This window comes from Rutidosis leptorrhynchoides, chromosome 5 (assembly GCF_046630445.1).
Source record: "Rutidosis leptorrhynchoides isolate AG116_Rl617_1_P2 chromosome 5, CSIRO_AGI_Rlap_v1, whole genome shotgun sequence".
Lineage (NCBI taxonomy): Eukaryota > Viridiplantae > Streptophyta > Magnoliopsida > Asterales > Asteraceae > Rutidosis > Rutidosis leptorrhynchoides.
In genome coordinates this window covers 415,476,050-415,540,000 of record NC_092337.1, presented here as the reverse complement: position 1 = coordinate 415,540,000, position 63,951 = coordinate 415,476,050, and the positions used below count along the sequence as shown (strand labels likewise).

At 33.9% G+C, this 63,951-nt stretch overlaps 4 protein-coding genes across 4 annotated transcripts; 2 read left to right on the top strand and 2 right to left on the bottom strand.

Moving 5' to 3' along the window:
- The first annotated feature begins 23,946 nt into the window (after positions 1–23,946).
- LOC139850566 (uncharacterized) lies at positions 23,947–25,407 on the top strand. Its single transcript, XM_071840130.1, has 5 exons — positions 23,947–24,211; positions 24,342–24,414; positions 24,820–24,871; positions 24,997–25,066; positions 25,207–25,407. Exons 1-5 carry the CDS (start codon positions 24,107–24,109, stop codon positions 25,291–25,293), a joined length of 387 nt encoding a protein of 128 aa, XP_071696231.1. The 5' UTR covers positions 23,947–24,106; the 3' UTR covers positions 25,294–25,407.
- Positions 25,408–26,685: 1,278 nt separating this feature from the next.
- On the bottom strand, positions 26,686–30,533 carry LOC139847086 (26S proteasome non-ATPase regulatory subunit 11 homolog). The gene is made up of 3 exons (XM_071836691.1): positions 30,430–30,533; positions 28,144–29,154; positions 26,686–27,170 (listed from the first exon to the last, which is right to left on the bottom strand). Exons 2-3 carry the CDS (start codon positions 29,145–29,147, stop codon positions 26,909–26,911), a joined length of 1,266 nt encoding a protein of 421 aa, XP_071692792.1. The 5' UTR covers positions 29,148–29,154; positions 30,430–30,533; the 3' UTR covers positions 26,686–26,908.
- An 11,967-nt stretch (positions 30,534–42,500) lies between these two features.
- Positions 42,501–43,289, top strand: LOC139846594 (uncharacterized). The gene has a single exon (XM_071836071.1). The coding sequence runs from the start codon at positions 42,501–42,503 to the stop codon at positions 43,194–43,196; it is 696 nt and encodes a 231-aa protein (XP_071692172.1). The 3' UTR covers positions 43,197–43,289.
- Positions 43,290–54,655: 11,366 nt separating this feature from the next.
- LOC139848235 (putative pentatricopeptide repeat-containing protein At3g15130) lies at positions 54,656–57,068 on the bottom strand. The gene has a single exon (XM_071837963.1). It carries the CDS (start codon positions 56,956–56,958, stop codon positions 54,880–54,882), a length of 2,079 nt encoding a protein of 692 aa, XP_071694064.1. The 5' UTR covers positions 56,959–57,068; the 3' UTR covers positions 54,656–54,879.
- Positions 57,069–63,951: the final 6,883 nt, after the last annotated feature.

Below are 63,951 nucleotides of genomic sequence, written 5' to 3'. Positions count from 1 at the left end.
TAGCCAAATACCAATCCTGCACCAAATCTGATAGCTTGTATCGCACCTTATAAAAAGATGATCCCGAGATTCTTCAGAGACGTCGCAAAGGGCACAACAATCTCTGTCCACTGTGACATCTCTATGCTCCAGATTCGGAATCGTTGGAAGGCGGTCAAGATTAAGGCGCCAAATGAAGATGTTCACTTTAATTGGAGCCGTTTTGCACCACATGGAGAAAGAAGGGGAATTATGCATGATAGAACTCTCGATAGCGCGTCTAGCTTGAGCAACTTCGAATACGTTGTTTGGAGGATTTTCCCATGTCCAGTAGTCTGTGGATGCAGATAGGCTTATCGATGAAAGAGCCTCTCTTAGATCCGCGTGTTGGCTCTCTTCAACACCTCCTCTAGGGGGGCGTCGCCAAAACCATAACCATGAACCGTTTGAAGATCTTGAAGCCACATTACTTGAGCGGTTCATATCCAAGGAGTATAAACGAGGATAACGTGAAGCTAGAGATGAATCGAAAATCCATGGATCATGCCAAAATAGGGCTTTCGAGCCGTCGCCCAATTTGAGACGTAGACGATTTGATGAAATATAGTTTCTTGCGTGAATCAAGTCTATACATCTAACAATGTTCGCCCATGTACTAGTAGCATTTTTGGCACATGGTAGATCTCCACCGTTGCTCTTACCATGTATTGCATAGATAACTTTTGCCCAACATGCGTCTTGGTTGTTTACTAAACGCCATCGCCATTTATAAATTAGAGCTAGGTTCGCCGATTTTAAACTTGCAACTGATAACCCTCCTTTATCAATAGGATTTTGTATTTTGTCCCAGCTTACCCAATGGACTTTACGAGCTTTTTCTTTGCCCCCCCAAAAGAAAGAGGAACGAAGAGATTCGATTTTGTTGATGACGATTGAAGGCGCTTTAAAAAGTGACATATAGTATGTCCCAAGAGATCCCAGAACCGACTTGATTAGAGTTAATCTACCTCCAAAAGAAAGTAGATTTACTTTCCAAGAATTTAGACGCTTTTCCACTTTCTCGATAATAGGGGACCAACCTTTAGAAAGATTCATATTTTGACCAATCGGAATGCCAAGGAAACTGAATGGGGTTTCTGCCGATGAACAGCCCATTATGTTTGCCAGCCTGTTGACTTCATTGGAAGGAACACCAAAACCAAACAGTGATGATTTAAGAAGGTTGATCTTTAAGCCGGAAACAGCAAAAAAACAAGCTAGAATGGCTAGTAGATTGGAAGCGTTTTCATCATTCCATTCACCAACAAAGAGAACATCGTCAGCGAATAAATAATTAGTGATAGTAACCTGATTAGAGTTGTTGCCTACTCTGATGCCCGAGTAAAGAGCTGCATTAGAAGCGTCTCTAATGGCCGCTTGAAGACCTTCCATTCCAATAATGAATAGTAAAGGTGATAAAGGATCTCCCTGTCGCAAGCCCCTTTCGATTGAAAATTCTTCCGAGGGGCTCCCATTTATTAGAAGCGATGCTCTAGAAGATACAAGGCATGCTCGAATCCAAGCTACCCATTTTGGGTGAAATCCCATGAAATATAACATAGAGAATATGAAGTCCCAGTGAATGGAGTCAAAAGCTTTTTCAAAATCCACTTTAAATATCATTGCTTTTTTCTTTTTTCTTTTGCACCAATCAAGTACCTCATTGATGATTAAAGGACCGTCTAAGATTTGTCTTCCTTTTATGAAAGCTGTTTGCTCAGGACTAATTATCTCGCTTATGACCGATGCGAGACGATTTGCTAATATTTTGGCGATGATCTTGTATTGTAGACCAATCAGACTGATCGGGCGATAATCGTTAGCATAGATTGGATTATTCTTCTTAGGAATTAGAGAAAAAAATGAGGCATTACATCCGGTTGGGATTGCGCATGATTCATGGAAATTTCTGGCCATCTCAAAAATGTCACTGTTGATGGTATCCCAGAAATGTTTGACGAATTTAAAAGAGAGTCCATCCGGACCTGGAGATTTTTCACTACCACAAGACCACGCTGCGCTTTTGATTTCGTTATCGGTAAAATCAGAGATCAAAAACATCGCATCTTCTCCAGATATTTTGCGAATATTATTACTCGGAGAGATTATTGGAATGTGGTCTGTCTTCTTGAATTTATCGACAAAAAAATCAAAGAATATTGCCTTGACTTCTGCAGGATTTGTTATCCATGTGCCGTGGTTCATGACACCCGAAACCTGCATCTTTTTTCGCTTCCTATTTAAAGCCGAATGAAAAAAGGAAGAGTTTTCGTCTCCTAGACTATTATAAAGTTTCCTGTTTTTTTGTGCCATATTCTCCATTTCCTCTTTTTCTAGCTTCTGGAGATTTAATAGGATAGTAGTTCGTTCTTCAGCCATAGAGTCTAGGAAAACGCCTTGATCAATCTGTTCGTCAATCGCCAAGATGCGATCCATTAGAATCCGTTTATCTTCCTGTGCTCTACTCCTTTGATCCTTATTCCATATCTTTAGGATGTCTTTAACATGCTTGAGCTTGTTCTTGAAATTAATTTGCGGATTAGAATGAAGGTGGCTGCCTGTATCACTCCATGCTTTAATGACAATCTCATCGAAGCCTTTAGAACGAAACCAAGAATGGAATAGTTTGAAAGGGATCGGTCCGTAATCCAAGACATCGCTTTTCAGTGTTATAGGGCAATGATCCGACCATAATTTTGAGTGGATGGTACCGACCATATCTGGAAATTTATTTAAGAAGCCGCTCGAGATTAAGAACCGATCGATTTTTGCACGTTTCGTAAACGATTTGTTGAATCTTGTAAAATCACGACCACCCAGAGGGACGTCGATTAACCCGGAGCCAATAATGAAATCGTTTAGATCCGAAGCTACTGAAGAGTTGAATTAGGATCCATATCTTTCGTGAGCAAACCTTACGGCGTTGAAATCTCCAAAAAGAACAAAGTAGCCCGAGTATGAAGATAGAAAATTTGATAAATAATCCCAAATTCTTTTCTTACCCGTTCTAGACTGAGGAGCATAGATATTGATAAGAAAGCATGGAATTGGATCTTCATTTAGAATACCTTCGACTATAAGAAAATTTGGAAAAGATAAGACCCGTTTGCTGTTAAAAGTAGTTGGGTCCCACATCGTAATAATACCACCTGAGCGTCCCACTGCACTCGAAGAGGCAAACTTGAAATGAAAATTTCCCCAAAGGGATTTGAGAGCCGAATAGTTAGGAGTTATGGATTTTGTTTCCTGGACCCCTAATACAGTTATTTTGTGTTCATTACATAACTTACTAAGCCATCTTTGTTTGATGCTAAAAGAGATGCCGCCTCCTATATTTATGGACATGAGATTCATTAAATTGTTTTGAAACCTCGCATGCTTAGAATCACATTCTTGAGATTACCGGATGTTTTCGAAACATCAAAGCCTAACTTCGCTCCCATTTTCAAGAAATCCTCGTATGTTTTTTTTCTTGCCGTGGATGATTCGCTGCTATTGATAGGCGATTCTATTCTTTTATTCCCGAACCCTGGTGGTTTTGAAAAGGATTTAGAGGTTTCTTTGTTGCTTTCATTAGTGGTAATTATTGGGGTGTTCTCATTTTCTGTTTGGTTTTGGATTGGTTCTGTGGCCTCGATGTTATCTGAGCCAGGAGGGTTTTCTTCACATGCCGCATTGTCCTCATGTTCGTCACCATTATGAGCTGGTGATTTTGGTAATGGTGTTTCGTCAATGAAACTTTCCTCTGATATTTTGTCATCAAAGATGTTTTCCTCATCTGAGTTAATCGTTTCATCCGATTTTTCTTCTTGCTCTAAGCTCAGAATGTTTGGGTTCCAAGTTACTGATTCACGTACTAGTACCTTGTACCATTTATTCTTGACTTTTACAGATATTATCTCATGAATGTATTCCAATGTCTTAGTGATTACGTACACCTTTTCTCCGTCATCTTGACTTAAAGTGAATGCTTGATCTCCAAACAAGAGTGATACTTTTTTGAATATGTCTTCCGTCCATGCACCTGCCGGAAGACCAATGATATCTAGACAGATGGCCCGTTCAGTCACCGAGAATTCCTCTTCAAACTGTTTTAATTCTACAATATATGAGAGGATCGACTCATTCGACTCGAATGATTTTTTGGCCTCTATACACGGAAAGATGATTTCAATCCACGCACCGCCAATATGTTGAATTTCTAAATCCTTAAAACCCTCAATATTCCAGATTCGTTTCAAATTCGGAATTAAACAAGGGTTACGAATCTTGGCAAACAAGAGAATCGGCACATCTTTAGACCGTATTATTTCATCATCATTAATTTCTAATGTTTTTGTAGAAGTATTAGATTTTGAATGAAGTTGATTACCTGATAAAGTTGCGGCATATGACTGACCCTTCAATGGTGGGAAGTCTTGTGCAGACGGAAGTTTGGTAGCATGAGTAGAAGGTCGATCAGTTGTCGCAGATGATTTTCCTTTGCGTTTGATTATGTACTCTCGACCGTGTCTTGCTTTTGCCGCATACAAATGGTAGTTTCCGATCCAAAGAGCAGAAAGTTTCAATTCTAGGCTTTTCACAGATTCAACTCGTAAGAAACGAACAAAAGCAAAACGGCAACCCTGTTTCGTGAGTTTACCAGCGATGTAGACATCTAGAATGGTGCCGAATTGTTTACAGAGGTTTCTGATGTCGTTAATGCCAAAGTTTGGTGGAAAGTTAGAAAGGAAAATCGTAGTCGCCAGTTTGGCTGTGTTTATGTGATCTTCTTTCCGAGACATGATGATCAGATTGATGAACGAAGGTTTGTGCCTCCGCCGTTTAGTCGATGACGGATCAAATTGAAATTGGAATTGTAGTTTAGGTTCTAATTGAAAAGGGAATTGCCATAAAGTTGCAAGGAAGGATCGAATTGAATTGAAAGGGAGGTCGGCGAGGTTGAGGTATCACCGGCGTTTGAACCCGCCGGCGATGATGGTGACAGAGATCGGGATCTGGAGATGTAGTGTGAAAGGGTAAACTACAGTCCGCGTTACTGTTTGAATCCGAGTTTTTTGATTGGATTTTTTGATTGGTTTAATCAATATTCAATGTACTTGATGGTTTATGGAATGGAAGTTTTTGGATTATTCTGTTTGTTCAATTCAGTTTTAGTTTTATGCAGTTTGTACAATATGCAGTTTATGTACTTGATGGTTCACTGATCTTTATGCAGTAGCACATGACTAATAAATAATATGCAGTTTGAATTATGCAGATTGTTCAATTAGTAAATAAAAGTGCCTGCACAATTCAGTTTATGCAGTAGCACATGACTAGTAAACAATGGTGCTTGCACAATTCAGTTTATGCAAGTAGGAAATGTAACACAATTCAAACAAAAGTTCATTAAACAAACAAAAGTAACAATAGTTCATTAAACAAACAAAAGTAACACAAGTTCATTAAACAAACAAAATTAACACAAGTTCATTAAACAAACAAACAAAAGTGATAAACAAAAGTTCATTAAACAAACAAATAGCAGCTGCACTAGCTAATCACTAGTTTAACTAGTTTTGACTTTCTTTAGTTTGATTTTCTTGACTTGGTTGATTTTTGATTTTGATCTAGTTGCACATTTCTACACTAAATCCTTAATTACACCACCTTTAAACTTACCCCTAATGTTTTCATAGATATGTCTCAAACAATATCTATGCTCAGCACATGAAAAAGTTTTTGCCAAAGCAGGTAGCAAACCCTGTTATCAAATCAATAAGAGAAATTAAATTAGTAGTCAGAGAATTACATAATATAAATTCACATGTTACAAATAAATACAAAAAAATACAAACTACTTAACATGTTACCTTTTGCCTATCTGAAATAAATGTGAAATTACTCCTTGAATCCAAATCTAAATCATCACCAATGCAATTCAAGAACCAGTTTCAAGACTTAGTGCATTCAGATTCCACAACTGCATAAGCTAATGGGTAAATTCCATTATTAGGATCTACTCCTACAGCAGTTAAAAGTTGACCTGGGTAAGGACCTTTTAGATGACAACCATCAAGTCCTAATAACTCTCTTTGACAAGCTTTAAAACCTTCTTTCAATGGACCCAAACATATGTAAACCCTTTTGAAAACCCTAGTATCAGCAGATGAGTTTGGTTCTGGATAAGTTTGAATCTTAATTGATGTGTTGGGATTTCTTTTTTACAGCTCTAGACAGTAGTCTCTTAGTCTCAAGTACTGTTTCTTAAAATAACCATTTATCACTTTCTTTGCCTTTGCCTTAGCCCTATAAGCTGTCATCTTCTTTATCTCTAACTCATATTTTTTAGACATTATATCTTGAATAGCACTAGCCTTTAGATCAGGATCTGCAACTATTGTGTCACGAATTTGTTTGGAAATAAAGGTGGAAGTACACTGCCTAAGTTTTCTATTTTGCAGACATTCATGCTTATCTTTTAAAGTCTTCACAACCCAAGTGTCTTGATTTTTGCCCTTTGATACTAGTAAATACCATGGGCATTTTTTGTCAAGACTAACAAATCCCTGACATTTAACCACTATCCTAATCTTATCATTCTTTACTTTCTTCAAGTCTCTTCTTGTTTCAATGGCATGAAGTGTTATTCTCTCTTTTACTTCTTTTGCAGTCCCAAATTCCTGACTAACATAAAATCTATGCAAATACACTTTATCTGGATCATCTTCATTTGTTGCTCTTATGTGTCTTAACCTCATCCTTCTTTCAATATCCTCTTAGTCTGAATCAATAGCACTATCAAACTGATCAAAATCCAGTCCACCAACTTCATTAGCATCACCCATATCAGCATCCCGATCTTCATGTTTTGATGGAACAAAGATGAATTCAGTGTTATCATCACTTTCACAATTTCCATCAATACTACCATCATCAATTTCATTCACAGAATCATTGTTAAATTCAAATGATTTTGAATCTGTCACATACTCAACAATAGCAAGCTCATCATCAATTTTTTCTATCAAACTACCGGAATTTGATAATCCATGCTCCACATACACATCAATATACTGAAACTTAAAAGTATAACCAATCAGCTTTTCAACATCTTTGTAAGTAGATAATGGATGTAAACCGTCATTTAAATCATATTCTGGAATCCTAAAATGATAGTTCATAACATCATTACCATCATAACCAAGTTCCTCTATCATATCATTAAGTTCTTTTAAACAAAAAGATTCACGAAGAACAAAATCAATGGGATTACACACTCCACCAATATACTGTTTCATTGGTTTTGATATGAAATAACCAGCATGATAAACATTGATAGTAAATATGTCCTTGTAAACAGCGGTAATGGAAAATAAGAACAGATTATACTTTTATTAACATAAACCATAAACCCTAGTAAATGTGCATATTATACTATACGGTTATAAATATATATATATATATATATATATATATATATATATATATATATATATATATATATATATATACACACACACTTACAGTATATATCTGAAATACTGTATTCGCATGGGTCTGATCTTTTTGTCCATCCATGTTCGCCAGCCATAAATAAACCCTAGTGTATTCGCTTCTTTGGCCAAGATGAAGTTCAAGACAGTATTTGCAGTAGTATCTGTTAGATCGTATCGTAGTATATATTGGAATAGGAATATGAATCGGTTATTTTAGGAGTAGATAGTCACGTGGAGTGCACAAGGGTTTACTTAACGGAGACATAACAGTTGGGGTTAAATAGGGAAGAAATTGAGACCTTTTTAAAAAACAGGGATGATAAATGCAGCAATGTGAAAACAGGGACTAAAAAAAGAATTGTGTTTAACATAGGGACGATTTTGGTAATTTTGTCTAATATATTATTAAAAAGCAAAGAATGTTATATATGTTATAAGTCAAGTGTCATGGTGTAGTGGCCGACACTTTTGATAAAGTAAAATTTGGTGAATCAATATATTTGGTGAATCACGGATATTACTGTTCCACCCAACTGCACAGTGAATTATTGTACTATAAGTATGTTATCGATTGTAACCAGTAGGTACATCATTCTTGAATAAGAATCTACTATCTTCTTTCTTCTTTCATATTTCTTCAAAATAGGTATTACAAGTAGTTATAAACTACTAAATTATAACACGTTATCAGCACGAAGAGCTACGTATAATTAAGGTGATTCTTCGAGTTGCTCAACCACCACTTCCACCTCTAAAGATTCCCATCGGCCACCGTCTTCCGCCGCTGAAACCGCCGGAAAAACTTGAAACCTCTAAATTGTCTTCTGATCAAGAATTTATCAGCTAGGGTTCTTCCACCACTGAGTTATACTCATCAGGTATTCCAAAAGAAACTTTAAATATTACATCCGTACACGCGAATAAAAACCCAAACTTATAATACTTCAACTTATTTATTTAATTACATTTATTAAAACTTCGTACGATATGAAAATAGAACTGAGAAATATGAAGATGAATTTGAGTGTTGTCTCTCTGTATACTCCTACCTTCTAATCTATATCTACTCTACTTATAATATAACTACTTAAAATAAATACAAACTAAAATGAGAGAGAGAGATATATATTAAGATAGATATACATATATTACTTACACCTAAATTAAAAACCCACCTCGGGTATCACTCTGAAATGCTCAACAAATTGTTGCTCGTAAGCTGCTGTAATGGTTCGAGAACACTAAACCGAGAAACAAATCAACCTTAGCTTCATCACCTTTTCACTCTAACCATCATCCATTTATGTACTCTTGTTTCTCGTCTACAACCATCATCAACCTTATTATTATTATTATTTTCTTCTTTCGTCTCTTCTTTTATCAAACGAAACCACCCTTTCTTGACATATAACCAAAAACTTATTATTTTTGGTACGTTTCCCTCCTACCTTTAAACAATAAAACAAAAAGGTGATTAAGATAGAAAGGATGCATTTGTAGTGAATAAGTACTCGTAATGGGATGAGGAGTTTTTTTAAAGGCTAGCTTAGTGGATGATTAGATGTAAAGGAAGAAAAGGATGTGCTTGTTGTTTCTATTACTTTGTCAATCACTTTAAACTGGTGGGGCGACCGGATTATTGGAGGGGCCAATATTGAATCAAATTGTGGTACACGCGTGTGATTCCAGTTACCCTGTTTTGTTTTTTAAGAAAAACACTTAAATAATATAGAATATTAACAAACACAAAGCCTAAATTATATAATTATACATGGTCTATTATTTAATGATAGTTAAAGAATTCGCATCTGTTTGCACTTTGCACTAGACACACTAGAATTGTCGCAAAATAATAAATAACAATTTACTTGACATAATTATAATATAGGTTTATAATATAGGTTTGCGTTTACAATATTTTTCATTCATCTTTTTCCGTCAAAGTAGAATCGTTGTTAATTTTACTTGGAAGTTTTTTTTTTTTTTTTAACAAAATTTAAAGATATTGCTTAACTCCTTTAATACCAAAATTTAAATATAAATAATCTTCCTTGAGATTCCGCCTATGAGCCCTCAACAAAGAACCAAACTAAGAGACTTTATTGTAAATAGGATCTTGTCAACCACGTAGTTCATTAGTTTCCGAAAAAAAAAGGCATGGCCTATGTATAGACATTTGTTTCAACTTGGTTTGTTGAATTTCGTTGGTTACCAAGTATCATCATCATTAACCTTATTATTTTAATATTACCAAAACATATAAAGTGATATACTCACTGATTACTGACAGGTTACAAGCAAGTAAACCACTTGTTAATTTATGAGTATAGTCAAAAAGAAAAAAGGATGATGGTTCATGGCTTTAACTTGATTAATTCTTTACAACCGAACCCCACAAAGCCAATTCATCATCATATAACCCCACCACCTATTAGTGAAGTTAAATTAGGAAATGTTGTGCATGTAAAACAATTACCACTCATGGCGACATTTTTAGGAGCATTCAATTATGGCGTTTTAATAATTAGTCAAGTGGGACAAAGTGATATTTTATGGCCAACCAAGATGACTATTAAAAGTGACGTTGCTAATGAAAATAGTAACAACTAGTGATGGTCGGGCCCGCTTCGCTGGGCCAGTGAAACGAAAATAAATTAAAGCGGCTGGAATGGTTATTGTTGTACAAAATCATAAGTATGCCATTAAATTGTTTTAAATGTATTGTGCTTAACAAAATTACAAAAAAAAGGGAACTTTAAACCTATCATCTTCGCTTAAGTCAGTTTCTATAATTTAATCAATTAACTTCACATAATTTATTTTTCTAAACTGTTTGTAAAAGTTGATAATAATTGCTATTATGTACGTTAAAATATATAACACTCTTATCATTCTAATTCAAATTGAATAAAGAAAATGTAAAATATTTAAAACTTTAAGAAGAAAAAAGACCTTTAGCTCACTCGAGTATCACATGTTTCAGACTAAAAGTTTTACTTTATGTCAAGTGAGTAATTAGAAAAATCGGGTCTAAATGGATCCGGGTTGGAATACGGGTGGATAGATATTGCTTGTTTTCTTTCTGACAAATAGTTATTTAACAAAGGTTAATATAGCAAAGGTTTGAGGGGAAGGTTAAAGAGGTGAGTATAAAGTATATAAATTAAGGGACAATTTTGTCATTTTTATGTTTCTGGTGGACAAATGCAGACAATTGGTTGGTTAAAATATGAATAAAAAAAATGAAAAAATTACGAATGACTATGAAGGACAAATGAAATAGTAAATGTCACTTTCAAACTTTGTCTAATAGTATATTTATATAATTATCACAATAATTCCCTAAATCACGGATGCAAATGGGCAAGTGGGGTTTGTGATTCCAATCACATAAAGCAAAAGAAAATAATAGTACAAAAATTTACACGAGAATAAATACCCAACTTGAATGGAATGATATTATAATATATGTGTGTGAAAGTGATAGATAATATTTACATGAGCGTAAATATTCAACTAGAGTGTCCATTAATTACTTGAGCTAATTGTGTATCTTTATCATTATGATCATATGATAAATAAATACAATATTTAGAGTGATGAGTTAATAGAGGATAAGATGTATGATAGTGGGAATATGAATGATGTTAAAATAAGTTGGTGGATGGAAGGTCCCATTGAAGAAAATGTTGATCACTACTAACCTCAAACATAAACCGACATATTTTTCTTTCCAACTAATTGCTGTGTATTTTATTATTCCAAATAATTAGATGGCAGTTGCTATTAAACTTTAATTGATTGTTGGGACAAACGAAACCCAAAGTATACGTACACATCCCATTTTATTGTTACTGAATGTTTATGCAATACAAAAGTGTTGCACCTTGGACCGTATTAATCTATTCTGATTTTCTAATTGGGCTAGTGAATAGTTGTGCTTAAGAAACTGATTTTGGGCCGAAAACAATTTAGGCCAGACGAGATATATAATGATATGTTATACGATGACATTGGTTATGGTGATACGTATGATGATAGATGGATTGATAAATGGAACGATGATGAAGATGTTGATGATTATGTAAGTGGTTGTAATGATAGATAATGATTTGATGATTTAGGATTATGAAAAACGCATATGATGAAAAGCGCATATGATGAAAAGCGTAGCGCATATGATTAAAAGCGCATATGATGAAAAGCGCAGTGTATATGATTAAAAGCGCATATGATGAAAAACGCATATGATGAAAAGCGCAGCGCATATGATTAAAAGCGCATATGATGAAAAGTGCATATGATGAAAAGCGCAGCACATATGATTAAAAAACGCATATGGTAAAAGGATATATATGGACCAATTCATCCATCATGTGGACCATTTTGATATTTCATAGTATGAACATCAATTAAGGTATTTTATCCTCGCACAAAAGAATGCGAAATGAAAGTTCAAAAATAATGCATATGCAAGAACTTATAAATCAATTACCTGATGCATTTACAGATATAAAAAAAAGGAGTGACTAAATCATATATACCAGCAGTAAATGCTCCAACTCGAACTGAAATTCCAAAAGCTGGCAATAATGTCACTGTTGAGTCTTTGACACGCATCAAACGTGGAAGATCAACTAATTCTGAAGATAAAAATCCTCGAAAAATAAAATCAGCTGATAATGAGGTAAAAGAAAGTGTTCAAGAAGAACAACAAATCAATATTCTGTAACGACCCGTCAAAATCGCTATTGACGCAGCACGTTAATCATTGATTCCACAGTGAGGTTTTGACCTCTATATGATACGTTTTGATAAAATATTGCATTCATTAAAATAAGTGACTTTCTAAACATAGAAAGTTATAAACATGTGGGCGAGTGCTTAGGTATAAGCAAAACCCCAAAATACATAAGTCTTTAATTTACAGGTTGACTTCACAGTCCAATTATTTATTACACAATGCAGTTTTATTTTGAATGCAATAAACTTTGTACAAAGCATGAGAGACTCCATGCAGGCAACAAGCACATCACAGCGGAAGCATTCTAAGGACCTGAGAATAAAACATGCTAAAAAGTCAACACGAATGTTGGTGAGTTATAGGTTTAATTGCTCGAGTCATAAACATATATAAAGATAGACCACAAGATTTCATCAAAAGTTTATCAATAGATTCTACGTAACAGAGCACCCTGGTAACTAAACTTAACGCTATAGTGATAATTACCCCATTCGTTTTAATACGCGCAAACCAACGTGTCTTAAACTCAAATAACATACGTCCGTTAAAAGGCTAGCGCTCTAGCTCGGACGGGGATGTCAAGCCCTATGGATCCATATACAATTATTCGCGCTCACCAGTCCATATCCTATGTACTGGCAGCTACTAGTTACCAAAGCTAAGGGATTTTCGGTTTAACTCAGTGTAGAATTTAGTATGTACTTGTGTCTTATCGCGTTTAAAATAAATTGCATATATTCTCAGCCCAAAAATATTTAAAGTATTTAAAAAGGGAGACTATAACTCACAGTTCAATATTGCGATTCAATATTGTAGGCAAATTGCGTAGACGTAATGATGGTAGATGACTGTATGGTTGGCCTTGGATTCAAGAACAATACCCCGAATAATACCTAATATTTCCTTAGCTTAAAGCGATTTGAAACCCGAATTAAAACACCCTCGTATATACCTTATTATTATTAAACTTAAATTTAAAATTATAATTATAATATAAATATAAATATTGAGAGTTTAATTTGAAAGAGTTCGTCGAACAAACTGCGTATTTATATTACTTTTCGATTTACTGTAGCTCATGCGATCGCATGAGTTTTCAGTGTTTTTGCCATGCGATCGCATGGCCGCCTTTTCCGTTTTTGTTTGCTAGTTCGTCGACATCAAATAGTGTTTACTGTAGCAAATAGTGTTTACTGTATCAAATAGTGTTTTACTGTAGCAAATCACTGTAGCAAGTCGTTTTCACTGTAGCACTGTAGCAAAATACGGTTTTCACTGTAGCAAATAGTGTTTTACTGTAGCAAATAGTGTTTTACTGTAACAAAGTAATTTTTACTGTAGCAACTAGGGTTTTACTGTAGGAAAGTCGTTTTTACTTGTACATATATATATATATATATACATACATATAATTGTTCATGAATCGTTGAGAGTAGTCAAAGGTAATTGTATATATGAAACAGTTCTAAAATTTTGAGACTCAATCTAACAGACTTTGTTTAACGTGCCAAAATAATAAATCGTATAGAGAATTGGTTTAAATTAGTCGAAATTTTTCGGGTCATCACAGTACCTCCCCGTTAAAGAAAATTTCGTCCCGAAATTTTGAGTAGTACCTGTTTCATGAGCGATATCAGTGAACAAATGTGGATACTTTTGCTTCATTTGATCTTCACGTTCCCAAGTAAACTCGGGTCCTCGTCTTGCATTCCAACGAACTCTAACTATCGGTATTTTGCTTTGTTTTAATTGTTTGACCTCACGGTCCATGATTTCAACAGGTTCTTCGACAAAATGGAGTTTATCATTAATTCGTATTTCGTCAAGAGGAATTACGACATCCTCTTCAGCTAAACATTTCTTCAAATTTGACACGTGAAATGTGTCGTGAACACTACTAAGTTCTTGCGGTAGCTTTAATCGATAAGCAACTGCTCCAATTCTTTCGGTGATTTCAAAGGGTCCTACGTACCTAGGACTTAGCTTTCCTCGTTTACCGAATCGTACAATGCCTTTCCAGGGTGACACTTTCAACATGACTTTGTCGCCCACTTGAAATTCTAGCGGTTTTCTTCTTACATCAGCATAACTCTTTTGGCGACTCATGGCCGTTTTCAATCGCTGTTGTATTTGAATGATCTTTTCGGTGGTTTCATGAATAATTTCTGGTCCAGTAAGTTGTCTTTCTCCTACTTCACTCCAACAGATAGGAGATCTGCACTTTCTACCGTAAAGTGCTTCAAATGGCGCTGCGTTGATGCTCGTATGATAGCTGTTATTGTATGAAAATTCTGCCAACGGTAAGTGTCGATCCCAACTGGTTCCAAAGTCAATCACGCATGCCCGTAACATGTCTTCCAATGTTTGTATTGTTCTTTCACTTTGACCATCTGTCTGTGGGTGATAAGCGGTGCTCATATCTAATCGAGTTCCCAATGCTTTTTGTAATGATTGCCAAAAACGTGATGTGAATCGGGTGTCACGATCAGATATGATGGAGATGGGTACACCATGCCTGGAAACTACTTCCTTCAAATATAGGCGTGCTAATTTCTCCATACTGTCTGTCTCCTTTATTGGTAGGAAGTGAGCTGATTTAGTTAGACGATCAACTATCACCCAAATAGTATCATGACTACTTGCAGTCCTTGGCAATTTTGTAATGAAATCCATGGTTATTCTTTCCCATTTCCAATGTGGAATTTCTGGTTGTTGCAGTAATCCTGACGGCTTTTGGTGCTCAGCTTTAACCTTTGCACACGTCAAACATTTGCTTACATAAGTAGCAATTTCTGTCTTCATATTAGGCCACCAATAGAACTTCTTGAGATCGTGGTACGTTTTCCCATTTCCTGGGTGAATTGAGTACCTCGTTTTGTGTGCTTCATCTAGTACTAGTTGCCTTAGGTTACCATGTCTTGGTACCCATATCCTACCAGCAAAATACAGGGTTCCATCGGCTTTTACTTCAAGTTGTTTTTCTAACCCTTTGCTCATTTCACCTTTTTCGTTTTCTTCTTTTAAAGTTTCTAACTGTGCTGCTTGAATTTGCTTTGTGAGATCAGTACGAATTGTAATATTCAAAGCTCGGACCCTAAGAGGTTTTACTCTTTCTTTTCGACTTAGGGCATCAGCTACAACATTAGCCTTTCCGGGGTGGTAACGGATTTCACAATCGTAATCGTTTAACAACTCTACCCAGCGACGTTGCCTCATATTGAGTTGTTTTTGATCAAAAATATGTTGAAGACTCTTATGGTCGGTGTACACTGTACACTTGGTGCCATATAGATAGTGTCTCCATATTTTGAGTGCAAAAACTACTGCTCCAAGTTCCAAATCGTGCGTTGTATAGTTCTTTTCATGAATTTTTAGTTGTCGTGAGGCATATGCGATAACTTTTGTGCGTTGCATTAATACACATCCTAAACCTTGGCGCGAAGCATCACAATAGATCACGAAATCATCATTTCCTTCCGGTAATGACAAAATGGGTGCAGACGTTAACTTCTTCTTTAGTAACTGGAATGAGGATTCCTGTTCCGTGGACCAATCATACTTCTTTCCCTTTTGAGTCAATGAAGTTAAGGGTTTGGCGATTCTAGAGAAATCTTGAATGAATCTTCGGTAGTAACCAGCAAGACCTAAGAATTGGCGAATTTGTGTTGGAGTCTTCGGGGTTTCCCATTTACTAATGGCTTCGATCTTGGCGGGGTCAACTTTAATTCCATGTTTACTGACAACATGGCCCAAAAATTGTACTTCTTGTAACCAGAAATCACACTTCGAAAATTTTGCGTACAATTCTTCTTTCTTGAGTATCTCCAGTACCAGTCTTAAGTGTTGCTCATGTTCTTCCTTGTTCTTCGAGTAAATCAATATGTCGTCGATAAAAACAATGACAAATTTGTCTAAATACGGTCTACAGATGCGATTCATTAGATCCATGAATACTGCTGGAGCATTAGTTAATCCAAAAGGCATGACTAGAAACTCATAGTGACCGTAACGGGTTCTGAACGCGGTTTTAGGAACATCTTCTTCCTTCACTCTCAGTTGATGATATCCGGAGCGTAGATCAATCTTAGAATAAACACTTGATCCTTGCAATTGATCAAACAAATCATCAATCCTCGGTAACGGGTACCGATTCTTGATCGTTAATTTGTTTAATTCTCGGTAATCTATGCACATTCTCATAGATCCATCCTTCTTCTTGACGAACAGAATAGGAGCACCCCAAGGTGAAAAACTAGGACGAATAAATCCATGGTCCGATAATTCTTGCAACTGGTCTTGTAATTCTTGCATTTCTGAAGGTGCAAGTCTATATGGAGATCGGGCTACAGGTGCAGCTCCTGGTATGAGATCAATCTGAAATTCTACACACCTGTGTGGAGGTAGCCCCGGTAATTCTTCTGGAAATACTCCGGGATATTCTCTTACAACCGGCATGTCATTAATGCTTCTTTCTTCAGTATCGATCTTCTTTACGTGTGCCAGAATAGCATAACAACCTTTTCTTATAAGTTTCTGGGCCTTCATACAGCTGATAAAGTTCAGCTTTGAGTTGCTCTTCTCCCCATAAATCATTAATGACATTTCATCCTTACGAGGGATGCGGATTGCTTTCTCAGCGCAAACAACTTCCGCTCTTGTTTTGGACATCCAGTCCATGCCAACGATTACGTCAAAACTTCCTAATTCTACGGGTATCAAATCGATTTTGAAGGTTTCACCAGCGAGATTCATTTCGCAACCATGGCAAATTTTATCGGCTTTTATCAGTTTACCATTAGCTAATTCAATAGTATATTTATCGTCTAGAGGTAATGATGCACATTTTAGTTTAAAACTAAAGTCTTTACACATATAACTTCTATCAGCACCCGTATCAAACATAATAGAAGCTAGTTGATTATTAACGGTAAACGTACCCGTGACAAGATTAGGATCCTCACGTGCTTTACTGGCACTAACATTAAATGCCCTCCCACGTGCGGGTTCTTTGTTCTTCTCCTTATCAGGGCATTGATTTATAAAGTGACCAGACTTCCCGCATCCATAACATTTCTTGACATCGGTCAATTTTGTCTTTACTTCAGAAACGGTGGCATAACAATCTTTCGCCACATGTCCTTTCTTGTTGCACTTATCACAGACCACTTGGCAATAGCCTGCATGATGTGTGTAACACCTTTTGCAGAACGGATGAGGTCCCTTATAGTTTGGACTTGCAGTTGCCCCATCTTGTTTACCTTTAAAAGTTTCTTGTTTCTTCAGGTGAGTACTTTTGCCCTTATAGTCTTCCCATTTCCTCTTTCCTTCAGTTGTCTTGACTTCGGTAATTGGTGCCTTAATCGAACTCTCTGTGATCTGGTCCATGAGTTGGTGTGCCATTGTCATGGCTTCCTGCACCGTATTCGGTTTGGACGATGTAACATTTCCTTTGATATTGATCGATAAACCGTCAATATACATTTCTATCTTTCGTTTCTCATTTGGCACCAATTCGGGACACAACAAGGCTAGTTCCATGAAACGCTTTTCATAGTTATTGAGATTCGCGCCGATAACCTTCAGATTACGTAACTCAGATTCCATTTTTCTGATCTCGTTTCGAGGACAGTACTCCTCGATTAGCATCTTTTTCAGTTCTTCCCAAGAGATATCATATGCCGTATCTATTCCTTCTGCTTTAGCATAATTGTTCCACCAAGTAAGTGCACCATCTTGCAACGTGCACGAAGCATACTTTGACTTGTCTCCGTTCGCACAATTACTAATTTTGAAAACGGACTCCATCTTTTCAAACCATCGGGTTAGACCGACTGGTCCCTCAGTTCCACTAAACGTCTGTGGTTTGCATCCTTGAAAAGTTTTGTATGAGCATCCGTTTCGTGAATTTGTGTTTACGGCTGCTGCTTTAGCTGCTGCTTCGGTTGTTGCTTTTGCTGCTTCGGTTGCAGCAATTCTTTCATTCACACGTTTCTCGATTAGTTGCTCAAACTCAGCATCCGACATTTGAGACATGTTTCTTCAATAAACACAACAGATATAATTTAATCATATAGAATATTATAGGAAAAATGAGTTGTCAATAGTTAATCGTAGCATATTAATAATATGAACCGATTATTATAAAAGCCTTTTCTTCTTATTAGCATTTTATAATTATTTCTAGGGTATTACCTACCCGTTAAGTTCATACATAATAGCTAGTACAAGGAATTAACCACTAAAATCCTAATAATATTCCACTATGAAAATTATAGCGAGTTACTACATTATTATGTAATAATAATAATAAGAAGTAGTAATAATACAAATAATCATTCCATGCATTTATTATTAATAAACCAAAATAATACAATACCATACAATACTGATATTTTACATATGCTTATTTTACATAACAAGATAGAGTAGCACACATAAGCAATAAAATAGCGCATGGAAGATTTATGGTTGCGAGGTCGTTCATTCAGAACTATCAGAAACTTCTTCCCATTTGGTTCTCTCTGCCAATTGTTTGTGTGCACATGGTCCGACAGACATTCTGGCAGTGTATTTTATTTTAGTTGGGGTTTTGAGGTACCCGTTGCCTCAGTGGGTTTTATACAATAAGGGTGGTTACGGATCGAATGGTCCTGTTCTTTTTTAATAATTAAGGACATTTTATTATTGTGGTTGTTTTTATTATCTATAGCAAGTTGGAATTTCTCCTTAGTGATCTCTTTTATTTCATTAGCGAAATCCTCCTCCTTACTGATCTCGTCTGATGACGAACTGTCTGAGTCATGTGTAGGAGAATATGATGACGAACTGCAAGAATATGTACCGGTGGTCATGAACCGAAATCTGCCAGGCGTAATCGGCACAACCCGCCCGTCGGCGGTATATCTGGACCAATGTCCATATTTGTTTAGAAATGGACGATCCTCGTTTACTCCAGGGATCATGGGTCCATGCCAACGATACTGTGGCTCCGGAAAACTAAAGCTGGGTGGAGCTGGAACCTCCTCTGGGTTTACCGGGAGTTGAGATTCTCCGGCTAACACAATTTCTTCTTTAATAGGTATTGGAACGCCCTTTTCAGTTGTGGATAGAATAGATTCAGTGTCCGATTCCGAGTCGTACAAAATGATAGGATTAGAGGAAGTCATCTATCACATAATTGAAACAACAATTACGTTAGCATATAAATATATCACATATAATGTTTTTGACCAAATAATAAGCAAAAATCAGTAACAACAGATATGGTCATAGTCCAGACTCACTAATGCATCCTAACAATTACCAGTTAAACACACTAATGTAATTTCTGGTTCCCTATGACCTTAAGCTCGGATACCAACTGTAACGACCCGTCAAAATCGCTATTGACGCAGCACGTTAATCATTGATTCCACAGTGAGGTTTTGACCTCTATATGATACGTTTAGATAAAATATTGCATTCATTAAAATAAGTGACTTTCTAAACATAAAAAGTTATAAACATGTGGGCGAGTGCTTAGGTATAAGCAAAACCCCAAAATACATAAGTCTTTAATTTACAGGTTGACTTCACAGTCCAATTATTTATTACACAATGCAGTTTTATTTTGAATGCAATAAACTTTGTACAAAGCATGAGAGACTCCATGCAGGCAACAAGCACATCACAGCGGAAGCATTCTAAGGACCTGAGAATAAAACATGCTAAAAAGTCAACACGAATGTTGGTGAGTTATAGGTTTAATTGCTCGAGTCATAAACATATATAAAGATAGACCACAAGATTTCATCAAAAGTTTATCAATAGATTCTACGTAACAGAGCACCCTGGTAACTAAACTTAACGCTATAGTGATAATTACCCCATTCGTTTTAATACGCGCAAACCAACGTGTCTTAAACTCAAATAACATACGTCCGTTAAAAGGCTAGCGCTCTAGCTCGGACGGGGATGTCAAGCCCTATGGATCCATATACAATTATTCGCGCCCACCAGTCCATATCCTATGTACTGGCAGCTACTAGTTACCAAAGCTAAGGGATTTTCGGTTTAACTCAGTGTAGAATTTAGTATGTACTTGTGTCTTATCGCGTTTAAAATAAATTGCATATATTCTCAGCCCAAAAATATTTAAAGTATTTAAAAAGGGAGACTATAACTCACAGTTCAATATTGCGATTCAATATTGTAGGCAAATTGCGTAGACGTAATGATGGTAGATGACTGTATGGTTGGCCTTGGATTCAAGAACAATACCCCGAATAATACCTAATATTTCCTTAGCTTAAAGCGGTTTGAAACCCGAATTAAAACACCCTCGTATATACCTTATTATTATTAAACTTAAATTTAAAATTATAATTATAATATAAATATAAATATTGAGAGTTTAATTTGAAAGAGTTCGTCGAACAAACTGCGTATTTATATTACTTTTCGATTTACTGTAGCTCATGCGATCGCATGAGTTTTCAGTGTTTTTGCCATGCGATCGCATGGCCGCCTTTTCCGTTTTTGTTTGCTAGTTCGTCGACATCAAATAGTGTTTACTGTAGCAAATAGTGTTTACTGTATCAAATAGTGTTTTACTGTAGCAAATAGTGTTTACTGTAGCAAATAGTGTTTACTGTAGCAAATCACTGTAGCAAGTCGTAGCAAAATACGGTTTTCACTGTAGCAAATAGTGTTTTACTGTATCAAATAGTGTTTTACTGTAACAAAGTAATTTTTACTGTAGCAACTAGGGTTTTACTGTAGGAAAGTCATTTTTACTTGTACATATATATATATATATATACATACATATAATTGTTCATGAATCGTTGAGAGTAGTCAAAGGTAATTGTATATATGAAACAGTTCTAAAATTTTGAGACTCAATCTAACAGACTTTGTTTAACGTGCCAAAATAATAAATCGTATAGAGAATTGGTTTAAATTAGTCGAAATTTTTCGGGTCATCACATATTCCTTCTGCAGAGGATATTGATAAATGTAAATACATAAATTGCGATAAATTATGCAATATTATGGAACCGAAATGAAATGAAAAATCTTGATGAGATATTTTCATATAATATTACAATGACATCATGAATAAAGATGATGATCTAGAACCAAAATCTGTCATTGAATATCAAAATAGATATGATTGAGCTCAATGGAAAGGAGCAATACGAGCTGAATTAGAATCGCTCAATAAAAGAAAAGTTTTTGGGTCGATCGTTATCACTTTTAAAGATGTGAAACGTATGAGATACAAATGAATTTTTATCCGAAAACGAAATGTGCAAGTGAAGTTACAAGGCAAAACTAGACTTGTAACTCAAGATTTTCCACAAAGACTGGAAATGAATTATGAGGAAAACTTATCCTCCTATAATAGATACAATTACTTATTAGATACTTAATCAACCTGGTAGTTACTTAAATGCATCTCATGGATGTTGTAACTACTTATCTGTATGGATCACTTGATAGTGATATACATGAATATACCTGAAGGGTTTAAGGTATCACAAGCATCTAATGCAAAACCCAAGGGAATGTATTCTATTAAATCACAAAGATTTTTTTTTTATATGGGTATATACAATCGGGACGTATGTGGTATAACTGATTAAGTGATTACTTGATAAGAAAAGTGTATACATATAAACTTATTTGCACATGTGTTTTTGTTATGAAAAATAATGATCGGATATATATCGTAGTTATTTATGTCAATGTTCTTAAAATCATATGAACAAATAAAGAGATCTATGAAATCATTCAACTTCTAAAGAATTATTTTGAAATGAAAGATCTTGAAAAAACCAAGTATTACCTTGGATTGCATATTGAGCATATGCCTAATGGTTTACTTGTACATCAAACAATTTATACCGAAAAGATTTTAAAACATTTTTTAAAGACAAACTTATTGTTGTTAGATCACTCAATATTGACACTGATCTATTTCATCCCTGCGAAGATCATGAAAATCTTAACAGATCGGAAGTTCCATATTTTAGTGCAATTGAGGTTCTTATGTATCTTATAAATTGTACAAGACCTGACATTTTTCTTACAGCTAATTTGTTGGCAAGATTCAGCTCAACTTCTACCAAATGACAATGGAACGGGATCAAACACATATTTGGATACCCTTGAGGAACTGCCAATTTAAAATTATTTTATTCTAACGCTTCAAAACAAGATTTGGTTGATTATGTATATGCAGGTCATTCATCAAATCCTCATAAAGATAAATCTCAAACTCGATATGTATTACTAAATGGAGGTACCACAAAATCATGGCGTTCTAAAAAACAAACACTTGTTGCAACATCATCAAATTATGCCGAAGTGATTGCATTACATGAAGCCACTCGAGAATGTTTTTGGTTAAGATCAATGACACAACTCATTATTGATTCTTGTGGACTAGAACGCGATAAAAATTCAACAACTATCTATGAAGATAATGCAGCTTGCATAGCACAAATGAAAGAAGGATATATCAAAAAACACATGTTCACAATATTGGCATGAGGCAAGATCAAAAGATGTAACGACTTAGCGATGTCTACTTGAGGGGGAGTCAACTCTATGCTGCACTCTTTTTCCCTTGGCTAAAGTTTTTATCCCACTGGGTTTTTCTTTAGCAAGGTTTTTAACGAGGCAGTAACTTGTAGTTGATCTCTAGTGAAACAAAATTGTCGTCCAAGGGGGAGTGTTATAAGTCAAGTGTCATGGTGTAGTGGCCGACACTTTTGATAAAGTAAAATTTGGTGAATCAATATATTTGGTGAATCACGGATATTACTGTTCCACCCAACTGCACAGTGAATTATTGTACTATAAGTATGTTATCGATTGTAACCAGTAGGTACACCATTCTTGAATAAGAATCTACTATCTTCTTTCTTCTTTCATATTTCTTCAAAATAGGTATTACAAGTAGTTATAAACTACTAAATTATAACAATATAATCTTTTTTGATTTTGTTCGTAAGTGACAACAAATAGAGAAAAAAAAACACTTCTTTAAATCAATTAAAAAATTACTTTTTTTAACTCTAATAAACCCTAATTATTATTAACTAAATATACTATTACACAAATTGGCTTAGTCTCTATTGCTACTATTATTAAATTGTCCTTTCATAATATTATCAAAGCTACTTATGTCATTTTATATAGTGAAAAAGAAAGTAGTCATTACCCATACTTGTTTACTCTCTATGGCTACTATTCCCTTTGAATTAAATTGTCCTTTCATAATATTATCAAGGGTACTTATGTCATTTTATATAATAAAAAGGAAAGTAGTCGAGTCTTTGCTTTCACCTACATGTTAACACCAAATGCATGGATAAATAGTAAAATTACAAATATGCCCTCTCATACATTTGGATCCAAATTCCGGGATGAAGTTAAAAATATATAATACAATAGAGTTTGTACGATAGACGATTAGTACAACGAAGAAAGAATAACTAACAACGGAATGTGATTTGTATATTTGAACAAATATATAACAAAAGAACTATCAGCTATCGTAATTCTGAAAACTCCGCAGCAAAGCGCGGGGACCAGCACACTAGTTAACACTAACGGAACTAAACTCACAATTGGGCCTGACATAAGTTTGAAAAAACTAATACTACTATACTAGCCTACTAGGTCGCAGCCCATTTGGCCCAATTAATTTTTTTTTTAGGGTTTCTTCTTACAGTGATGAAAAACGTAAATTGAAGAAGAAGAACATGATGATGATCTGATTCACCTCATCCTTAAACCTAATTGTATGATCGTCGGCTTGCTTTCTTCGATTTCTACAAAAAAAAAAAAAAATTATAAATCAATTGATTGAAATATGAATAATAATAATAATAATAAGAAAAGCGAAGAAGAACAAGATGGATTGTCAGTTCATTCTCCTTGTAAAGCCCCCAATTCTTCCGCTTCTTCCCTCAGAAAGGTTATACGTACATATGTTTGTATCTATATTTAACATAATATATTAATATTAATTGGAGGTTTTTAATTTAAATTCTGAAATTCATAATTTTAATTTAATTAATTAGAAAATGTATGGTTTTGTATTTTAGGAGCAATCTCAGGTTGATTTGGAGCTTAAATTGTTAGAAGCTCTAGAAATTTATCCACCTGTTAAATTACAAGGTAAAAGGACTCAACTTTCTTATACTTGGTTTAGTTCTTGAATAAAACTCTATAACTTTACTGGACAAAATTTGGCTGATTTAAATTTATTTTTTTTCGGGGTTTTATTTATTTATTTTACAATGCGTCTTATTCTTGTGTTCATAGATGTTTGTTCTACCATCAATTAGTATGATTAGTCCTACTAATACATTGAGCTTTAAAAAGCTTGATGAAATGCATCACAACAATCACCTGTGATTAGAGGCAAATTATTTATGCATTATCTTTTGTTAAGATCTGGTTTCTTGTATTTTAATGATATGGTGTCTGTTTTGGCACAATAATAACTAATGGACAAATTAATAGACTTATTTTTTTATTTGATAAAGCTTATGATGTTGTAATACTTATTTCTTTTGTTAGGAATGCACCGTCATTTTGTTCTTTACGGTCTAACAGAATACATGCGGAGAAGGTTCGCTTTTCACGAATCATTTATACTAATGTATTTCAGTTGTATATTTTTGTCGAATTGTTATCAATACCTCCATCAGCGCATAATCTATGAATGGTTTTATTGTATGGCTGCTGCTGCTGCAGCTTCAATAGGTATTTTTCTGCGTCTGATGTCCTGCAGATGCTCGACCGTTTCTACAACTTGGAAATGCTGGTATCATATTTTCTTCATCAAATTGAGACGTTTTTCTTTTGAATGGGTCATTTTTGAAGGATCCAAATTTTGTTTTCAAGTTGTGTGATGATGAACTTATGTTACAGTTCTAAGTTTTTATTTCTTTGGTTGAAATGCAGAAGCCGGATGATGAGGAAACTGGGATTTTGAACCAAGTTGAAGAATTCAGTTTGCCACAAAGTTATTTTACAAAAGATGAATCTTGAATGCAACTTAGTTTTTGTCTATATGTTCTTATTAAGTTTTATTAGATGTGTTCTATGACTTTCTTTGGTACATGAGGTAGGATTCTATATAGAAACTTTATAAGGTACATGGATTTTGCTAGTATTTATGTTCATATGATCTATTATAGTTTTATACTTGATGTGTACAATTTTTTTGCGAAAAAAAACATAAATAAAAATTAAACTATCCAGAACGGTTGAGACCTTGAGTTACAAGTGATGCATAGATTCTATGATCCAGTTGCCGTACAAACATACATCAAAATGAACCCCAACACTATCAACCATCAACCATTGATATGATTTAACAACATTAATACCAAACTAAACAAATCGAACATTACATTACATGTAAATATATAAGTATGTCAATTACACGATTACAATATAAATTGGATTAAGGGATAATATACTTGACAATACCAATCTCAAGATGATCGAGGGCAAACATATATAAACATCTGTCCAATTACGATCATTGTAAGTGTATATAGTTATGTTATGAGACAAGTATTACTTCTATTAAAAAAAGAACCGAAAAACTTGAGCTTACTCTGAATTATAAAAAATACACTATGATGACTGCAAATATACTCTCTGTATTTGTCAAGATAAACAATATCACCATCCGCATGTGAAACCAATTACTATACCTTGATAAATGAAGCATGTAAAATCTAAAAAAAAGGTGGTTAGTAGTTTTCGGTCGACCGAACAAGTTTGCTGGTTTCGTGAATTGGGGTTCGTGCATGCTGTGAATGGATACTCATTAGAAGTGAAATGTAGTGGTTCAAAAGATATAGATCGACACTCCCAAAAACTGTATTTTCTATGGAAAGTGCATGTAAAATACACCACCGAATACCTCCGACAAGGGAACAAAACTAATACCACTATTGCAAGAGGTGCAAATTCATAACACGAATTGAGCTAGAACTCGCGCTTGTATTTGCAATGAGTTTCCACAAAGCGGGTAGCGGCTCTAAGGCATAAGGTAGCATTCGCGCCGAAACGTCTTAGGGCATTCAAGCTCTGCTTGACAATGAAAGCAGCCCATACCAACTCCAAAAAAATTCATCTTACCTATATAGTGATTTTGGTGTTAAATATTATCTTTATCATCCATGTTGATCGTTTCATCTATTTCAGAAATTGTTATTATTTGATTTTTAATTTAGTAGATTCATCTAATTCTAATTCGAATTTTAGATTAAAATGGTCTCATATCTACTTTTTAGTTACTGTTCTGAGTCTTGTTACATGGCTTGCAACTGTAAGATTTGGGTTCATAACAGACGCAATGTGTGTACTACTAACATTGAATCATGATTTGATTTCAAAATACTTTAAGTGGTCCATAAACACAAGTGATGGTCCCAGGTTTAAAAAAGAAATTTTCTAATGACATCCCTAAAGACTGTCATTGAGCCACTCAAACACGCATCAAACAGTCTAAAGATTAACAGAACATTCTATCAGATCATGTCATCTGTTTCGAAATTCAGTCTTCATTCAGTCTAATGATGATGTCTAAAAGAACGAAATAGCAACTCAAAAGAGAAACAAAGTGCATGAACAATAGAATCCAAACACTTTATGCCATTATCTTGGCGGATCTCATGAACAAGCTATCGACAACTTTGCCCATGTTTTCAATGGTGTCAAGAGTTGCAGGGTAGATTGCATCCGTCTTTGGATCATCAAAGATAATGAGACACCCCACACCCTGATCCAATGTTCCAGCAAACTTTTTGTCCAATATCATCTGAGAAAGCTTTTTCTCCACATGGTCCAGCGGCAGCTCAATCAGCCCAGCAATGTGTGCAATCTCGACCCTTGAAAACGGTTCAATCAACCTGCATAATAAGTTTTTTGAAACAAACTCTGTAAATATGATGCGTGTCTATAAAATATAAAGAGAAACATGATAAAAGTTAGGCATTCATCAGTTGGTACAATTTTTGCTCAACTAGAGTGAAAATAACGCCTTTTGCTGCAAAATTAACGATTGTTTCCACAAAATCGCCAAAAATTCCTATACTTCATAAGGATTGCAGTTTTGGGAAAAGAAAACACAAAGCACAGAGTATGTTACAATTAAACGTATTGCATTCAATAAGCAGAATTTAAGATATCATATTAGATGTCTTCCTTCTTTAGCGGCAAAAAAGATAATATTATGACAACCCAGAGGGAACAAAAACGAAAATTACCGAAAAACTGATGGCATATTGGCATCGGACCGGGTATAGGTAATCCCGGACACGAACCCAATTAAAAAAACCCCGTCCCAAACCCGGACCCATACCCGACGTGTCCCCATTTCATTTACAAACTAATTAGCAGGTAAACGGTTTCCCGGGTATCCGGGTCCCCATTTACTTAAAAATACATATATAGTATCAAGAAGTATACATACATAATAAAATATATATGTATATTATATATTATTGAAATTTAAACGGGTCGGGTATATGGATTCGGGCCTTTTCGGGTATACGGTCCGTGCAATCGAGTTTGTATCTAAAACCATCCCCATACGGCCATACCCAAACCCGCATAAAAATCTCAAACCATCTCCATACCCAGCCCTAGACCCGTATACTCGGCCCTAACCCAGCACAAAAATATCATTTTTCTGGTTTCCTATCGTGTAGGTGTATTATTGCCATCTCTACGAAATACCGACCATAAGTGGCAATTTTTGTTGAAACTAATTTCTCTTTCATTTGGCACTTTCACAAGAATGACACTACGTTTGCACTGTATAATTTTCGTACGGCGTTTTGAAAAGTCAGAAACTCTAATAACAGAAATTAAAAACAAAACCTGCATAAGTTCTGCTCCAACAGTGTGTCGTAGAGAGAAGAAAGGTGTCTATGGACAATAGGATCTTCATCTAACTGAGCCTTGAAATCCTGAAGCGCAGTTTCAAAAAGCTTCAATGACCTCTTTGAATAAGCATCAGCAACAGCTTTCATTGCATCAAGTTCTGGTCCTAAAAATTTCAAAGCTTTAGAAGAGATAATTCCCGCAACATCATCAGCCTGGTTCACCATGATCTTGCATAGCAGCATATATTTAAGACTGTAAACTGCTCTAGAATCTTCAAGTGCATTAAATGCTTCGAAAGCTTCAAAGAAGTAACTGAAGGCAGTTTTATAATCTTTCTCCTCGGCATGAAGAATCCCACTCTGTAAATCTATGGTACCCTGTTGAGCAGGAGGAACATAGATTGCATTTGCAGCTGTTCGCGCGGCTGTTAATGCAGCTTTTGCTTTTGGAAGGTTTCTTAAAGAAAAGTGCAGTTTGCTTTCGAGTAAATCGATATCAACAAGAAGCAATTTGTCATCTAATCTTCTGACTTCTTTGACCAAACCCGAGAGCAGGGTCAAAGCTTCTGAATACTCCTTGCTGTCCATTAACAAAGCAGCAAGACGGGCCTCAACACGTTGCCTTAAGAATGTACGTTTCTCAGCGCGGGTCCACTCAACCATTTCTTTACACAGTGATATCTGAAGATCGGTGGTGTTTGGAATCTTTGCAACAGAGTCAATGATTCCCCTAACAATTTTTGCGGTTTTGGCTTTGGGGATCACTGAAAAGAAGGGTCTCAATGTGGTCAACAGACCACGTAGATCTTCCCCTCTACCTTCTTCTTTGAGAAGATCAGACAGCTTAGCGATCGACTGTTCTTTGACCCGTAGTGCATCGGAAGAAGCTGCAGGGTTTTCGAGTATACGGTAAAGTATGCTGATGGCTTCTGATGGGTTTTTGGCTTCTGAAGCCATGTCAAGTGACTCAGATGTAGCTGGAAGATATGAAGTTGACATCTTGAATCTGAAAGCAATACAGTAATGAATAAATAAATAATCACAACAGATAACAGCTTCAGTCTAGAAGATTAGATGAATCGTGATGAAGCCTGTCTTAAAATTTACTACGTGAAAGAAACACTAGATATGAGTGACTATCATATGGTAAAAAGGTAGAAGGTTTTCCCTGTTCGGGCTACCCAGGAGGGCGAGTAATCCGAACTCATACTCTGATGTACGCAGCCCGCAGCACGCAGCCCAGCAGGGGATCCCTGGCTGTTTCCAACCCATCCCTGGCCACCCCTAAATATTCATCCTAGACAAGATTCGAACCTAAGTGACTATCATATAGAAGCACATATATTTAAACCATATAAACCAACAAAGCACATATACTTCAAGCCATAAGTTACTCAAACATCACAAGTTGATGAAGTGCTAAACTAATACAGGGACTTAGATACATACTCCTTAACACAAACAACATCCTGCAGTAAAAACTAGTTACATAATTGCACGTTTTCGAAAGAAAAGAAAAGAAAAGAAAAAAAAGCATACAGTCTAGCATGAAAATCGTAGCAAAACTAATATTTCATACAAGAAAGGTTTAGATTGTAAGAGCATCAGTCAGACTCGTATCCTAGAAGCCTAAAACATTACATCACATACATAACGAGGCTATGAACCTAAGCATTTAAACAAATCACACAACAACTCTCATAATGTCATGACAAGTTGCGATTAATAAAATAAGAAACTTTCGACTTAAACTCAAAGAGGTAACAAATTTCAAACATACATAAAACACCTGGGCAGTTCAACATAAAAAAAGTGATGTTTAGATTTATAATTTGGGAATTAAATCAATAATCAACCATGGTATTATAACAAAAAAAAATGAACAACACAAAATTCAGAATCATATAAAAGATATTATTATTAAAATGACATCTATATAATTCAATTGAACGTAACAAATCAACAAAATCAATCACAGATAGGAAGGATAGAAAATAATCGATTAAAATTCTCACAGAGATAACTAGGTCAACATTTGACAATATCATTATATCAAATTAAAAAGAACGGTAAAAATAAGTCTTAAAATACATGCTTCGACGAATTTATAGAAAAAAATGAGCAACAGAACTAAGTACGCAAATGAAAACCCTAAATCGTAGTAAAACAAAACTATACGGAGTATAAGATTAAGATTGTTTGATAAACTGCGATTAAAAACAGATAAATAAATTTTGGTATTTAAAAATAGTGTAAGGAAATTTAAAAATAGAAGTGAAACCTGAGAGAGATGACGGCAATCGGGATCGGGGGATTGAAGTGTTTGCAGCAGAACTTAGAGTTTTATGAGAGAACAAGAAATAGATATCTTGGGGAAAAGGCAACTTCCTCTCAATTTAAGGTAAATCACAAAAGCCATCCCTGCATTTGTACGTTTTTTCATTTTCATCCCCAAACTTTGATAATAGCAGTAACCCTTTTTTTATTATTGACAATTATTTTCTAACTTCGTCCGTCAGTTAGTTAAAACGAGATCCGGATCGGCGCGCGCGTTACGTTAGGTATGCGTTTAGATGTGAAAACGGCACATGTGTTAAGCTCTGTTTTATATGTCGGTGCATTTAGCGTTTTTAAAAAGGTATGTGTTTCGCGTATAGTTAATTGCGTTGTGTTCATAAAATTATTCCGAGTTGAACGGTAGTGCCGAAAAAATTTAACGCTCAGCGAGCGGGAAAATACGGTTCGATAAAAATTGTGGTGAAGTTTGGTTAAAGTTTTTTAATAAAAAAATGATTTGACGGTTTCAACCCCCTAAAAAAATTGAAGTTTGGAAGATAGTTGAGAGACCGGGTTTGTAAATTTGGGGTGGGTGCCGTCTTCACGCTATGAAACGTCCAAAAGTTTCATGACACATAGTATATATATATAATATAATATAATATAATAATAATAATAACTGAGATGTACATTTTTCTCTATTTCTTATAATAATTAAGTTACGCGAGGGACAATTAGGATATGATAATTTAAATTAATGGTTGAAATTTGAAGTTACAAATTTATCTAAATACCAGTATTTAATTTTTTTCATGAAAGAGAATAGAATATAATTTTTCTTTTTATATAAAATCTTTGTTGGGCTGATCACCAAACTTTGTTTCTTGGTTGCTTATTAATTTAAACACATTTCGTTTCCCAATCTTATCGGATGTGTTATGTAACAGCTTATGGTCGCACTTCGGTGTTTATTAATGTAAGTCCATTCCTATATTACACCTGTCCCCGGATGAAGTGTGAAGTATATTCTAGCCTTCAGACGGCATTAACTGGCGCCTCGCGTATTGGAGGTACGCCTGTGGGAACCAGAATGGAATCGCATACGGATTTCACATCCGTCACAATGGTTCCAGCGTAGTCTAGTATCTACGCATGACATGACAATTTTGGTTCAAGTGGTTACTTGATAACGCTACACAACCGTGACGACGGGTAGTGTCCTTACAGGTCAAATGTGTGCGGATGAAATTATTAGTAACAAGGCCTCTAGATATAACGACCAAGATGAAATGTCCCGTTCTTATTGATTAAAAACGTTCCATATTAATTGATTTCGTTGCGAGGTTTTGACCTCTATATGAGACGTTTTTCAAAGACTGCATTCATTTTTAAAACAAACCATAACCTTTATTTCATAGATAAATGTTTTAAAAAAAGCTTTACGTAGATTATCAAATAATGATAATCTAAAATATCTTGTTTACACACGACCATTACATAATGGTTTACAATACAAATATGTTACAACAAAATAAGTTTCTTGAATGCAGTTTTTACACAATATCATACAAGCATGGACTCCAAATCTCGTCCTTATTTAAGTATGCGACAGCGGAAGCTCTTAATAATCACATGAGAATAAACATGCTTAAAACGTCAACAAAATGTTGGTGAGTTATAGGTTTAACCTATATATATATCAAATCATAATAATAGACCACAAGATTTCATATTTCAATACACATCCCATACATAGAGATAAAAATCATTCATATGGTGAACACCTGGTAACCGACATTAACAAGTTGTATATATAAGAATATCCCCATCATTCCGGGACACCCTTCGGATATGATATAAATTTCGAAGTACTAAAGCATCCGGTACTTTGGATGGGGTTTGTTAGGCCCAATAGATCTATCTTTAGGATTCGCGTCAATTAGGGTGTCTGTTCCCTAATTCTTAGATTACCAGACTTAATAAAAAGGGGCATATTCGATTTCGATAATTCAACCATAGAATGTAGTTTCACGTACCTGTGTCTATTTTGTAAATCATTTATAAAACCTGCATGTATTCTCATCCCAAAAATATTAGATTTTAAAAGTGGGACTATAACTCACTTTCACATATTTTTACTTCGTCGGGAAGTAAGACTTGGCCACTGGTTGATTCACGAACCTATAACAATATATACATATATATCAAAGTATGTTCAAAATATATTTACAACACTTTTAATATATTTTGATGTTTTAAGTTTATTAAGTCAGCTGTCCTCGTTAGTAACCTACAACTAGTTGTCCACAGTTAGATGTACAGAAATAAATCGATAAATATTATCTTGAATCAATCCACGACCCAGTGTATACGTATCTCAGTATTGATCACAACTCAAACTATATATATTTTGGAATCAACCTCAACCCTGTATAGCTAACTCCAACATTCACATATAGAGTGTCTATGGTTGTTCCGAAATATATATAGATGTGTCGACATGATAGGTCGAAACATTGTATACGTGTCTATGGTATCTCAAGATTACATAATATACAATACAAGTTGATTAAGTTATGGTTGGAATAGATTTGTTACCAATTTTCACGTAGCTAAAATGAGAAAAATTATCCAATCTTGTTTTACCCATAACTTCTTCATTTTAAATCCGTTTTGAGTGAATCAAATTGCTATGGTTTCATATTGAACTCTATTTTATGAATCTAAACAGAAAAAGTATAGGTTTATAGTCGGAAAAATAAGTTACAAGTCATTTTTGTAAAGGTAGTCATTTCAGTCGAAAGAACGACGTCTAGATGACCATTTTAGAAAACATACTTCCACTTTGAGTTTAACCAAAATTTTTGGATATAGTTTCATGTTCATAATAAAAATCATTTTCTCAGAATAACAACTTTTAAATCAAAGTTTATCATAGTTTTTAATTAACTAACTCAAAACAGCCCGCGGTGTTACTACGACGGCGTAAATCCGGTTTTACGATGTTTTTCGTGTTTCCAGGTTTTAAATCATTAAGTTAGCATATCATATAGATATAGAACATGTGTTTAGTTGATTTTAAAAGTCAAGTTAGAAGGATTAACTTTTGTTTGCGAACAAGTTTAGAATTAACTAAACTATGTTCTATTGATTACAAGTTTAAACCTTCGAATAAGATAGCTTTATATGTATGAATCGAATGATGTTATGAACATCATTACTACCTTAAGTTCCTTGGATAAACCTACTGGAAAAGAGAAAAATGGATCTAGCTTCAACGGATCCTTGGATGGCTCGAAGTTCTTGAAGCAGAATCATGACACGAAAACAAGTTCAAGTAAGATCATCACTTGAAATAAGATTGTTATAGTTATAGAAATTGAACCAAAGTTTGAATATGATTATTACCTTGTATTAGAATGATAACCTACTGTAAGAAACAAAGATTTCTTGAGGTTGGATGATCACCTTACAAGATTGGAAGTGAGCTAGCAAACTTGAAAGTATTCTTGATTTTATGTAACTAGAACTTGTAGAATTTATGAAGAACACTTAGAACTTGAAGATAGAACTTGAGAGAGATCAATTAGATGAAGAAAATTGAAGAATGAAAGTGTTTGTAGGTGTTTTTGGTCGTTGGTGTATGGATTAGATATAAAGGATATGTAATTTTGTTTTCATGTAAATAAGTCATGAATGATTACTCATATTTTTGTAATTTTATGAGATATTTCATGCTAGTTGCCAAATGATGGTTCCCACATGTGTTAGGTGACTCACATGGGCTGCTAAGAGCTGATCATTGGAGTGTATATACCAATAGTACATACATCTAAAAGCTGTGTATTGTACGAGTACGAATACGGGTGCATACGAGTAGAATTGTTGATGAAACTGAACGAGGATGTAATTGTAAGAATTTTTGTTAAGTAAAAGTATTTTGATAAGTGTATTGAAGTCTTTCAAAAGTGTATAAATACATATTAAAACACTACATGTATATACATTTTAACTGAGTCGTTAAGTCATCGTTAGTTTTTACATGTAAGTGTTGTTTTGAAACCTTTAGGTTAACGATCTTGTTAAATGTTGTTAACCCAATGTTTATAATATCAAATGAGATTTTAAATTATTATATTATCATGATATTATGATGTATGAATATCTCTTAATATGATATATATACATTAAATGTCTTTACAACGATAATCGTTACATATATGTCTCGTTTAAAAATCATTAAGTTAGTAGTCTTGTTTTTACATATGTAGTTCATTGTTAATATACTTAATGATATGTTTACTTATCATAGTATCATGTTAACTATATATATATATATATATATATATATCCATATATATGTCATCATATAGTTTTTACAAGTTTTAACGTTCGTGAATCACCGGTCAACTTGGGTGGTCAATTGTCTATATGAAACATATTTCAATTAATCAAGTCTTAACAAGTTTGATTGCTTAACATGTTGGAAACATTTAATCATGTAAATATCAATCTCAATTAATATATATAAACATGGAAAAGTTCGGGTCACTACAGTACCTACCCGTTAAATAAATTTCGTCACGAAATTTTAAGTTGTTGAAGGTGTTGACGAATCTTCTGGAAATAGATACGGGTATTTCTTCTTCATCTGATCTTCACGCTCCCAGGTGAACTCGGGTCCTCTACGAGCATTCCATCGAACCTTAACAATTGGTATCTTGTTTTGCTTAAGTCTTTTAACCTCACGATCCATTATTTCGACGGGTTCTTCGATGAATTGAAGTTTTTCGTTGATTTGGATTTCATCTAACGGAATAGTGAGATCTTCTTTAGCAAAACATTTCTTCAAATTCGAGACGTGGAAAGTATTATGTACAGCCGCGAGTTGTTGAGGTAACTCAAGTCGGTAAGCTACTGGTCCGACACGATCAATAATCTTGAATGGTCCAATATACCTTGGATTTAATTTCCCTCGTTTACCAAATCGAACAACGCCTTTCCAAGGTGAAACTTTAAGCATGACCATCTCTCCAATTTCAAATTCTATATCTTTTCTTTTAATGTCAGCGTAGCTCTTTTGTCGACTTTGGGCGGTTTTCAACCGTTGTTGAATTTGGATGATCTTCTCGGTAGTTTCTTGTATAATCTCCGGACCCGTAATCTGTCCATCCCCCACTTCATTCCAACAAATCGGAGACCTGCACTTTCTACCATAAAGTGCTTGAATGCTGACCACGGTAGTGCGTACGCATCGTCTTGTCCCACTTGCTCTAGATAGGTATTCCACCATGTTAACGCAGAACCTGTGAAGGTATGCGTAGCGTACTTCACTTTGTCCTCTTCAGTACACTTACTTATGGCAAACACCGATTCGACCTTCTCGGTCCACCATTTCAATCCGATCGGTCCTTCGGTTCCATCAAATTCTAAAGGTTTGCAGGCAGTGAATTCTTTGTAGGTGCATCCTACACGATTTCCTGTACTGCTAGATCCAAGATTATTGTTGGTATGTAGCTTGACCTGTACTGCAGCTATGTTTGAAGCTAGAAAAGTACGGAATTCCTCTTCATTCATATTCACGGTGTGTCGAGTAGTCGGTGCCATTTCCTTCAAAATAGTCAAATGGAACAAGTTAATCATACAGAATATTAAGAGTAGTTAATAGTATTTCGTAGCATAATATGAACTCATTTATAAAAGCTTTTTCTTCATATTAGCGTTTTATAAGTTTAAATTCGGGTAGTACCTACCCGTTAAGTTCATACTTAGTAGCTAATATACAATTCAACTACTACAATTCTATATGAAAAACTGATTATAATAATATTTCGCGTTCAAACTTTTACACAATATTTTACAAACTTACAATACCGCTTATTTTACATATAGCATGAAATATAGGACACAATAAATTTGATACAAGATGGTTGTGAAGATAATTCTAGCTAGTACACAAGTCGTTCAGCAAAGGCAATAAAGACACGTAATTCATACGTCCAGAAATAAGTCATGCATTCTGGTTTTACTAGGATTACTTCCCATCCTTGGTCTTGTGGAACATAACCGTTATGGCCGTTGATAAGACAGCGTGTTGTAACGTCGTCAAAGGGACGAGGGTTACGTAATGTCCAACAGTCCCGTAACAATCTAAAAACCTCATTTCTTACCCCAATTACCGACTCCGTCACTTGTGGGAACGTTTTGTTTAATAGTTGTAGCCCGATGTTCTTGTTCTCACTTTGGTGAGAAGCGAACATTACTAATCCGTAAGCATAACATGCTTCTTTATGTTGCATGTTAGCCACTTTTTCTAAATCACGAAGTCCAATATTCGGATATATTGAGTCAAAATAATTTCTTAACCCATTGCGTAAAATAGCATTTGGGTTCCCCGCAATATATGCGTCAAAGTAAACACATTGTAACTTATGGATTTCCCAATGTGATATCCCCCATATTTCGAACGAAAGCCTTTTATAAACCAAGGCATTCTTGGAACGTTCTTCGAATGTCTTACAAACTGATCTCGCCTTAAATAGTTGTGCCGAGGAATTCTGACCGACTCTAGACAAGATTTCATCAATCATGTCTCCGGGTAGGTCTCTTAAAATATTGGGTTGTCTATCCATTTTGTGTTTTTATACTGTAAAATAGACAAGAGTTAGTTCATAAAAAAAATACTTATTAATACAAGCAATTTTTACATATATCATAAAGCATAAGCACACTATATTACATATATTACACCACACGAATACAACTATCTTATTCCGACTCGCTTGTTTCTTCTTCTTCGGTTTTGGTTCGTTTTGCCAAGTTTCTAGGGATATATGATGTTTTCCTAATACGAGCCGTCGTTTTCCACATTGGTTTAGAAAAACCTGGTGGTTTAGAGGTTCCCGGGTCATTGTTACAACTTAAGGACTTCGGGGGTTGACGATACATATAAAGTTCATCGGGGTTGGAATTAGATTTCTCTATTTTTATGCCCTTTCCCTTATTATTTTCTTTTGCCTTTTTAAATTCAGTTGGGGTAATTTCTATAACATCATCGGAATTCTCGTCGGAATCCGATTCATCGGAGAATTGGTAATCCTCCCAATATTTTGCTTCCTTGGCGGAAACACCATTGACCATAATTAACCTTGGTCTGTTGGTTGAGGATTTTCTTTTACTTAACCGTTTTATTATTTCCCCCACCGGTTCTATTTCTTCATCCGGTTCCGATTCTTCTTCCGGTTCCGATTCTTCTTCCGGTTCCTCTTCGGGAACTTGTGAATCAGTCCACGAATCATTCCAATTTACATTTGACTCTTCATTATTATTAGGTGAGTCAATGGGACTTGTTCTAGAAGTAGACATCTATCACATAATATCAAACGCGTTAAGAGATTAATATATCACATAATATTTACATGTTAATAATATATAGTTTCCAACAAAAATGTTAAGCAATCATTTTTAAAGAAAACACGGTCGAAGTCCAGACTCACTAATGCATCCTAACAAACTCGATAAGACACACTAATGCAAATTTTCTGGTTCTCTAAGACCAACGCTCGGATACCAACTGAAATGTCCCGTTCTTATTGATTAAAAACGTTCCATATTAATTGATTTCGTTGCGAGGTTTTGACCTCTATATGAGACGTTTTTCAAAGACTGCATTCATTTTTAAAACAAACCATAACCTTTATTTCATAAATAAAGGTTTAAAAAGCTTTACGTAGATTATCAAATAATGATAATCTAAAATATCCTGTTTACACACGACCATTACATAATGGTTTACAATACAAATATGTTACAACAAAATAAGTTTCTTGAATGCAGTTTTTACACAATATCATACAAGCATGGACTCCAAATCTCGTCCTTATTTAAGTATGCGACAGCGGAAGCTCTTAATAATCACCTGAGAATAAACATGCTTAAAACGTCAACAAAAATGTTGGTGAGTTATAGGTTTAACCTATATATATCAAATCATAATAATAGACCACAAGATTTCATATTTCAATACACATCCCATACATAGAGATAAAAATCATTCATATGGTGAACACCTGGTAACCGACATTAACAAGATGCATATATAAGAATATCCCCATCATTCCGGGACACCCTTCGGATATGATATAAATTTCGAAGTACTAAAGCATTCGGTACTTTGGATGGGGTTTGTTAGGCCCAATAGATCTATCTTTAGGATTCGCGTCAATTAGGGTGTCTGTTCCCTAATTCTTAGATTACCAGACTTAATAAAAAGGGGCATATTCGATTTCGATAATTCAACCATAGAATGTAGTTTCACGTACTTGTGTCTATTTTGTAAATCATTTATAAAACCTGCATGTATTCTCATCCCAAAAATATTAGATTTTAAAAGTGGGACTATAACTCACTTTCACAGATTTTTGCTTCGTCGGGAAGTAAGACTTGGCCACTGGTTGATTCACGAACCTATAACAATATATACATATATATCAAAGTATGTTCAAAATATATTTACAACACTTTTAATATATTTTGATGTTTTAAGTTTATTAAGTCAGCTGTCCTCGTTAGTAACCTACAACTAGTTGTCCACAGTTAGATGTACAGAAATAAATATATAAATATTATCTTGAATCAATCCACGACCCAGTGTATACGTATCTCAGTATTGATCACAACTCAAACTATATATATTTTGGAATCAACCTCAACCCTGTATAGCTAACTCCAACATTCACATATAGAGTGTCTATGGTTGTTCCGAAATATATATAGATGTGTCGACATGATAGGTCGAAATATTGTATATGTGTCTATGGTATCTCAAGATTACATAATATACAATACAAGTTGATTAAGTTATGGTTGGAATAGATTTGTTACCAATTTTCACGTAGCTAAAATGAGAAAAATTATCCAATCTTGTTTTACCCATAACTTCTTCATTTTAAATCCGTTTTGAGTGAATCAAATTGCTATGGTTTTATATTGAACTCTATTTTATGAATCTAAACAGAAAAAGTATAGGTTTATAGTCGGAAAAATAAGTTACAAGTCATTTTTGTAAAGGTAGTCATTTCAGTCGAAAGAACGACGTCTAGATGACCATTTTAGAAAACATACTTCCACTTTGAGTTTAACCATAATTTTTGGATATAGTTTCATGTTCATAATAAAAATAATTTTCTCAGAATAACAACTTTTAAATCAAAGCTTATCATAGTTTTTAATTAACTAACCCAAAACAGCCCGCGGTGTTACTACGACGGCGTAAATCCGGTTTTACGATGTTTTTCGTGTTTCCAGGTTTTAAATCATTAAGTTAGCATATCATATAGATATAGAACATGTGTTTAGTTGATTTTAAAAGTCAAGTTAGAAGGATTAACTTTTGTTTGCGAACAAGTTTAGAATTAACTAAACTATGTTCTAGTGATTACAAGTTTAAACCTTCGAATAAGATAGCTTTATATGTATGAATCGAATGATGTTATGAACATCATTACTACCTTAAGTTCCTTGGATAAACCTACTGGAAAAGAGAAAAATGGATATAGCTTCAACGGATCCTTGGATGGCTCGAAGTTCTTGAAGCAGAATCATGACACGAAAACAAGTTCAAGTAAGATCATCACTTGAAATAAGATTGTTATAGTTATAGAAATTGAACCAAAGTTTGAATATGATTATTACCTTGTATTAGAATGATAATCTACTGTAAGAAACAAAGATTTCTTGAGGTTGGATGATCACCTTACAAGATTGAAAGTGAGCTAGCAAACTTGAAAGTATTCTTGATTTTATGTAACTAGAACTTGTAGAATTTATGAAGAACACTTAGAACTTGAAGATAAAACTTGAGAGAGATCAATTAGATGAATAAAATTGAAGAATGAAAGTGTTTGTAGGTGTTTTTGGTCGTTGGTGTATGGATTAGATATAAAGGATATGTAATTTTATTTTCATGTAAATAAGTCATGAATGATTACTCATATTTTTGTAATTTTATGAGATATTTCATGCTAGTTGCCAAATGATGGTTCCCACATGTGTTAGGTGACTCACATGGGCTACTAAGAGCTGATCATTGGAGTGTATATACCAATAGTACATACATCTAAAAGCTGTGTATTGTACGAGTACGAATACGGGTGCATACGAGTAGAATTGTTGATGAAACTGAACGAGGATGTAATTGTAAGCATTTTTGTTAAGTAGAAGTATTTTGATAAGTGTATTGAAGTCTTTCAAAAGTGTATAAATACATATTAAAACACTACATGTATATACATTTTAACTGAGTCGTTAAGTCATCGTTAGTCGTTACATGTAAGTGTTGTTTTGAAACCTTTAGGTTAACGATCTTGTTAAATGTTGTTAACCCAATGTTTATAATATCAAATGAGATTTTAAATTATTATATTATCATGATATTATCATGTATGAATATCTCTTAATATGATATATATATACATTAAATGTCTTTACAACGATAATCGTTACATATATGTCTCGTTTAAAAATCATTAAGTTAGTAGTCTTGTTTTTACATATGTAGTTCATTGTTAATATACTTAATGATATGTTTACTTATCATAGTATCATGTTAACTATATATATATCCATATATATGTCATCATATAGTTTTTACAAGTTTTAACGTTCGTGAATCACCGGTCAACTTGGGTGGTCAATTGTCTATATGAAACATATTTCAATTAATCAAGTCTTAACAAGTTTGATTGCTTAACATGTTGGAAACATTTAATCATGTAAATATCAATCTCAATTAATATATATAAACATGGAAAAGTTCGGGTCACTTCACAAGATGGCGACGCTTAGATGATTGAACTCGTTGTCAGCCTTTTGAGAAACCTCAAGCTCTTGATTCTTGGCTGCTACTTTCGTTTGTTGTGGCAGAGTTTCAAACAATATTTGTTGTCTTTTTGTTATTTAGCCTCATTACAAGTTTATCACCGATTGAGATGACATCATTTGAAGTTGCATCGAACGATATGTAAAGAAGTTCAACATGACGTGTATTCGTCCGTCATATTGAACTTGGGGGACTTGACAACGTCTATTGTGCAAGACGTTGGTTGCAATAGAGGCTTCAAACTTTATTCGTCATTTGGCATCGTTGCAAGCTAGTCATTACTAAAGTGGCGGGGGGAGGGGGTGCAAGTGGGGTCGGCCACCCACGACGATCGAAATTTTTTTAGTGTATTTTTATGTTAAATTTGATTTTTTTCCAATTTTTTATATTTTGCCCTCATCGAAAAAAGTTTCTAGATCCGCACCTGAATTCACTAATGACATCTTTTGGAGGTTCTTAGTCCATTAACTCTTTGTAAGAAACTTATCTTAATAGGCCTCTTTTAGTGAGCCACTCATTAAGGCCTTACTCTTAATGGTCTTTTATTGATGGGTTGCCCGTAGTGATGACATGATTGAAGAAGTTCGACATGACATGTATGAGCTTGTCATATCGAATTTGGTGGATTTAATGACGTGTGTATTATTAATACCCACAAGTCATTCTTAACGGGCTATGTTAATGGACCACCCTTGATGCGCCTCTATATTATTTAGTCTATGGACTATCCTTGAAGCTATTTACTACTTGACTACTTATTGGTGGATCCTTTTAGTACGTCACCGTGTCAAGTGGCGGAACTAGTTATAAATTAAAAGAAATTTACATTATCCAGTGATTTACACTTATGCTCACAGATTTATTCCACAAAAAACGGTTATACTGTGACCTACGTGCACCACTTCAAAGCTTTTAAATCTAGACTCAATTTGATATATGGAACCGGTGCATGACACAGTCAAGAAGTTACCTACTTTCAGAAGAAGAATAAAGAAATAAGAAAGCTTTAGACTTCAAAGAAGTGTTCTACAATACAACCAATGTTAGATCTCTATTGCTTAAAATGAGTAACAAGTATTTTGATACTTGTAAGTAATTGCTTCCTCATCTAACAGATATAAGCACACCACAACTCTCTTTACACATCATTCAATTCATTCATCTCTCCAATATATTCAAATTGAATTAAAATTAGAATGGCTTCACTTCAAACTCAATACTTCTACCCTCATTTTCCTTCGCCACCATCTCCCACCCCAACACCGCCGTCTCTTCCTTATTATGCCTCCCCACCACCTCCTTCTACTAAACCACCACCACCACATATCATCCCACCACCATCACATTTCACCCCACCACCACAACATGTCGTCCCACTACCACCATCACATGTCGTCCCACCACCACCACATGTAGCCCCACCGCCACCACATTTGGCCCCACCTCCACCACATATCGTCCCACCACCAACACCACATGTCGTCCCACCACCACCACCACATGTCGTCCCACCACCGCCTCCACCTAGTCCAGGAAACCATACCACAATCATAGTGGTGGTATTTGTCTCATGTGGTGGTGTTTTCTTTTTGGCATTTATGATGGCGGCATTGTGGTGTTTCCTCAAGAAGAAAAGGAAGACAGTTCGAAAAGCTGAAAATGTGCATATTGATGAACACAAAAAGGTAACAGAGAGTATTGTACAAGGACCACATGGGGAAACTGTTATGCTTTCAGTCGAAGATGATATACATATTGAAGAAGATATTAGAAAGAGTGAAGTAGAAAATTTTCGAAAAGGCTTACATTCTGATAACTACATTGCTGGTCTGGTCGATACAACAAAATCATCATCTAGTTCTGGCCAGAATCATCATGGCCACATTGTTTAAACGAATTCGAGTTATTCAACTTCCTACAGCAGCACAAGCATGCACTTAATTTAAAATAAAGTTGATGATATTATTTACAATTTATTATTGTGGGTGTACAACTTTTTTCATTATTATTGATTTCCATTTGTATATGAATGTTTGTTGAATTCTTTTAATAATATAAACAGGAAGCGGCGTGAAGATGAATGAGTAATTGAGCACTATAGCTAGTCGTGATTAGATGACTGATGTGCGAGCGGAGGTGTACGAAATACTGTTATATTTTACTATGAAATATGACGAAATATTACACAAGTTTTATATAATTTATTTACAGATGGGATATACCTAAACTCTACTACAACACTATAGGCAGTGTACCTAATCGTAGAGTAGTATAGTTTTTAGTAAGTCCGGTTCGTTCCACAGGGAGACGACTTATTTTACACTATATTTTAAACAACTATATTTGTTCAATATATATATATATAATTATTATTAGTAATAATATATAAAAGGGGGTTTACCGTTTAATAACCGGTTTGTCGATTTTATATTTTAAGTCAAGCATAAAGTAAATGACGATATTTAAAGTGCGTAAAATAAATAACGATATTTAAATGAAGATATATAAAAATTGCGATAAGAAATAAAATAAAATAAAATAATTATGCTTATTTAAACTTCCGTAATCATGATGTTTGTCGTTTTGATTTTAATTTATTGCTCTGGGTTAATTGTCCTTTGTCCTGGATTATTTGATAAGTCCATCTAGTTTTGTCCATAATAGTCCAATGGTCATAATTATAAAGTGCGAGGGTCTTCGCCAAATTAACCTTATATCCGAAGTCAAATATTCCAACTAATTGGGGATTTAAACCGTAATATGGTCTTAACACATTGTTAATGATTACACCAGGTTATCGACTGCGTGTAATCCATAGTTTTAATACTTTATTAATAATTACACCAATTATCCTTGAATGTAATCCACCCCTGTTTTAATGAGTCCATTGACTATTAATCCATCCCCGTGTCCGGTCAAATGAACAATTATTAGTATTTATAGATATCCCGCCTACCGTACCCGATCAAACGTATGTGGTTATATATAAATACGTCAAGTTGTAAATCTCTACATTAAATTAACAAGATATCATTTAGTTAATCAAATATAAAGCCCATTAATAGCCCATAGTTCAATTTCCACAAGTGTCGGTCTTTTGTTCAAACCCCAATTATGGTCCAAAGCCCAATAACCCCTTCTTAATATTTAGCCCAACATTCACGATTACTTCAGCTCAAATAAGCATAATAATAACTTAAATACGAGACATTAATTTAAAAAGGAGAATTTAGCTTACAGTGATCATTAATCGCGTAATGTTACAGGGACAGAGTTCCGACTTTAAAACCCGTAAAATAACCGTTACATAACCCAAACTAACTAATATAAAACTAAACTATATTATATTATATTATATATATATATATATATATATATATATATATATATATATATATATATATATATATATATATATATATATATATATATATATATATATATATATAATCATTGAGGGAGAGAAAGATGGATCTATATATTCCTTTTTTTCGTCGAGCAGAAGCCTGGTATTTATAGGCATAATCCCTGATTCTGATGCCCATGTGAGTGCATGGGGTTTTAGTGCAAATCTCATGCACTCGCATGGGCTCATGCACTCGCATGGGTTTTATGCCTATTTCCCATGCGATCGCATGGCCGTCAGATCCAGCTCACATATTTTTTGTTTTCTTGCTTATCGACATATTATTATTATATATATATATATATATATATATAATATATATATATAATTTATATTAATTATATATATATATATATATATATATATATATATATATATATATATTATATTCTTGTGCATAGTTGACTTGTAATTTTCACTCCGTTGTCTCATACATTTACGCCCGGTTTATTTCTCGGTTCCGGTTTCTCGAACGTCTTTTCGTATGCTTTAATATCTTGTACTTTACGTTCCGCAACTTGTACTCTTGTCAATATTTAGATGTTGATCATCAATAAATTGAACCACTTGGAGTTTAACTTGTACGTTTGAGCATTTTGGACGTTTGCGTCTTCAAATCTTCGTTTTCTTTTTTTGTCTTGGCACTTATTTATTTAAACGATTATTACTTAAAAATAGAACAATTGCAACTAAAAACTTTACATATTGGAAGGATATTGCGCCTAAATATATGTTCATTTGGAGCACTATCAAATATCCCCACACTTGAGCGTTGCTTGTCTTCAAGCAATACAGAACTTGAAATTAAATCACACTTCACTCGAATCACTTTTTTTATTCTCACACTTTATACATTAGTGATTTTGATACGGCGGTATAAACAATGATGGTAACGATGTGGTTTACAGTCCCACATGACTATGAAAATTTAGATCCTTTAAGGAAATTGGATCTTTATGAAAACATTTGATCTTTTGAAAATTCATTCCAGCTTTTACCCTAGATAAGTTTTTTGGAATAACCCTTCACCGGTGTTGCAAAATGTTTTTGTGGGTTTTGTGGGTTTCAGATTTTAAAATTTTAGCTCAAAACTTGCGGTTTTGTGTCACCCACTTGCTAACCTTGTATTAGAAAAGCACACGTCCAGTTTACTTGCTCCGTGTATTACCTTTCGGTAAACTACCGTCCGGTTGTAAAGGAAAGCGATGAACAAGCAACTGTTAAGGCAATGTCTAATAACATGCAGATGTTCATGGTCTACAACGTGTCGGATGCAATTACTATCCTTTGTATGAGCAATAGCAAAGATCACCCTATAAATTTATCGGTCTGGCACAAGGTCCTGTCTTCGACCATGCTATGCAACCACCGTTCTTACGGTTGACACCCGATTTGGTTCAGGTGACCTAATGAATTCCAGGTGAATTCTCAGGATTTTACGTTCAATGGTAATGAACGCATTTGAAAATAGGTTTTCAGAAAACAAATCTGTTTTAATTTGATCAAAATATTTTCTCGTTCAAGCTCGAGTTTAGATATCATCGAATTCCCTGAGTTTGTAATTTTCAATCTTTAAGGTCAATCTCAAGGATTGAGTAATATCAGGCTTAAAAGCTGATTTTTGATCTTTAAGGAGATTATCCTTTTCTGGGGGTCTGATTCATTAGTCTTATCAAGCTAATTTGCACGGCGCCCTCTCTATTTTACGAGACAGATCCTCTCATGGTTAGGATAAGTCTGACCACTTGGCGACCCTGTTTGATGCTGAGGTCCGTGGATTTCCAGCTGATTTTCGAGAAAACTATTCAAGGTTTTTCGTAGACTCTACAACTGGTCTGGAAAACAACTTCTTGACCTAAATCAAGAAGCGCGTGTCTTTTTCGGAAGACTTTACTTCCTTTTAATGATAGAATTGATTCATCGTGTAGATCCATCTTTCTTTCATCTTTATTATAATAAACCGGGTAAAATAGTTAATTTAGTCCAAAACAAAAGCACCTGCAATAACTTTACAGAAACATGTGATAGATAGTTTTTAATTGAATAACTTGGTACATTCTCCCCACACTTGGCTTTTTTCATGTGTCTTTTTATTTCTAATAAATAAATTCAAGCGATTTAGTTGTTTCTCAATTTATGTCCTTTCCGAGGTAACGACAATTTCGGCATTAACACTTAGTTTTATCGTTCATAAATATGTATAAACATGATTTTGAATTCATTTAGTTGAAAATTTTCAAATTTTCATGAAATTTAGAAAATAAACCAAGTATAAACAAGAGAGAATTTATAACCCTTCCCCACACTTGAGATCATGCAATGCCCTCATTTGCATGAAATCAGACTATAATTATAAATTCATGAGGGTGATTACTGTAGTAAAGTGATTAAAAATACCCAGTTTAGAATTGCAAAGCTAGTCGAATGATAGATGACGTCTCATCGTTCATTACTTTCGTTATTTTATCACACATGTTTTTCTTAAAAAACGGTTGTTTTTCTGAACTGTTTGCTAAACTTTGAAAATGCGTCTTTTACCCTAATTTCTCATGCATTTTTATTAACGAGTTGTGCACTAACCCGAACCCCTAATTTAACGTTAAGTGGGGTTAGACTTCCCCACACTTAGCTGACGACATGTGAAGTCGGTAGAATAAGTTCCACGAATTAAAATAGTGAGCCAGTTATTTACATCTCGGGTGGTGTATAATATATCAATGGGTTTAAAATTTAGACTCACCCGATCGTCACTACTTAATTCTTTTTTAAGTGTAGCTTTTAGTAAATGAATATGTCTCTTTTCTAGTTCTTGGTCAAATGGATCAATATACACTGACATATATATTTTTATAGGGTGGACAATTCCTAACATTTCCTTCCGTTTATTCTCGGGATCAAAGTTTTCACCTCTATTACCCAATTGGGTGAAATCCGAGGTGTCATTATCTATTACAGCTCGTAGTTTATCTTCGGTAGATGACTCGTCTATTAAGAATATTGGGTTGGAAAGTTGTAGAATTGTGAATTTCGGGATCGAAGCAAATTCTTCTTCTTTAACGGTCTTTATCGGTCCCACCACTTTGGTCTCGGGGGTAAAATTTTCAATTATCATTTTCCCAAGAGTACCAATTTGTCACCCTTACTTCTTCTTCATCCATTGATGGATCGATGATTTCGTCGGTACAGGCTAATGTGTCGATATGTTGTGAAATTGGTAAAACTGAATAAAAAGTATCATCGAGATAATTGGTGATTTCGGAGCTCTCGAATTCAACAAAATTCGATGATATGAGATTTTCTTGCACAATACTCCTCAGATCAACAGGTGTGTAGTCTGATAGAGTTTCAGCTTGCCTATTTGCAAACTCTCTCATTTGTTCATTTTGAGCGTCAAATTCTTCGAGTTTGAATTTCATATAATCTAAACAATTTTCAGACACATAATTTTTCTCGTCCTCTGGTTGTTGAGTTTGGATATATTCTTGGGAATAATCCCAATTTGAATCTTCATAATCGTTCCATTCAGGTTCTATGGGTGCATAATTTTCCATAGGAACGTAATAATAACATTCCCATGTTGAGTAATAATCTCCACAGATTTCACAACCAGTTATTGTTTCGTCATTCGTGATCCAAGATTGACCGAACGAATTGTCATCAACACCCGTTTGAGAGTATTGATGAAATTGATTTCGTATGTCAGAGAATGTTTCCAAAATATTTTTGAAATTTTCCATAATGCGCTTATTACCAAATTTTAGCTACAATGTGGTGCATTTACTAATTATTCTTATTAGTTTCAAAACAAAAAATTATATAAGTTATCAAATTAATAGACTTTTCTGCTTTTGCCCACGTTTCGAATAGCCAATAGATGCAGCAGGTAGCCAGGACCCTTTAAATCGGAAGCCCACAACTCGCCACTAACAAATCCAACTATTACTACGAACTAGAAAATTTGGATGTCTATCAATTTAATTGCTTAAAATAATTTTTCGTCGAAATTTAAAGAAAATTCTATGTCTTAAAAATTAGAGTGTAGAAATGAAAAAGAAAAAGCGCGTCGAAAAACGTCGAAAAATAAAAATAAGAAAGAAAAACGTCAAAACTTAAAAGTCTAAAAATTAAATCTAAAAAGTTGCGTCTAAAGGTATTAAAGCTTAAAGGAATTCTATATCCAAAAAGACAATAACTTAATTAGTACTAAAATTTATAAACTGCGTCGCAAAATTCTAAAGCGTCTAAATCTTAATCTAAAGAAAAAGCACTTAAGGGATTTTACGACAAAGCCTAAAAATCTAGAAATATAAAATAACTACGGCAAAACTAAATTTGAAACTAATTACGAACGATAAATATACAAAATAAACGATAAAAATACAAATTATAACTAAAATGATAAAAATACTAATTTTATAAAAATATTATTTTTATATTATATTTTATAAAAGTATTAAACTATAAATATAAAAACTTAATTAAAACTAAATTTATTAAGACTAATACAAATTATTATTAAATTAAAACCCTAATTAATAATAATAATAATAAACCCTACTCCGTAATTAATGCTAGGGTTTCAGCATGTCAGACTACACCATGCGACCGCATGGTTTTAAGACATCCGGCTCATGCGATCGCATGGGCCTGGATTCCAGAAATGATTTTGGGCTTCGACGGGTTCAGCCCAATTTTTAATTTTAATTAATATTTTTTTCCTGATTTATATAAAATATTTATATAATATAAAAAAAACTTATATTTTAAAAACTAAAATAGAAATAGAAATACTTTATAATTTTATATATTTTAAACAAACTCTTAAAAATATATATTTTTCTTTTTAATGTTTTATATTTTTTTTTCTTTTTTATTAATTATATTTTTAAAAAAATATAGAGTTTCGCCGAGTCCCCGGCAGCGGCGCCAAAAACTTGATGAGCGAGCGGAAGTGTACGAAATACTGTTATATTTTACTACGAAATATGACGAAATATTACACAAGTTTTATATAACTTATTTACAGATGGGATATACCTAAACTCTGCTACAACACTATAGGCAGTGTACCTAATCGTAGAGTAGTATAGTTTTTAGTAAGTCCGGTTCGTTCCACAGGGAGACGACTTATTTTACACTATATTTTAAACAACTATATTTGTACAAAATATATATAATTATTATTATTATTAATAATATATAAAAGGGGGTTTACCGTTTAATGACCGGTTTGTCGATTTTATATTTTAAGTCAAGCGTAAAGTAAATGATGATATTTAAAGTGCTTAAAATAAATAACGATATTTAAATGACGATATATAAAAATTGCGATAAGAAATAAAATAAAATAAAATAATTATGCTTATTTAAATTTCCGTAATCATGATGTTTGTCGTTTTGATTTTAATTTATTACCCTGGGTTAATTGTCCTTTGTCCTGGATTATTTGATAAGTCCATCTGGTTTTTTCCATAATAGTCCAATGGTCATAATTATAAAGTGCGAGGGTCTTCGCCAAATTAACCTTATACCCGAAGTCAAATATTCCAACTAATTGGGGATTTAAACCGTAATAAGGTCTTAACACATTGTTAATGATTACACCAGGTTATCAACTGCTTGTAATCCATAGTTTTAATACTTTATTAACAATTACACCAATTATCCTTGAATGTAATCCACCCCTGTTTTAATGAGTCCATTGACTATTAATCCATCCCCGTGTTCGGTCAAATGAACGATTATTAATATTTATAGATATCCCGCCTACAGTACCCGATCAAACGTATGTGGTTATATATAAATACGTCAAGTTGTAAATCTCTACATTAAATTAGCAAGATATCATTTAGTTAATCAAATATAAAGCCCATTAATAGCCCATAGTCCAATTTCCACAAGTGTCGGTCTTTTGTTCAAACCCCAATTATGGTCCAAAGTGTAGCGACCCGACCAAATCATCATTGACGGCGCCGACTACTTAGGTCCCATTGCGTGGTCGTAAGTCTTTAAAATGACCTTTGACCAAAGATATGTCGCATTCCTTTCAAAAGTAAAGATTTGATTCACAGTTTACAAGAATTGTTCATCCAAAAGTTTCGTTACAAAGTTATAAGTACAAAGGAAACCTATGCGACACAGTTTTAAATAAAGTCAAAAGACGCTCCATGTATGCACATATACTCGACATCCAATGCAAGTATCAAATAATGAGCGGAAGCATGTTTCACATATCGTTCAAAGACCTGAGAAAAACATAGAAATCTGTCAACGAAAACGTTGGTGAAATCATAGGTTTAAATAAGTAAGTGAGTAAAAGTAAGTCGAACCACAAGATTTGCAACATTGATAAAATAGTAATACATTCTAAAAGTTAATATTCACGAGCACCCAATTATCAAGGCTTAACATTCCGTCCGTTGAACCCCATTAATAGTGCTAGAACAACACTGTTTCTCGAAAATATATTTCATCCGTAGACGGTAGCGAACCGTCCGAGATGAGGGTTTGTCAAACCCATATGGCCATACAACATAAGTTCACGCCTACACTTACATACTGCAAGAGTAACTAATGATAATCGAATTGAGGATTTTGTTCTAAACTCGTATGTAGAATGTTTGTTTTCCTCTACTTGTGTTCACTTAGTTAAAAAGAAATGTTTATGTTTTCTCATCCCAAATGTAAGTTCAAAAGAGTAAAAGTGGGACTATGATCTCACCTTGAGTGCAAGAGTAAAAAGATACTTCAACAAGTAACGTGCAAAGTACAAACGCTAGTCTTGACCTAGACAAATAGGGTTGTATCAATAACGGTAAACACGATCGGTTAAAGATGTTCAATTAGTCCTATGGCTCGTTACGACTCGATTATATAGCATGTGAATCAAATTGTCAAGTTTCATGCAAGATACAAGTAAGGAATCATGTTAGAAAGATTGCATAATCATTTGGTTAAGTTTGACAAAAAGTCAAACTTAGGTCGGGTCAAAGTCAACGAAAAAGTCAACACGTTCGGGTCGGGTCCCGAACTATTTTTATGTGCTAGTTATTCATATATAAGCATGTTAGAACAAGTTTCATATGAATCGGAGGTCCATAGCATGCCAAACATTTTTCGTATATTGGACAAGGTGGTCAGAAGCTGGACACGCCTTATGTCGCGCCGCGACAAAGGCTGGCCGCGCCGCGGCATTACACGCGAGCTGGTACCTGGCCAGTTTCAGTTTTCTAAATCTCAACCCAAAACCTTTTTATGCATAAAACACAAACCGCAAACACTTAGAATGCGTATCTTATATCGTTGGAAAGCTCTTTTGACAAGGAACACAACTAAGAATATATCATCAATCAAAACATGCATTTAAAATAATCAAATTCTCGTCAAATGTTCAATGAACGTTCATAATCAAAGTTTCAAATTTGTAAAACGCATCTCATGATTCGGCCAACCAATTTACATGTATGATATGCCGTTTTGAAGGTAATGAAACATACATTACAACTAAATACTCACAAATAACTTTTCGTGAAATTCAAAGCATCAAAAGTTCATATTAAGAGCTATCGAACCCTAACCAAGAATCACAAAATCATTAATCATGTTTTTGAAGTTTTCTTAATCAACCTACGCATCAAAACGAAGCTAGTGATACTAGTAACACAATTAAAACATGGACTTTAACATTCAAACAACATTAACTCATCCAAAAGCAAAGATTAAGCAAACCCATTTTCAAGTTCATGCTAGTTACTCCAAAACAACAAATCGAGCATACAAATCATATATTCATGTTAGACTTGAGCCATAGACACTAATTAACAACTTTATAAATCAAAAACATCAAGAACACAAAATCTAGTGATTTTAGAAAGTTACCCAAATGAGATGAAATTGGTATCAAGTTGTAGAGGATGAAGAGAGGATTTCAAATATGTAATTTGTTTTGATGTTAGCTTCCAAATCCGAATTTAGATGATGAATCTTTGGGTTGAAGATTTAGAGAAAATGTGGAAGTATGAGAGAAAAAGGAAAAAGAAAAATAGGAAAATGAATGGATGAGGAGGGAGTTTGACTCCTTTGACCTAGTCACCCTTTTTGGCACTTTGGCAAGTTTAGTCCCTCAAGTTTGTAGTCGGGTGCGGGAATTAACCGAACGAATTATTTTAAATTACACGAGAGTACGGGAGATATTATAATCCAATAACGAAAATAGTAAGAACGCCTGCTAACGGAGGGTACGAATCTAGATACGAAGGATATTAATAAAAATAAAAAGACGGACGTTAAAATAATTTAACGGAAAAATGCGGGATGTTACACAAAGCCCAATAACCCCGTCTTAATATTTAGCCCAACATTCACGATTACTTCAGCTCAAATAAGCATAATAATAACTTAAATACCAGACATTAATTTAAAAAGGAGAATTTAGCTTACAGTGATCATTAATCGCGTAATGTTACAGGGACAGAGTTCCGACTTTAAAATCCGTAAAATAACCGTTACATAACCCAAACTAACTATATATATATATATATATATATATATATATATATATATATATATATATATATATATATATATATATATATAATCATTGAGGGAGAGAAAGATGGATCTATATATTCCTTTTTTTCGTCGAGCAGAAGCCTGGTATTTATAAGCATAATTCCTGATTCTGATGCCCATGCGAGTGCATGGGGTTTTAGTGCAAATCTCATCCACTCGCATGGGCTCATGCACTCGCATGGGTTTTATGTCTATTTCCCATGCGATCGCATGGCCGTCAGATCCAGCTCACATATTTTTTGTTTTCTTGCTTGTCGACATATTATTATTATTATTATATATATATATATATATATATATATATATATATATATATATATATATATATATATATATATAATTTATATTAATTATATATATATTATATTATATTCTTGTGCATAGTTGACTTGTAATTTTCACTCCGTTGTCTCATACATTTACGCCCGGTTTATGTCTCGGTTCCGGTTTCTCGAACGTCTTTTCGTATGCTTTAAAATCTTGTACTTTACGTTCCGCAACTTGTACTCTTGTCAATATTTAGATGTTGATCATCAATAAATTGAACCACTTGGAGTTTAACTTGTACGTTTGAGCATTTTGGACGTTTGCGTCTTCAAATCTTCGTTTTCTTCTTTTGTCTTGGCACTTATTTATTTAAACGATTATTACTTAAAAATAGAACAATTGCAACTAAAAACTTTACATATTGGAAGGATATTGCGCCTAAATATATGTTCATTTGGAGCACTATCAATGATAGAACTAATCAAACCATAGCTGAATTTAACGATGAAGGTTTTTGATTAACCAAAACTAATCGATCTGCTTTAGGCAAAATAGCAATGGGCCAATGGCACGTTTTCTTTAAGTACCGTGCTTTATACATCACTCGGTTTGAGTTAAACAGCTAAAACTGTTATAATCATGATAGTGTATGCGACTAGAATCGTAACAGTATACTTAATTTCGTACTTAGAGCAATAATCATCATTTCAGAGTAATAATAATTATGACTATGGAGTTCCTCTAACAAGTACAGCAAGACAAAACATGTCAATGTTAAAAGTTGTGGTATAACAAAAGCATAATCTAATACTCATATATAAAAAAGAACATAAGATAAACCTATACTTTAATAAAATATGCAAAGCCAATAATCACATTCTTATATAACCACTGCAGCATTCTGTATATACAGAAACAAGAAATGAATAAAACAACGACGCTTGAATATTAAGTTTGCACACAATCGGTATAACGCTTTGACTTTTAATGGTTGTCCATTGTCAGTAATACAACTATTGTATATCCATACACAACTTAACAGTTACACAATACATCTTGTCTAAAGCCATATAATATAATTTAAGTATATAATTGTATTACATTGAGTTACCACTCATTGTATGGATGAACCATATTAGCATCAACTTATAATATTGTGAATTGGATTTACCAGTACAGTTGTTAACATTATATCTATTCTACTTATATGAAAAAAATGTATCAACATCAATATGTTGATTCTGCCATATCATACTCTAACTTACAAAGCTTAAATCGTACGCAGTAACAAAAGTTGTAAGCATACCTTGTGTTGTGACTTGTAAGCATTATCACCAATAATCTCCACAAGAACACACACCATCTTCAAACTTATGAAACCTATTAGCATCTCTAACCAAAAATACCTTCTTTAATATCTTAGATAAACCCTTTATAAACTCATGACAATCCCCGCAAACTCTCAAGTTTTTGAAAATTCTAATGCACCGTTTTTCATCATTTTCGACCCCATCATCATGAACCAACACGAGCCCGATCGCCAACTTCTCGCTGTGAACCCTCAAGCTCTCCTCCCTCGATTCCTCCTCTACGTCGTGCAATGAAAACCTAACTTCGGAAGCGTAATGCACCTCCTCCTTCAACCGTTTCTCAATTTCCTTCAACTTTTTGTGTATTCTTGGTGTTAATGGATGTCTTTCGTCTCCATTGTAGAAAAAGTGGATTGCTTTATCGATTTCTACCCAACTTTGACCACCTACTTTCTTTAACCCCTTGACCTTGACTTTATTTCTAACACGCTCACTCTCTTTCCAAAAACCAGCATCAGCGTATATACTCGACATCATCACATAGTTTACAGGGCTTACATCATCCATTTTTAATAAAATTTTTCCAACTTCACGACCCATTTCCAAATCGCCATGTACTTTGCAAGCACTAAGCAATGTCTGCAAGATCCCTGAATTCGCCTTAACGGGCATGTTCCTAATAAGATCTCGAGCTTCTTTTAAACGCCCAGATCTACCATAAAGATCAACCATACATGCATAATGTTCCACATTCGGCTTAATTACAGGGTCATTACATAATCTAGAAAAGTACTTTTGACTCTCATCGAGTAGCCCTGAGTGGCTACAAGACGATAATACAGCCAAATAAGTCACCCCATCAGGGGCAATATTGTCCATCTGCATGTTCTCAAAGATTTGTACTGCTTCTTTTCCCAACCCATGTTTGCCATAACCGGTTATCATGATTGTCCAAGATATCACATTCTTTTTATGCATTTCGCGAAACAAATTATCAGCATCCTCTATTAAACCACACTTGAGATACATATCCATGACCGAATTTGCCACCGAAATGTCTAGACCATACGGGACTTTAGTCGAGTAAGCGTGCATCTGCTTTCCTTGTTCAACAAGTGCAAAATCTGCAAACACCGCCATCACACTCGAGAGAACAAGCCCATCAACCGGAATATCGCTCTTTCTAAGAGCCCTATATGACTCCATAGCCTTCGATAAATTTCCATCTTGAGCATAGCCTACAACTAACGTCGTCCAAGATATCACACTCTTCCTTTCAACTCGATCAAACACTTTTTGCGCATCACATAAACACCCACATTTTGCATACAAATCAACAAGTGATCCAGAAAGTATAGTTTCTTGTGACAACGGGGAACCGTTAGAAATAATAAACCCGTGAATTTCCTTCCCGGCCCGCAGTTCCCCGATACCAGCACAAGCTTTTAACATGCTAGTAAAAGTAAACTCATCGGGTACTTTTCCTTGTACCTGCATTTCCTTGAACAATATCAACGATTTACTACCATTATGTCCAGCTGCATATCCTGCTATCATCGCGTTCCAAGTGATCAAACTTCTCTCAGGCATTATATCAAACACTTTCGCCGCTACATCAATCCTTCCACATTTTGAATACATATCAATCATCGAATTACCGACCACATGAAACCATTCAAAGCCTGTTTTACAACACCACCCATGAATTTGCATACCATTCTCAACAACACCAACCAAACCACAAGCTTTAAAGTTAGTAGAAAAAGTGAACTCATTTGGTTTCATCATCGAACTCCCCATTCGACATAATAGTAATAACGAGTTCCGGGCGAAGCCCATATTTAAGTACCCACACATAAGAGATGTCCAAGAAACAACATTTCTTTGAAGCATTTTATCGAACACCTTACATGCCATTTCAATCTTGCCACATTTACCGTACATATCTATGAGGTCATTGTTGATCATCGTATCAAACGCATAACCGATTTTCAATGATACAGTATGGACCTGCAATCCCTGTTCTAAATTTAAATTCTTTGAGCAAACCCTCAAGAGCTGAGCCAACCTTTGCCTCTCATTCATCATGAAAGAACTCATCTTCCTAAAGTAATATATACTAATGAACTTCTTCAATTTAATGTTCCTACATCGTTAGTTTTGAGTATTGATTCGAATACGTTGCGTTAGCTTGCGAATATGTGCTATATGTTCAGAATATTATATCTAAGATTTTGATTAGTAGAAATGAAAAGGGTAATTTTGTAAACTGGAATTAAGGAATGATAATGATAATTATGATGTAATTATACTTATATCATTTTTTTTTTTTTTTGATAAACCATTTATTCATATATAAAACTAGATTTAGGAGCTCATGCGTTGCACGACAGCTTAAAAAATTAGTATTTGAATGCGTTACTATTGGCACGAATTACCTCGGATTACCTGTATTAGAAAATGATGAAAGCTAGAATTAATGAAACTGCACTGCTATGATCAACTCATTATATTTTGTAAAATGTTTTGTGGCAATGTACAACATAATTAACACAATATGTGTAATTCAAATAGGCAAGATATTACTATATATAGTTAAACTTGTATTTTAGCTATTAAATGAACAAATTAATATAGTCATTTGGCAACGATATGTTTAGCTTCTGCAACAGAATTTAGAACGGGTGAAGTGTCTAAATGGTGAACCACATCACTTTAGTAGAGCTACAACACAAGTTAGAGCATCCATTTGCGCTGAATACATTTCGACCTACAAAGAAAATAGAAGTGTAAGTTAAGTCTCATCGAGTAATAAAACTTGAGTAATATCACAACATGGTTATACCATTTGTGCGTCATAAAAGTTGGCTATTACATGTTGATGCATAAATAAAAATCTTACATCCTCTTCGTAAATTGCCATTCTAATCTTCAAGCACTTGTGGAGGGTCAAAGAATGTAAAGAAACATTTAGACTTTTCTTTACTTGTTAACGTTATTTGATCCCAAACTAGACTTCTTTTTTGTAAGGTCTTTTGCGTTAACAATTCAATGCTAGTCCTGTAATGTACCAACGCAACACGTGGTTAAGAGATATGTACGATATAACCGTAGATCAAGTTAACCATCACGCTTAATGACGTACATATATATTTTAGTAAATATTTACTATAATTGAAACAAACTCAAAATTCTACAATGAAGGGAGTAATGTCTTCATATTACTTAATTACCTGGTCCTGATCCTTATTATACATAACGAATGAGGAAATTTCGAGGTACATAAGCAGTGTTCAGTGTTCTGTTCAAAATTCCCCTATAAAAGAAAGCAACCAAACAAAATTAAGGCTTTAATGCATCTTAAATAGCAAGATAGTAATAATAAAAGCTTTAATAATGACGGTTAGAAGACCCACCCATTTGGTCACCTCCAATAAGATAAATTTAGATGAAGCGAAATTCTAATACATAGTCTCTTTATTCAGATATATAAACTTACGATGGTATTGCTCGTGTAATCAAAGGAAAAGTTGATTCGTAGGTGGTATCGAAGTCAATTCAAAAAACATTGCAAGGGCATCAAAAACATTGTAATATGCTGGTAGCCATCTGGTATTCAATCATAAACCCCAATGCCTCTTCTACTTCGACTATCCGATCACAACTGTCTCTTACGGTCCTTCCAGAGATGCCCTCTTTATATTCTATATTCTTCACGGAACATGTAGACAAATTACTTGGATAACATAACAAAATAGGTATTCTGACAAATCAAACAATAGTACTAAAATCTGCATTTTTATGTATAATAAATTTTTATTTTTTTCTTAAAAATATAAATTACAACGAATGACCCGCCGCGATACCATCGAACTTAATTTCAAAAGAAATGCATAATCTACCAAATCGAACACTTCGATTATTGTTTTTACTTTATCTTCTATAGAGTATATAATTAACAGGAGTTATTATATGGAAAAATATACATGTGTCAATCAAAAAAATGTCTGAGTGGAACAGTAGATTCGGCGCTAAACGATAGTCCCCAAAATATGACTTTCAGTTTGGCGAGCTCAAATAGGTTGTTGGTGCGGTTACTTTGTTTTATGAAAAAATCAAAGACGCCGCTTGTTTTGAGTTCTACAATTTCTTGCTTAAGCAAATCCACTATAATACTGAGTTTTATTATTGCATATCTCTTCTCTTCATCCTTTAGTATCGACTGCTCCGCTTGAATCTTGTTTTCTTAATTCATCGTACCAATTTCTTTAGTTTCTTGATCAGAATGAGTATCTTCTTCTTGTTGTTCAAGATCATCAACAACCACAAAATCCGTTCACCTGAATCATAATCATAGAGACACATTAGTACTAAAATTATAAATCTCAATAGATTGGTTTTAATGGAGACACATTAGTACTAAAGTTATAAATCTCAATAGATTGGTTTTAATAAATGAAAAACAAAACATGAAAATTTGCAATAGATAGTTAAGTTGTAACACCCAAACTCGGCATGGAAATGAACGGTGTTAATTCATAATAATTCAACACTAATACTAGTTAGTCTAAAAATACAAATAATAGAATGAGTCGAAAAACAACTATAATTGTCATTACAAAAATAATCTAAAGCATAATCTTCAAGGTCTTCTAAGTCACACTCTCAGTCCCCGAATCAACCCTGGTTACCTGCCGTAGAAGAAGAAAAAGAAACTACGGCTGAGCCAAATGCCCAGTGAACGGATATATAATATAATAATCTAAATAAATATTTTATTTAAAAACAAACATAGTTGAAAGGAAATAAAACGTATTAAAAAGTATATTTTCAAGTCGACCAAAACCGAATGATATAACACTGACAATTTTATAGTTTCGAAAAGATCAAATTGAGCTCCTACAAAACGCATACGTTTGCATGTAAAGTCGCAATAACCCACATACAACCGCCAGACAATTTTGTACATAGGACTTGCAGATCCAAATGTACCCTATAAATGTGCACCCTACAATGTGAAATGGTGTGCAGGCACAACACAACCACTCACCCTACCGAATCCAACAAATCCTACAAATCCGTCAATTCCACAATGTCACATCTCCGGTGCCACCAAAAGATGTGAGTAATAGCTCAAAACAACACAAATCAAGATCATATCATAACAAACAAAAAGTAGTTTCATAAAGCATCAGTGGTACAATAAGTCATAAACAAAATGAATTGCCTTGAAGTATAAATAAGGCTCAAAAGTATATTAACACAACACACAAATTCATATAGGATACGCAAAATGAATCGATATGAATTAAAATGATGTTTGATTAATTTAAAAATAAGAATCCGTACCTGAAACTTTTGGAGACTACTAAATGTATTGCACTTGCAAAAATTAATCTCCTAATATCATTTTAGCACTTCTTGATATATATATATATATATATATATATATATATATATATATATATATATATATATATATATATATATATATATATATATACATATATATATATATTCCATGAGGTCTTAATCATTTGTTATGGATTGTGGTTTAGTTATAAAGCTAATATATTATATATTATATTATGAGTGTATGGTTTATATATTATATTATGAGTGTATGGTTCACAACTTGAGGTAAAAGTTTAGAATTGAGCTGTAAAATTGTATACATACAATTCATAGCAACCGACATTTTCTTAAAATATATTACTATTATCTTTTCCTTTAATTTATTAAACCAACTCTACCCCATTTCTATTTAACTATTTTATATTCTAGGATAATAGATTTATTTATTTTGGTCAATTGAAATTTACAGATTTATTTTCCAAAGTAACACTATCTTTTTTTTTTAATTAATCATTATTACATTACAAATATTAATATATTTAAGTATTATATCTTTTAAACCCATTGCTCTTACGAGTACTATACTAGTTACAACATTTATGAATTATATTATATTATAATATAATTCTAATTTTAATCATTATTATAATTAAATATTAATTATTTAAAATTACGGGTATTACAACTCCACCTCACTTAAAGAAATTTCGTCCTCGAAATTAAAGTTTATAACTAATTTAGTATAAAAACTTTCGGATATCACAACTCCACCCCACTTAAAAATTTTGTTCTCAAAATTTTAAGACAAATCAATTTAATAAAAATACATATTATAGTTTAAACCTAAAGAAACAAGAATTGTTAGCAAAGTGTCGATATATTCTAAAAGAACTTTCACAATTAAGAATAAAGTGACCTATTCTTAAAATCTAATCTTATTGACTTAACATAATTTTCATAACGGTTACGGAAATGAGACATATATAAGAAACAATAAGGACAGATTTGAAACGCTCATAAGGTGGTCGAAAAGGAATGAAGAGAACGTTGCCTAAAATAAGCAGAATGATAACCCACCCACTCTCACAGGTCAAGACCTATTCGGTTTCTACAGGATTGAAGCCTAAGCTCTGATACCAATTCTGTAACACCTCAACTCGGCATGGAAATGAACGGTGTTAATTCATAACAATTCAACACTAATACTAATTAGTCTAAAAATACAAATAATAGAATGAGTCAAAAAACAACTATAATTGTCATTACAAAAATAATCTAAAGCATAATCTTCAAGGTCTTCTAAGTCACACTCTCAGTCCCCAAATCAACCCTGGTTACCTGCCGTAGAAGAAGAAAAAGAAACTACGGCTGAGCCAAATGCCCAGTGAACGGATATATAATATAATAATCTAAATAAATATTTTATTTAAAAACAAACATAGTTGAAAGGAAATAAAACGTATTAAAAAGTATATTTTCAAGTCGACCAAAACCGAATGATATAACACTGACAATTTTATAGTTTTGAAAAGATCAAATCGAGCTCCTACAAAACGTATACGTTTGCATGTAAAGTCGCAATGACCCACATACAACCTCCAGACAATTTTGTACATAGGACCTGCAGATCCAAATGTACCCTACAAATGTGCACCCTACAATGTGAAATGGTGTGCAGGCACAACACAACCACTCACCCTACCGAATCCAACAAATCCTACAAATCCGCCAATTCCACAATGTCACATCTCCGGTGCCACCAAAAGATGTGAGTAATAGCTCGAAACAACACAAATCAAGATCATATCATAACAAACAAAAAGTAGTTTCATAAAGCATCAGTGGTACAATAAGTCATAAACAAAATGAATTGGCTTGAAGTATAAATAAGGCTCAAAAGTATATTAACACAACACACAAATTCATATAGGATACGCAGAATGAATCGATATGAATTAAAATGATGTTTGATTAATTTAAAAATAAGAATCCGTACCTGAAACTTTTGGAGACTACTAAATGTATTGCACTTGCAAAAATTAATCTCCTAATATCATTTTAGCACTTCTTGATAGTAATGAAACATACAGAAAGGTTTCATATATATATATATATATATATATATATATATATATATATATATATATATATATATATATATATATATATATATATATATATTTCATGAGGTCTTAATCATTTGTTATGGATTGTGGTTTAGTTATAAAGCTAATATATTATATTATGAGTGTATGGTTTATATATTATATTATGAGTGTATGGTTCACAACTTGAGGCAAAAGTTTAGAATTGAGCTGTAAAGTTGTATACATACAATTCATAGCAACCGATATTTTCTTAAAATATATTACTATTATCTTTTCCTTTAATTTATTAAACCAACTCCACCCCATTTCTATTTAACTATTTTATATTCTAGGATTATAGATTTATTTATTTTGGTCAATTAAAACTTTACAGATTTATTTTCCAAAGTAACACTATCTTTTTTTTAATTAATCGTTATTACATTACAAATATTAATATATTTAAGTATTATATCTTTTAAACCCATTGCTCTTACGAGTACTATACTAGTTACAACATTTATGAATTATATTATATTATAATATAATTCTAATTTTAATCATTATTATAATTAAATATTAATTATTTAAAATTACGGGTATTACATAAGTCGACTTGATACTTGATTTTAAAAGATATATAATTGTTTGAAAGTTATATGAAAAACAAATTTAGAGATGACACTTGAAGAATGAAGATCGGTAAGTTGATAATTAACTATAACCCAAATCGGCACCTTTATAGTAACTGGGTCAATATGAAAGAGAGATTTCGGTAACTTGCGTCATATGAACATAATTTCTTGATGAGATGCGTTGAATTTTTTCATCCCCCTTTATATATGCAGCTTAGTAGATGCAATGCAAGCTCATTTTTTGAATCCGAGACATCACTTCTTTAAAACTCTACAGCAGTTTCACAACCGCCAACATCAGAATACACTGTTCGTAGAAGGTCTGACATATAAAGGTGATTTTCCAAAGTCTATGATAATGGATAATAGCAAGTACAACAGTTTACCTGAACATTAAAAAATGCTCATAACCTAGCAAACTGGTAATCCCAAAAGACCCACATTTCTTAGCTGCAACAACAACAACACATCATGAGCCATCAGTCTCAGAAGACTAATGATGGTGATGCTAATAATAATGGGTAATATAGTTGTATTGACTTCCTATTAGTTGATACTTGAATAGTAGTAAGGTTTACCACCTGTTATATTTCCAAGTAGTTATTGTGTAAATATTATTGAGTAACAATCAACATTAATTTTTTGGAGAATTCATATAAATTTATATATATTATAAATAAGAAGAGACCAATTAAAAGCTATTTCACATGTCTAACATCAATTTATTTAAAATGCTTCACCTAATCCACATATGATACCTCAACTGTTGGACCACGCAGATGCATTCGTAAAACTAATCGGTATGTACATAAGCGCCTCCTGTTATCTGAAATAATAAGCATGTATATAACAATTAGATTTTGATTTTGAATGTAGTATAAACACAAAAGTAATATCAGTTTACACCCCTTACTTGATGATAATATTATAATTGAAAGAAGATGGTATCGATTGAGATGAAATAAAATTTCAAAACACATATATGATCGGTAATCAACCCCTTAATTGCTGATGGA

Excerpts from the sequence above, each read along its gene's own strand:
- LOC139847086 (XM_071836691.1), bottom strand. The coding sequence starts at position 29,147 with ATGTCAACTTCATATCTTCCAGCTACATCTGAGTCACTTGACATGGCT. Across the intron at positions 27,171-28,143 it reads TTGGAGCAGAACTTATGCAG|GTTGATTGAACCGTTTTCAA; the intron begins GTTTTGTTTTTA and ends CTTATTATGCAG.
- LOC139848235 (XM_071837963.1), bottom strand. The coding sequence starts at position 56,958 with ATGAGTTCTTTCATGATGAATGAGAGGCAAAGGTTGGCTCAGCTCTTG.
- LOC139850566 (XM_071840130.1), top strand. The coding sequence starts at position 24,107 with ATGAATAATAATAATAATAATAAGAAAAGCGAAGAAGAACAAGATGGA. Across the intron at positions 24,872-24,996 it reads ACAGAATACATGCGGAGAAG|CTTCAATAGGTATTTTTCTG; the intron begins GTTCGCTTTTCA and ends CTGCTGCTGCAG. Across the intron at positions 25,067-25,206 it reads TCTACAACTTGGAAATGCTG|AAGCCGGATGATGAGGAAAC; the intron begins GTATCATATTTT and ends GTTGAAATGCAG.
- LOC139846594 (XM_071836071.1), top strand. The coding sequence starts at position 42,501 with ATGGCTTCACTTCAAACTCAATACTTCTACCCTCATTTTCCTTCGCCA.